The sequence below is a fragment of the Mobula birostris genome, chromosome 11 (genome assembly GCF_030028105.1).
Source record: "Mobula birostris isolate sMobBir1 chromosome 11, sMobBir1.hap1, whole genome shotgun sequence".
NCBI lineage: Eukaryota > Metazoa > Chordata > Chondrichthyes > Myliobatiformes > Myliobatidae > Mobula > Mobula birostris.
Window position 1 is genome coordinate 27,915,626 of NC_092380.1, and position 72,089 is coordinate 27,987,714.

Below are 72,089 nucleotides of genomic sequence, written 5' to 3' on the forward strand. Positions count from 1 at the left end.
CTATGAAACCACGCAGAACCTCCTGAGTGAAAAAGACCTTACATTAGAGAAGGCGCTGAACTTTGCAATATCATAGGAAACAGCAGCACGGGGTGCTTCAGAAATAGAACAAAAATCTCTGGAATATGCTACAAATAAAATGTCAATGAACAGAAATGAAGGAAAGAAATATTACCGTTGTGGAAACATGTCTCATGACCCGGATGAGCGTTGGTTTAAAGACAAAGAATGCAGAAACTGTGGCAAACAGTGCCATATTGGCTGAGTATGTAAAGCTAGTAAAGAGCATAAAAAGCATGAAACACAGAGAAACAACAAACCCCAGAAAGGAAAATACAGCAATGTACACAAAATGAAAGAAAGCAGTTCTGATGAAAACGACTCAGACCAAAGTGAATTGACTTGTCTGCAACTTCACAGCGTGGAAAAGACAGATGATCGAAGAGTGATATGGATCACTCCTCAAACGGCAGGCGTGAGACTGAAAATGTAGTTGGACACAGGCTCAGCTTTAACATTGATCTCTGTACACGACTATAAACGACTGTTTTCTCACATAACTCTGAAGCGAACTAATCTAAACTAAACTACTGCTAAAGAGAACACAGAACGGAGAGTGTGTCCCAAAGGTAAAATTAAAGTGACAGTGACCTACAGAGACAAAACACAGCAGCTGAACCTCTATGTACTTAAAAATGGAGGACCACCATTGCTGGGACGTGAATAGCTTAGGAAAATCCAATTGGATTGGTACATCATCAAGACACTAGTTGTGTCACAAAGGAGGGCAGCTCGGAGGGGAAGATGTCCGCAGCTCTCCTCTCACCCATTATCAATTATTACAATGATGAGGAGGAGCTAGACAGCATCGACAATGAGGAAGAACGCAGTATCCATGGCCACGACTCGGATGAAGATACAGATGGTGCTAGTGAGACAGATATTGCCAATAAGCAGGATGATGAAGACTACCTGGAAGTAAAAGAGCAGATGTACCAGGAGAAATTCACATCTCTCAAAAGACAGCAACAGCAGTTAAAGTAAGGCAATTTGCAGGAGTATCAGAAAAGGTTGAAGAAACTAGATTAACAATACAAGGAAAGAATATGAAATGCTGAAGTTTTTCTGCAACTGGAGAAAGAACAAGTGGAAAGAAGTTATATTAAAGAGAAGAAAGCAGCAGTGGAGGAATTTGAAGATAAAAGATTGAGTTAGAAGAAAAGAAAAAAGATGATTGAGAATGAGAGGCTAACAATGGAACTGATAGGATATTCTATGGAGGTAAAACCATTAATGACTCGGAAACTAGGGGGGAGACCCAATGACCCTGTTCCAGTTCCAGACAAAAGAGGAAAACCTGCACCTGCCCAGTTAAATTACTTGTTCACAGATGAACAGATAATGGAAGATCTGCGAACTCTCAATAAGCTTAAATCTCCAAAAAGACCAGCATCTCCGTCTTCACCTGAGCATCTTCCCAGCAGTCCTGCTGAATCACCAGCACAAAGATATGAAGCACGAATAAAAGATGCAAAGTTATATTACGATAAGAGATCGTAACATAAAAGTCAGGCTATCTATCCGGAATCTAAGGAGAATACGAAGATTGGCTGTGTAATTAGCTCAGTTGGAACAAATGAGATATGGGTAAGGAAGACAAGTTATAGAACAAAGATGCCTATATATCTAGGACAGCTGCACAGAGGAGTCTCATTATATGGAGGCGACCGGCTACATAGAACTCTTAGCAAGTTGGAGGCGCACATCTTCTTAACTCTCTATGCTCAGAGGTCAACTTTTCATGACTGTTATGTGGAAATCTGTATTAAAGCAAACAAATTTATTGACTTGAAGAACACACTATTTGAAGACACTTTCCAGTGCCATCTCAGTGTCATGGTCCCGACCATTAATTCCTTATTTTGCTCCTAATTTCCTTTCATTATGCCTTGATTCCGACCGTTAATTTCCCATTTACTGCTAATTCTCTTTGATGACGGCACACCTGGTTTCCATCAAGAACTACAGTATAAGAACCCCGGCGTCACAGCCACTAGTCGCCAGTTCTTTGGTCTTTTTCCTGTGAGATAACTACATTTCCCAATCGCTTAGAACCGTTTGTTCTAAGTTTAGCTCCAGTTTCAAGATTTATCTATGAGACTCCGTCTCTCGGAGCCAAGACTCTGTGTTAAGGCTCCGTATCAGGGCTCCTTGCAACCTTCACTTTTGATGATTGCACATATTTTAAGAATAATTTCACAGAATTCAATTTGCTTTCGTCATCTTTGCAAGATGGGGGTGATTACTCTTTACGGCTGGAACCTTCCAGTTTGTGGATTGTTTAATTTATTCCAGACAATAGCGTGAAGACCTATTTGCTTCTGTGCTGGACAATCTAGAGATGATCCCCCAAGAAACTTGAGTTTTAAATGGGTCTTAGCCTAAAAGTAAAAAAAAACGCTTGTTATAATTTGATATTATTACGTTACTTTGTTATAATTTGATATTATTACGCTACTTGTTATGATTCGATATTATTAAGTTACGAAGTAAACAAATGGTATGTTAAGGGTAAACATATTTGTTTAGCATCGCGTCCCAGTAAAAAAAAACAGTTGATACACTATTAAAATAAAAGGGGAGGAGTGTACTGTACAGCCTACAGTATAAGCTTTTATAGATATGTGAAAAGAAGAAGATTGGTTAAGGCAAATGTGGGTCCCCTACAGACAGAAACAGGTGAATTGATTATGGGGAGCAAGGACATGGCAGACAAATTGAATAATTACTTTGGTTCTGTCTTCACTAAGGAGGACATAAATAATCTTCTGGAAATAGTAGGTGACAGAGGGTCCAGTGAGATGGAGGAACTGAGGGAAATACATGTTAGTAGGGAAATGGTGTTAGGTAAATTGAAGGGATTGAAGGCAGATAAATCCCCAGGGCCAGATGGTCTGCATCCCAGAGTGCTTAAGGAAGTAGCCCAAGAAATAGTGGATGCATTAGTGACAATTTTTCAAAACCCTTTAGATTGTGTACTAGTTCCTGAGGATTGGAGGGTGGCTAATGTAACCCCACTTTTTAAAAAAGGAGGGAGAGAGAAACCAGGGAATTATAGACCGGTTAGCCTAACATCGGTGGTGGGGAAACTGCTGGAGTCAGTTATCAAAGATGTGATAACAGCACATTTGGAAAGCAGTGAAATAATCGGACAAAGTCAGCATGGATTTGTGAAAGGAAAATCATATCTGACGAATCTCATAGAATTTTTTGAGGATGTAACTAGTAGAGTGGATAGGGGAGAACCAGTGGATGTGGTATATTTGGATTTTCAAAAGGCTTTTGACAAGGTCCCACACAGGAGACTAGTGAGCAAACTTAAAGCACACGGTATTGGGGGTAAGGTATTGATGTGGATAGAGAATTGGTTGGCAGACAGGAAGCAAAGAGTGGGAATAAATGGGACCTTTTCAGAATGGCAGGCAGTGACTAGTGGGGTACCGAAAGGTGCAGTGCTGGGACCCCAATTGTTTACAATATATATTAATAACTTGGATGAGGGAATCAAATTCAGCTTCTCCAAGTTTGCGGATGACATGAAGCTGGGCGCCAATGTTAGCTGTGAGGAGGATGCTAAGCGGATACAGAGTGACTTGGATAGGTTAGGAAAGTGGGCAAATTCATGGCAGATGCAATTTAATGTGGATAAATGTGAAGTTATCCACTTTGGTGGCAAAAATAGGAAAACAGATTATTATCTGAATGGTGGCCGATTAGGAAAAGAGGAGGTGCAACGAGACCTGGGTGTCATTATACACCAGTCATTGAAAGTGGGCATGCAGGTACAGCAGGTGGTGAAAAAGGCGAATGGTATTCTGGCATTTATAGCAAGAGGATTCGAGTACAGGAGCAGGGAGGCGCTACTGCAGTTGTACAAGGCCTTGGTGAGACCACACCTGGAGTATTGTGTGCAGTTTTGGTCCCCTAATCTGAGGAAAGACATCCTTGCTATAGAGGGTGTACAAAGAAGGTTCACCAGATTGATTCCTGGGATGGCAGGACTTTCATATGATGAAAGACTGGATGAACTAGCCTTATACTCGTTGGAATTTAGAAAATTGAGGGGGATCTGATTGAAACGTATAAAATCCTAAAGGGATTGGACAGGCTAGATGCAGGAAGATTGTTCCCGATGTTGGGGAAGTCCAGAACGAGGGGTCACAGTTTGAGGATAAAAGAGAAGCCTTTTAGGACCGAGATGATCAAAAACTTCTTCACACAGAGAGTGGTGAATCTGTGGAATTCTCTGCCACAGGAAACAGTTGAGGCCAGTTCATTGGCTATATTTCAGAGGGAGTTAGATATGGCCCTTGTGGCTAAAGGGATCGGGGGTATGGAGGGAAGGCTGGTACAGGGTTCTGAGTTGGATGATCAGCCATGATCATACTGAATGGCGGTGCAGGCTCGAAGGGCCGAATGGCCTACTCCTGCACCTATTTTCTATGTTTCTATAATAAGAGACTACTTTATGTTTTAGTAAGACGTTGTTGATTGCGCTATTAGGCACATATTGAGCATGCGCTGCTAGGTGCCTATTGATCTGTACGCGTGTGCCGAGTTCGGACTTCTGCCAGTAAAAGACCATGAAACTTAGCTCTGGTCTCCATCGTTTTTATTAACAGCATTGTTGTGTAGGCAGGCCACATACACAATATCTTCATTCGTCTGCATTCGTCTTTATTACCCCAGTCTCCAGCCGCACAATTATGTCTATGTAAATTCCTTTGTAGTTTCCCAGCAAGTGCTTGCAAGGAAGTAAATCTCAAGGCAGTATATGGTAACATATGCGTACTTTCATCATAAGTTTACTTTGAGCTTGCAAGCTTGCGAGTTTCGCTTCCTTATTGACGCTTCCAGTGACCTTGCTCATTAGCCGCAAGAAAAATTCGCAGAACTTGTGGTTAGTTTTTGTCCATAAGCCTTCTGCTGTTAAAGATGCCTAAGGCTCCTTGCCTGCTCCATCAGGGCTCAGCCGAGTTCGGGATGTGAGGGGTAGTAGTGGAAGGTACCGATTAGGGTGCAGAGGTGCTAGAACCGCTTATTTTCGACTCCGGTTGACCCGAATCGCGGGTTTTCTGTCTCAGTCTGCTCGAAGAGGCGTGTAACTTGCAGCGAGACTCAGGCCCCGTCGGAGTATCTGAAGGGAACTACCCTCTTAATTTATGGCTGAGCCTCGGCCCCAAGTGCGATGAAGGGACATTGTGTGTCTTGGAGAGTGAGATATCCTGACCGGTCCTACTCTTCGCACCAGACGCGAGGACATTCACACTTTCGGGTGGTGCCGAGGAGGATTCACTCTGTGTATCACACCAAGAGTATGAGATGACAGAAAATGAGGGAGCTTCACTCTGTGTCTGACCCCTGTAGTGTGTGATGGGTCGGTGTGAAAGGGGCTTCATTCTGTATCTGACACCGGGCGGGTGTGATAGGAGCTCCACTCTATGTCTGACCCGGGAGTGCGTGATGGGGTGGTGTGGAGGGAGCTTAACTCTGTGTCTAACCCCAAGAGTGTGTGATGGGACGGGGTGGAGGGAGCTTCAACTCAATGTCTGACCCGGAGGTTTGCAGTAGGACGGCATAGAGGAAGTAAAGAACTACTTCAGTTTGAAGCCGATAATAAAAGTTTCTGATACCGTTTACAGTGAATCCTCCCTTTTCCATAACTCATGGTTCCCCATCAGCATAACACCCTACCCCACCCGAAACCTACGAACTATAAACAGGTGTGGCCGTCGGCCCGTCGAGCATGCTTTGCCATTTTATATGATTATGACTGATCTGGCCATGGACTCAGATCCACCTACCTCCTTTTCTCCATAACCCTTAATTTCCCGCACCTTCACCACGGCCCCTTTCTCAATACCTTTCCCTCCTTACTCCCCTTCTGAAGCGCTCTCTCCGCACTGCTTCTCCCATATTGCTTCCTCTCTCCTGACCGATCGTGCTGCGGTGGTCATCTCACCACCCATCCTACGGCGTGATGCTGACTACTCCTGTACTGCTCCTTCCTCACTCATCTCCCAGTTCCCTCCCTTCTACCTACTCCCCATCACCGTCCCTCTCGGAGGCTCTACGCTCTACATCGCTCTGCCCGAATTTAATGCCATCTCTGTCATGTTTCAATCGTCAGATTCGCAGATTGAAATCTATTCTGTAGAGAGAAAAAAAATTACACACACAAGCTCTGAACCGAGGACGCAGCAAAACCAAAATTCCCCTCCTTATCGGATGATCGATCACTTCCATTTTCAGTACATTTCCTCTCCTTATCCCTCCACCCCCCCCCCCAAATTCCAGCACCCGCACTGCTGAGGATTAAACTGGATCCGTCATCTCTCTGACCACTTTCGTGATGGCTCATTTCCCGTCCTGTCACCTCCGAAAGTTGACAAAAGTTACACAACGACCTGGATCATCTGGAACTATGGTCTGTGTAGGAGGCAAGGTTTAGACCATGCTGTCGTTTTCGTTGGTCGGCAGGAGATGATGAGCTGAAGGTCTCATACTTTATCTTGTATTTGGGATCTCTGTTGTGGAATAGAGATATCATGGCCTGCAAGTTTCCCGATGGTACTGACACAGGTCAATAGGCTGTGGAGAGACACTTCGTCGGAGACTCTGAGTATAGAAACTGGAAGGTTATGTTGTAGATGTTTCAGACGCTGAAGAGATCTCACCTGGAGAAATGTCTGCGGTTCTAGTTGTCCTGCTACAGAAAAGATGTGTTTCGACTGCAGGGAGCATAGTCAACAGTTCACCAGGATGATGCCCGATCTGGAGAGCTCAGTAGAGTCGCTCTGGCTCTTGAGCTCAATTTCCCGACTAATGTAAACCAGCAGACCGTTCAGCATCTAATTCACCCTACCAACTTGCACCCCCGCCCCACCCCCCGCCTCCGGGTTCTTTAAAACTTCCCTTAAGTTTGTGCTCTTTAGGATTGGAATCCCCAAGCATGCAGGATGTAGACTGTGATGGCCTAGCTGATCTACGCCCCTCCTGGTTTTATAAACGTCTGTTATGTCATCCCGGCAGCTTACTTCGCTCCAGAGAAAACCGTCCCAGCCTTTTCAGTCCCACTTTATAACTCAAGCCCCCCAGTCTCAGTCAGATCTCCGTTAGTATTTTCTAAACCTCTCCAATAATCACACCCCCATTGTGATGGGGATGGCAGGTCTTGCACGCTACATAACGTTCCAACTCCTGGTACTTAGTGCCCTCTACGACGAAGATCCTTCATCACGTTTTAGACCTGTGTGACCTCTGACAGGGAATCCTATCCTGGCAGCCTTGGGCATTTCTCTTCCTACATAGATCAGTACAACACAATACCGGCCCTTCGGATCACAATGACGTGCCAGTCATTTAACCTACACTAAGATCAATCTAACTCTTCCCCCCCACCCCCCACATTGCTATCAGTCTATCCAGGGGAATAAACACTCGGCGTTTCGGGCCAAAACCCATCGTTAGGCCTGGAAAGGAAGGAGGCAGAAGTAGTTCGGTTTCCCCATCCCATTTTTGATATGTCTGCCTGTGGCTGCTTCAACTGCTACCATGAGGCCAAACTCAAATTGGAGGAGTAACATCTCATATTCTGTCTGAGTAGCCTCCTAATAGCATGCCTAATGATTTCTCTAACTTCTGAAAATTTCAACATCCACCCTTTGTCTTTTCTCCCTTTCACTGATCTCGTTAGCCTCACCCATTCTCTTCACCTGCCCATCGACTCCCTCTGGTTAATCTCTCCACCCCATTCTTCCATGGTCAAATATAATCTCCTAGTCTCACTTTACACCTGTCAGTTTTTAATCCTCCGGTTGCCTTAACCTTCTTATTCTGGCTTCTGCTACTTCTTTTCCAGTCTTAATGAAAATTATAAACCAGTAACTTAGAAACATAGAAACATAGAAAATAGGTGCAGGATTAGGCCAATCGGCCCTTCGAGCCTGCACCACCATTCAGTATGGTCATGGCTGATCATCCAACTCAGAACCCTTCTCTCCATACCCTCCTGATCCCTTTAGCCACAAGGGCCATATCTAACTCTCTCTTAAATATAGCCAATGAACTGTCGTCAACTGTTCCTGTGGCAGAGAATTCCACAGATTCACCACTCTCTGTGTGAAGAAGTTTTTCCTCATCTCGGTCCTAAAAGGCTTCCCCTTTATTCTCAAACTGTGACCCCTCGTTCTGGACTTCCCCAAAATAGGGAACAATCTTCCTGCATCTAGCTTGTCCAATCCCTGTAGAATTTGATATGTTTCAATCAGATCCCCCCTCAATCTTCTAAATTTCAGAGAGTATAAGCCTAGTCGATCCAGTCTTTCATCATATGAAAGTCCTGCCGTCCCATGAATCAATCTGGTGAACCCTCTTTGTACTCCCTCTATGGCTAGAGTGTCTTTCTTCCCGCTTCTGTTTTGCTCTCTCCTTGATTTCACTCTGATCAATCCTTGCTTCTCGACTTCCCTAGAATTCTGAATAAGCATAGTCCAGTTCCTAGTACTTCAGTGTCTGTGTCTTGCATTTGGGTCCACTACCAACGCACCCTTATGACACTTTTGGTATTCTCTGTAATATTATTGGTTAGCTTACCTTTGCGTTCCATCTTTACATTCTTAAAGACGTTTTAGTTGCCTTCTGTTGGCTTTTAAGAACTTCACAATCCTCTAACTTCCTACTAGTCTTTGCTCTATTATATTCCCTCTCTTTGGCATTTATGTTGGCTTTGACATGTCTTGTTAGCCATGGTAGTGTAATGTTTCCTTTAGAATACTCCTTCCTCTTTAGGGTGTATATATCCTGTGAATTCCGAATTGCTTCGCCAAATTCCAGCCACTGCTGATCTGCCAGTGTTCTTTTCCAGTCAGTTCTGGCCAACTCCTCTCTCAAGCCTCTGTAATTCCATTTATACCCCTGTAATACTGATACATCTGACTTTAGCTTTTCCCTCTCCAATTTCAGGGTGAGTTCGATCATATTATAATCACTTTCCCTATGGGTTCTTGTACCTTAAAGTCTCTAATCAAATCTGGCTCACTGCACAACACCCAATCCAGACTAGAGGATCCTTTTGTGGGCTCAACCACGAACTGCTCTAAAAGCCATCTCTTACGCACTCAAGGAATTACCCCTCCTGGAATTTAGCACCACCTGATTTTCCCAATCTACCCTATATTGAAATCTCCCATGACTATTGATAGTAAGATTGCCCTTTCGGCATGCATTTTCTATCCCCGTTGTAATTTTTAGGCAACATCCTTACTACTGTTTTGATGTCTGTATACAACTCCCATCAGGGTTTTTACCCTTGCAATTCCTTAGTTCTATCCACAATTAATCGACAGCTTCCCACCTTATGCTACCTCTTTCTAATGATTTGATTTCATTTTTACCAACAAAGCAGCTCCACCCCCTCTGCCTTCCTGCCTATCCTTTGGATTCAATGTGTATCCTTGGACACTAAGCTTTCAGCTATAATCTTTTCCCCATGATTCCATGATGCCTACAACATCATACCTGCTGATCTGCAACTGTGGTGCACGTTCATCTCCCATATTCCATATACTGAATGCCTTCAGTACAACACGCATTCAATAGAACACCTTCATTACAACATGCATTCAGTACAACACCTTCAGTACAACACGCATTCAGTACAGTACCCTTAGTCCTCTATTGATACTTCTCGATTTTGTGGCACCATGCTCAACCTTTTGATTCCTAACTTTGTCTGAGGTCTTACCAACATCTGCCTTCCACAAACTCTCCATTAATTGCTCTGGCGCTCTGGTTCCCATCCCCCCGCACATCTAGTTTAAATCCTACCTTGCAGCATTAACAAATTTTCCCGCTAGGATATTAGTCCTCTTGCAGACCCTCTGTAGAGGTCCTGCCTTTCTTGGAATGATGCAAGAATCTTATGCCTACCCTTCTGCACCAAATCCGTTGCGCCGTATTAATCTGTATATTATTTCTAGATCTAGTCTTATTAGTGTGTGGCACGGGTAGTAATCCTAAGATTACAACCCTGGAATTTCTGCCCTTTAACTTAGTAAGTACCGCCCCGAAATCTCTATGCAGAACTTCGTCACTCATCCAAAAGTCATCCTACGATTTCGAGAGCGATTGTCATACCAGATCTGCTCAGCAATTTGCCACCCACATCTTATTTCATGGTTTGCGGTTTCTGTGGATATGACTCCTCCTTCTCCTCCGCCCCAATCTTCCTCAGTCTTGCTGCCGGAATCCTACCTGAATGTCTCGCTGCAGGGTCTCTGTTCCGTTCCTGCTGGTCCGTGAGTCTTTGACTACCCCACCTTTGGGGAATGGCGCTGGGAGAGAGGATGGGAAATCGGAGAGCCTTGGCAGGTTGATTGTGTTAACGGAGAGACAGTGTGGACGTTTAATGATGTCTCATATCAGGAAAGCCCTTACCTCTTCACCACCCGCTCTATCCTTTCCCGTGCCCGTTTCTCCCCTCCCATTTACCCCCGTTCTCCCATGCCCTCACGCTACCCTTACTCCACTATCTACTCACTGTCCCCTCTCGTCTTCCCCGTTATGACTTCTCCCTACCTCCTGTCCGTCGCTCTACCCTCCTTCTATTCTGCTTCCTCCCCTCTCCTTCCCCTCCGCTCTCCTACCATTCCCCTCCCTCCAATCTCTTCGTTCTCCCTCCACCTATTCCCCCACCCTCGCTCTCCTCTCTCCATTCCCTCCCTCCATCTCCTTCTCTCCCCTTCCCCTCGCTTCTCTCTCCCTCCTTTCCCTTCCTTTCTCCATCCCTTTGCCATCCACTTCTTTCGCCATCCACCTCTCCCACCGCTCACCCTCAGTCCATCCCCATCCATCCCCTCTCGTTCCTCTCTCTCTCTCTCTCTCTCTCTCTCTCTCTCTTCACGCCCTACTCCCTCACCCTCTTCTTTCATCCCCTTTCGCCCAAGGCCGTCTCTCCCCTCTCCCTCCTCCACCTCTCTCGGTCAATTCGCCACCCACTTCTCCGTCCTTTCGCCTTCCCCCTCACTTCCACCCCTTTCCTCACCTTCTCCCTCCATCCCTTCCTCCCAAGGTCCTCTTTTCCACTCCCTCCTCTCGCCCCTCTCTCCCTACTCCAGCATTACCTTCCCCTTCTCCCTCTCTCCCTCCCCTCCCTACGACCCTCCCTTTCTCTGTTCCTCTGTTGCAGTTTTCCGGCCGGTCTCAGCTCGGTTTTGCTAGGGAAGAAACAACGACTCCGTTTCTCCAGCTTGTCAGCCGTGGAACCCCTCTCAGCCGGAGAGAGTATGTTTACTTGCCGTCCCTTCTTTCCGTGCCCCGCCGCCTAACAGCGGTATAGATGCTATCCCTGAGCCTGTGGGACGCGCTTTCGGGACTTTTCAACAGTATCTTCGGCCCGATTGGAGACTGGTGAAGAGAGAATGTCCGGGGTGGGAGGTTTATGTTGTTGGCTGCTTTTACGAGGCAGCGGGCAGTGTGGACCGGACCTTGGAAGGGAGGCTGATTTACACGATGTTCTGAACTGTGTCCACAGATCTGTGTTTTCATGTGATCACTGGCAGAGCACTTGCCATATCAAGCCATAATAGGATGTTTTCTCTGGTGTATCAATTGTTTAAAAAATCCATGCGTGACAATTTGGGGAGAATGTTCCTTTAGCTTCCTGAGGCAGTGGAGGCACTGGTGAACTTACCTGGCCATGGCGGCGACCTGTTGGACGAAGACAAGCCATTCGCTCCTTGGAACCTGAACCTGAACTCCCTCGACCTCAGCATCATTGACGTAGACAGGAACATGTGCATCCAGCCCTCGTCTTGTGTCATGGTCCGATCCGTTCAATCCGCATTCCGGTTCACGGTCCGGTTCATCAAGCCTTAGTCCGGGTTTTCCTGATTTCCCTTGCTCCATTGGGTGCCTTAATTGAGGCATCCGATTCTGGTTTTGGGCTGGCACATAAATACGTCTGCAAACCAAAGATTCTCTGCTGGACTGTTCACATCCCCTCCCCATCGGAATCCCTGACAATTTCCTCGACGGTTTCCTCGCCAGTCACCTCGTCCCTGCATTCTAGAAATCATCCCGGCCCTGCTTCCTAGAAAGCGTCCCGGCCCTGCGTCTCAGAAAGCATCCCGGCCCTGCGTCTCAGAAAGCATCCCGGCCCTGCGCCCTAGGAAGGTCCCGGGCCTACGCTCCAAGGAGGGTCCCGGGTCTGTACCCAAGAGCCTAATCAAGCCGAGCCCAAGGATCGAGCCAAACCTAGTCCAAGAGCCACGTCCTGTGCTGGAGTTCCCTCGTCCTGTGCTGGAATTCTCTCGTCCTGTGCTGGAGTTTCCTCGTCCTGAGCTGGAGTTCCCTCGTCCCGTCCAGGAGTCTCTTGTCCTGTCAACGAGTCTCTCCTCCTGTTCAGGAGTCCCTCGTCGAGTCCAAGACACGTCCAAAAACCTCGTCTAGCCCAAGCCACGTCCAAGAACCTCGTCCAGTCCAAGCCACGTTCAAGTACCTCGCCTAGTCCAAGCCAAGCCCTAGAACCACGTCTTGTCTAAGCCTAGTCCAGGAATCTCGTCCTGTACAAGTCAACGCTTTGTGTTCTCGTCATGTCCATGTGCCTCGTTCTGTTCAGGAGTTCCACATTCAGTCCTGTAGCCTAGCCACGTCCAGTCCTGTAGCCACGTCTTGTCCTCGCCTAGTTCAAGATCCGAGCTCGAGTCAAGACCCAGGTTCCGGGTCCCTGTCCAGTCTTTGGCTCGGAGTCCTAGCCCAGGCTCCTAGTTCCAAGTTCCTTTTCCTGGTTCCGCTTTCCTAGACTTGGACCTAGCCCAGGCCCGATGTCCTTGTCTCGTCCATGGCCTGTGTCTATGTCCAGCGTCGTTTCTTCCTCACTCCCCTTGCGTTCTTGATAAACCTTGTCCTGTTCCTAGTACTTCAGATCTGCATTTAGGTCCGCTCCCAACATCCCCTTATGACATCTCAAGACCAATGGGCAGCTCTTTTGTGCTGTAAGGACACCGTTTCACTAAGCTTTCTGTCGCCTTCCTGTCCACCAACTCAGCGTTATTTAAGGTAAAGTTCATTAAGGCAGAATCATCCGCAAACTTATGTGAAGTTAGAGCAGAAGTAGTTATGCATGTACAGGAATTAAATTTAGTGGGAGTGGCGGAATCTTAGCTACGGTGGGCACTAGTGTCAAAAATAATCTGGCGGAGGTGCTGCTGCCTGTTCTTATTGATTGTGTTGTGTTGAGTGCATAGTGGACATCGAGAAACGGTCACCGTGGTTCGGATTGGCCCAAGTGCAGAGTGAGAGACACAAGCGGATCGATAGTTCTCAAAACTTTAATGCGAACAGTGCTCAAGGGAAAATAAAACAATAAACGCTAGGCCAAACGGGGCCGTTAACTAAAACTCTCAAGCGGGAAAACGAAGCCTACACTGCGGCTGAAAAGAACATCTAATTATCAAACGAATACCACGAGCCTTCAGAGCCAGTTGACCCCACAGTCCAATTTCTCAGCCAAGGCAAAAGCGAAGCGTTGACATGCTCTGTCCAAATCTCGACAAGCACAACGACGGCAAGTGTGGAGTTAAATACTATCACGATTAAATAATAATTAGCTGACACGTGCAAATCCCCAAGCGCAATTGCCGTATCTACTGCGCTGCCGAATCCATGGTTATGACAGAAAGACCATCAAAGCTTGCAAAGTGATCTGGAATAGATGGCGAAATGGGTTGCAAAATGGCAGATGCAATTTCATGCAGAGAAGATGAGATATTGCAATCTGGGAGGACAAGCCAGGTTAGGACCTATATACTGATAGGTTGGGGGGGCGTAGGTTGGGGGGGGGCGTATACTGGGTGTAGTAAAACAGAGAGATCTGGGAATGCAGATCCATAGGTCCTTGCAAGTGGCGTCATGGGTAGATAGAGTCATAAAGAAAGCGTTTAGCACATTGACGTTTGTGTATCAGAGTAGTGAGTACAGGAGTTGAAGTGTTATATTGAAATTGTGCTAGACAATGGAGTGACCAGAACTGTACTCGAACACCAACGTCTTGTGCAATCTATAAAGTTGAGACAGTGCAGGGAAGAATTACAAGGATTTTATCGGGGCGTGGATGTGACGTAAACGGAAACGTTTGAGGAGATTTAATACGTCACCAATGACACTCGAAGATTTCATGCGAAGTTTAGTGGAGAGCATTCTAACTGGTTGCCTCGCCGCCTAGTATGGAGGTGGGCCAGTGCATAGGATCAGAAAAAGCTGCAGAAAGTTGTAAACTCGGCCACCTCCATCAAGGCCACTAGCCTCACTTCACCAGGACACCTTCTAAAGGCGATGCCTCAAAAAGGTGCCATGCATCATAAAGGACTTTCATCGCCCAGGGACATACCCTCTTCTCATTGCTACCATCAAGGAGGTGATACAGGAGCCTGCAGACACACATTCAAGGTTTTAGGAACAGCTTCTTCCCCATCGCCATCAGATTTCAGAATGAGCAATGAACATATTAACATTTCTTCAGTATTTCATCTTTCTCTGCACTAATTTAATTTAATTGCTAATATATATTTTTCTTATTTTAAGTCATAGTACGTCGATGGTATTAAACATGATTCTGATTCCAAGGATTGAGTAAGTTAGGACTTTATTCCCTAGTTCGGAGGAGAATGAAGGGAGATCTAATAGACCTGTAGAAAGTGATTCGTGGAGTAGATAGGGCGAGTACTACCAGGCTTCCACGGATGCTGGGAGAGACTAGAATTAGAAACTACAGGTGTAGGATGAAAGGTGGAATGTTTGAGGGAAATCTGAGAGGGAACTTCACTTATAGGTGGTACAGGTGTGAGAGTTCTGGTAAAGGTTCAACTGAAACATTTAAGAAAAGTTTGGTTCGGTACATGAAGAGGTATGGACGGACATACTGCAGATAAATAGATCCAGAATTCCAGGCCGACATGGGATAGCTGGACCTACGGGCCCGTTTCCGTGTAGTAGTGCTCTATGGCTCTTACGTCAATTATTCAGTTGCAGATAGAGGTGCTGAGACCAAGGTTGACGAGTTTGGTGACGAGATTGCTTGGAATTGTGAGGATGAGTGAGAGTGGAGCAGACGGAGGGGGTATTTTGCGGGGAAAGTGGAGGAGGATAGGGGTCGAGGAAAGCGCAATCATTAACGCATCCAGTAACTGTTGGTGTGTCCATCTCTCACAGTCTTCCTGTTCTGCAGAGGTTTCAATATCGACTCCCGAAACCCAACGATCCATCGGCAGGAGGGAAGGCGAGGAAGGAGTGGTGAAGACAGACGAGGGAAAAGAGGGAGGTAGGGGTAGTGAGGTGGGATGGGTGGAGGGGCGTTGAGGGATTAGTGAAGATGAAGGAAGGGGGAGGGAAGGAGTGAGGTGAAGGTGTAGGGGCATTCAAGGTGGAGGAACATTGAGAGGTTGGTGAACAGAGAGAAGATGTTGTGGATGGGGCGGTGGGGAGGGCGGGGTGGAGGGTCAGTACTAGGGGCGGTGCGTAGCGAGAGTGAGGGAGTGGCGGTGAGGAAGATGGGCGCTAAGGAGGAAGGGTGGATTGCATCCTGCGAAAGCATCGCCAACACCGATTTATCTGTTCCTCTTTCCCCTCGGTCAGCGATAAGATAATCGTTACAGCCCCCCTTGCGGCCGACTCATCCGGAATAGGGAGCGGCGCCATGTACAGCTGTGATGTCCGGAGCAGGGTGTGTGACCTCCTCCGCACCCCAGGTCAGTGATGTGGAATCCCCACCTCCTCCGTCACCCATACACACTCCGTCCAAACCACCAGCACCCTCATCCACAAGCCCCACCCCTCTGACCAAGCCCCCACTCCGTCTGTCCAAACTCGCACACCCCGGCGTCTTAAACGCCCTACGTATAGACACTCACGCCTCCGACAGTTCAAACCTTCATCCGTCCAATTCTTCACTCTACCCCATACTGAAAAAGCCACCTCCACACATCCAAAGCAACCCTTGTCCAAACCACGCCACCCTACGTCGAACCCCAATCACACTCCGGCCGTCTCCAACACCCTTTTTCAAAACCTCTAACCTCTCCATCCTCAATCCTCCTCCCATCTTGTGAAACCACCACCTCTTTGTCTAAACCAGAACACCATTCCACTACGTCCAAGAGACAACCATCATTCGTCAAAGCCCCCACCTCACCCCATCGGTCCTCAAAGCCCCATCGCACAGTACGCCAACCGTCCTTAAAACCTCGCCTTCCATCCTTAAATTCCCAACCCTCTCCATCCCAACCATCAAAACCGTCCGTCCTAGAACACAGACCCTCCGTCTAAATCACCACTTCCCGTACAGGAGTCGCACCTCCTCTATCCTCAACCCCCCCACCGCCCAACACCCAGCCCATCCGTCCAACAACTACCCCCTCGGTCCAACACCCACCTCCTCCATCCTCAACACCCACGCCCCCCGTCCAACACCCCACACCTTCTGACTAAACGACGGCTCCCTTCCATCCGAAATCTCACGCCCCTCCTTTCAAACTCCAAAATCCATCTTTTCAATTTCCCACCCCTCCATCCTCAAACAGTTACACTTCTGCCATCTTGTTGACCTCTTCGTCGGCCCTAAAGATTCTAATCCGAAGTTTGCTCGTGATGTGGGAGTGCGGCGCGGTGTTGCCTCTGCATTCGAGTAGCCGCCTGTTCCCTCCGGCTGCTGCTGACACTCCACGTGTTTGTGACTCATTTCTCATGTTCGCCGGGCGTCCATGTCCGTGCGCTGGGTCTATTAGTGTCCACCGCTCTCAACGCCAGCGAACCACAGCTACTGGTAGGTGCGGTCAGGCAACCACCCCCTCCTCACGAACCCTCCCTTTACGCCCTATATCCCCTTTGCAGAACCACCCTCCTCATTGCCCATCCCTTTCCATCGTTCCTCGTCGCCCATCCCTCCTCCCCTTCCCGGCTCACCGCTCTTCCCATCACCTTTTCATCGCCGCTCCTCCCTCCTCGCGAACAACCCTTTCTCTCAATCCCACCCACAACGTCGCCACTCTCTCTCAGTTCATCCTTGCCGCCCACCCTTGCACTACCTATGTTGTCACATCCTGACCATTCTCCCTCTCTCCCGGAAAGGTATGTTCACCCGCTCTGTCCTGCAGATGCGGCGAGAATGCCTACGTGAACGGAATGTGCTACCAGTTCGACGGGACCCTCGACGACACCCAATACCGGACACCTGCATTCGAATGTAGCCACAGCAACGTCAGGGAAGGAGCAGGTCACAGAGAAAGGAAATGGTGTAGGGGAGGAAGGGGTGACGGGAACGGGGAGGGAAGGGATTATGAAATCGGGGAGAGCGAATGGAGTCAGGAGCGGCTTATGAGAGGGAACGGTCACATTGACGGAGTTGGGAGTAAGGGGGAAGGGGACACAGAGAAAGAAGAAGTGTAGGGAAGGGTAGGGCTCACAACGAAATGGGGAGTGTAGGGGAGGGAGGGTGTCTCGGAGACGGGGGGTGGGGGGTAGCGATGTAAGAGAAGTAGGGATTTGTAGAACCACGGCCTCCTTACCACCATATTTGACATATAGGCTTTCGCGACGTCAAGGTAGACGTGGCCTTTCTGATCAATGGCTCTGGAAGCATCAACAACAATGACTTCGGGGTCATGAAAAAATTTATCCTGAATGTCTTTAAACAGTTGAAAGGGAAGAACGCACAGGTGGGTCTGTCTTTCACCTTCAGAGCGCAGAGTCACTAACCGTGTCCTCGTTGAATTTATTGCAAATTCTTCCCACCGTTGCCCAGTGATCCCGCTCCCTCAGAGCCCTTTATCCCCACTGACGTTAAACCATCTCCCTCACGCCGACCCTCAGTGACTCTTCTTCCCCAACACCGCGTCACTAACTGTATCCCCACCAACATAAATGCAGCTCCCTCACACCGTCTCCCAGTTACACATCTATCCAGCGCCCCGTGGCACTCATCCAATCCTGCCCACGGTTTGCCCTCCTGAAATTCTCGGAGGAGGTGCGGGCTGAGTTCAGCTTCAAGGACTTTCGCTAGAGCACAAATCAGGAATGGCTTCTCCGACGCATCCAGCAGATGAATAGCCTCACCTATACACTCAGCGGGATCAAATACTGGCGTAAGTTTAACTCCGGGGTTATGTGGGAAAGAAGGGGTGGTAAGTAGTGTAAAGGGGGTGTCTTCGAGGACCAAGTGGGGTATAATGTAGGGTGCTGTTACGAAGAGGTGGATGGATGGAGGAGAGGAACGGTCTCTGAAACGGGAGGCGTGTAGAGGAGCGAGGGGGTCTCTGGGACGGGGAGTGGTGTAGGGGAGGGAGGAGTTTACTGTGTCGGGGGTAGTGGGGGCGGCACGGGGTTTCTCAGACGGAATCGGGAATGTTTCTGATTCCTGTGTCCCACTCTGTCAGGGAAAAGATCTTTCAAAAACTAGTTGGCGCCAGGCCGAGGCAAAAAGAATGACGATTGTAATCGCAGACGGTGAATCTAATGACCCGGACATTAATTTTGACGCGGCCATACAAGCGGCAGAATCCAAGAATATTGTTCGGTACGCAATTGGGGTGAGACACCGGGCGTTGAACAGACCACCTTCTCCCAACCAACACCACCCCGCCCACGCATCGGACGTCGGACGCACTGTGCTCTCCCCACACTAGGCACACAACCAGGCACTCAGCATTCGACATACCAGCTTCTCCCCCAACGCAACCTCTCCCCGGGTCTGAGACCCCAGACACACGGTCGTCTCTCCCCACCCCGGCACTTCTCTGTCGCTGGAACCAGGCGTCGGGCACACAGCCTCCTTGCTATATTCCTCAGGTTGGTGACGTTTTCGACCATCATCGCGCAAAGAAGAAGCTGAAAATCATAGCGTCACGTCCATCCAAAGATTTTGTCTTCCAAGTGAATAGCTACACGGCTCTGAAAGAGATCGAGGAATCTCTGAAAGAGAATTTTTTTTGCGATTGAAGTTATGAGATGTTGCGCTGATAGTTTCTCCTCCTACCTCTCTCCCGTGCCTCCATTCTCATCACCGTCTTCCCCCCTCTCTGTCCTTCTCTGAATACTCAACCCCATCTGACCCCGCTCTCCCCGTCTCCATCTCTTCCCTCTCCCTCTGACTTTATCTCCCCTCACTTCCCACTCTCCATCTCCTCATCTCATCATTCCACCCTCTTTTCCCACGACTTCCTCTTCCACTTCTCCCTCTGTCTCCCCCACTTCACCGCTATCTCCCCACACTCTCTCTTTCTCCTCCCTCTCACCCACCCCGTCACGATCTCCCTTCCCCTCTTTCCTCCTTCCTCCATTTCCACTCTCGCTCTCTGCATCCATCTGCCCTCTCTTTCCCTCTCTCTCCATCTATGACCCTTCTCCTAGTTAAACATAGTTTGGCCGAGGGATGGGAACCAACTGAGAGGTCAGAGAATAGTGCAGTTGATATACAGAACAGATGGAGCCTGGGGAAAAACTGAGGAAGGGCAGGCAGTGGAAACGGCATAAATGCAGTCAGTTGGATGGGTTGAAATGTGTCTACTTTAATACAAGAAGTATCCGAAACAGTGGCGATGAACCTAGAGCGTTGGTCCGTACGTGGAACTACCATGTTGCGTCCGTGAAAGGAACTTGGCTGTCCCAAGGATAGGGATGTTTGCTGGAGATTCCAGGATTTAGGTGTTTCAGGAAGGACATGGAGCGATGTAAAAGTAGTGGGTAGTGTCATTGCTAATCAGGGATACAGTCACAGCTGCAGCGACTGTGGACCTCGTGGAAGAATCATCCACTGCGTCAGCGTGGGTGGAAGTCAGAAACAGGAATGGAGCAATCACTCGATTGGGGGTACTCGATAGATACACCCCCAGTAGCAATAGGGTCATTGCAGTGCATACCGGGGTGGGGGGAAGATTTTGGAAAAATGCAAAAATAATAGGGTTGCTGTCATGGACGACTTCAACATTACTGATATTCATTAACACAAAAGGTTTACATGGGACAGAATTTGTTATGTGTGCCCAGGAAGGTTTCTTGATAAAGTATGTACACAGACGATTAAAGGAAATTTCATTCTAGCTATGGTACTCGGCAGTAAACCTGGTCAGGTGACAGATATATCGGTTGGTGATCATTTCCGAGACAATAACCACAACGCCTAAGCATTTACTATAACCTTAGGTAGGAACAGGAGCAGACGGTATGGGAAAATATTTAATTGGGGATCGGCGAATTAAGATGCAATTAGGCTGGAATTCAGGAGATTAAATTGGGAACAGATGTACTCAGGGAAAATGCAGAACAGAAATGTGAATGTTGTTTAGGGGGCACTTGCCGTAGTCTCTAGCTAGGCTTGTCCCACTAAGGAAGGGAAAGTACGGTAGGGTGAAAGGACCATGGTTAACAAAAGACATCGAAACATAGAAACATAGAAAACCTACAGCACAATACAGGCCTTTTGGCCCGCAATGCAATGCTGTGCCGAACATGCACTTACTTTAGAAATGACCTGGGGTTAGCTATAGCCCTCTATTTTTCTGAGCTCCATCTACCTATCCAGGAGGCTCTTAAAAGACCCTATCGTATCCGCCTCCGCCACCATCGCCGGCAGCTCATTCCACGAACTCACCACTTTCTGCGTAAAATACTTACCACTGACATCTCCTCTAGACCTCCTTCCAAGCACCTTAAAACTGTGCCCTCTCGTGGTCGCAATTTCAGTCCTGGGAAAATGCCTTTGACTATCCACATGATCAATGCCTCTCATCAGCTTATACACGTGGAACATTAGTCAAGAGGAAGGAGAAAACATAGAACAGAACAACATAGGATGCGTTTCTGGAAGCAAGGATCAGACAGGTCTCTGGTGAGTTACAAGGTAGCCAGGAAGGAGCTGTGTAATGGAGAGGAGAGCCAGTAGGGAACCTGAGAAGGTCTTGGTAAGTAGGATTAAGAAACCCCGCAAGACGTTCTACACACGTGATGAACAGGAAGATGACTAGAGTGAGGGCAGGTCTGATCTGCGAAAGAAGAGGGATAACGTGCCTAGAGTCGAGGGAGGTAAGGGAGATCCTTAATGAATACCTTGCTTCAGTATTCACAAGCGAGAAGGATTTTGTGGAATGTCAAGGCATCTTGAATGGAGGCTAATGTGCTAGAACGTGTCGACGTTAAGAAAGATTAACTGGAACTTCTGCAAAACATTTGGATAGATAGAGCCCTGGGGCCAGTCTAGATATACCCGAGGTTTATCCAGGAAGCGAGGTAAGAGACTGTCTTTGCCAATAATCTTTGCCATAATAGTAATAGCGGAAGATTGGAGGATAGCGAATGTTATTCATCTGTTGAAGAAGGATAATCGGGCTATTTCTGGGAAGTATAGACCATTGAGTCTTATATCAACGGATGGTTCTTGGGGATAGTCAGCTTTGTGAGGGGCAGATCATGCCTCAGGAGATTGATTGAATTCTTTGAGGGTGTGTCAAAAGTCAGGAGTGCGGAGTATATGGCTTTTAGTAAGGCTTTTGATAAGGTTTCTCATGGTACGTTCATTCAGAAAGTCGGGAGTCATGGTATTCATGGAGATGGAGAGTATTCTGCCTGTTGGTCGGTGACTAGTGGTGTTCTAGGACCTCTACTCTTTTTTGATTTTTATAAATGACTTGGATGAGGAAGTGGAAGGGCGGGGTTGCAGATGACACAAAGGGTGTTTGTGTTGGGGATAGTGTGTAAGGTTGACAAGAAGGCGTTGATAAAATGCAGAACTGCTCTGCGAAGTGGCAGATTGAGTGCGGCTTGCAAGATTGTAAGTAATTCACTTTGAAAGGTCGAATTAGAAGGCAGAGTATAGGATTAATGGTAGGATTCTTAGTAGTATGAAGGAATAGAGAATTCGTGTGGTCCACGTCCAGATGCTAGTTAAGAAGGCGTTGTCATTCATTAGTCAGGGGTTGAACATTGAACATAAAACATAGAAATCTACAGTACATTACAGGCCCTTCGACCCACAATCTTGTGCCGACCATGAAACCTCCAGAAACTCACTAGAATTTCCCTACTGCATGGCCTTCTATTTTTCTGAGCTCCACGTACCTAAGATTGTATCTGCCCTAATGTATCTTGAGTTCTAAAACCGTGAGGTAATATCGCTGTTCTATAAAATCTAGCTGTACCACACGGAGAATTTTGTTCAGTTCTGGTTGGCTCATTACAGGAAAGATGTGTAAACTTTAAGGGTACGCAGAGAAGACTTACCAGGGTATTGTCCGGATTTGAGAGAATAGGTTGAGGGAACTTGGGCTTTTCACTCGGGAGCGAAAAAGAATAAGAGTCGACTTTATAGAGGTGCATAAGATGGCAAGAAACACAAAAAGAGTCGGCAGCCAGAGACTCTTCCCCAGCGTAGAAACGGTTAGTACGAAAGGGCACACAATTTTAAGGAGATTGGAGGAAACTATGGGTGGGGAAAGACAGGGGTAGAGCTGTGGGTGAATGGCATACGCTTCCAGAGGTGGTGGTAGAAGCAAGGATATTTAACAGACTCTTACAGAGGCACACGGATGAAAATAAAATGGAGAGCTAAGTGGAAGAGAAATGATTAATTGATTTTAGAGTAGCTTAAATGTTGGCAGCAAAACATGATGAGCTGAAGGTGTTACATCTGTGTTGTAATGTTCTATTTTCTTCTCGTCTCTACGTCACCCCGTCATGAATGGGGGTGATCTCACTGAAATCTATCGAATATTGAAAGGCCTCCATAGAGTGGATGTGGAGAGGAGGTCGCCTCTGGTGGCGGGGGATCCAGAATCACAGGACACAGCCTCAGAACAGGGATGTCCGCTTAAAACAGAGATGAGGGGGAATTTCTCTAGCCAGAGAGTGGTGAATCTGTGGAATTCATTGCCTTGAAAGCCAAGTCATTGATATAACAAGGCAGAGGTTAATAGATCGTGTTTAGTCAGGGCATGAGGCAGGAGATTGCGGCTGAGAGGGAAATGGATCAGCAATGATGAAACGGCAAAGTTGACTCGATGGGCCAAAATGACCTAATTCTGCTCCTATATCATACGGTCTTATGGCCTCTATCTTTCCATTTCCCACCCACTTCCATCTTCCATTCGCAACCATCTCCACGCGATCTCCATCTCATTTCTGTCTCCGGACCCCTCTTCCCCCCTCCGCACCTCTTCCACACCCCCTACGTTTCTACCTCCTTGCTTTCCTCCTGAGCACTGATATTCCTTACTGGCACTAGAAATGCAAGTTGTAGTCTCCCTTCCCCATCTCTCCGAACACCCTCCTTCTCTCCCCTATACCCCTCCGCATCTCTCTGACCCCCTTCTCTCCTCTATACTCTTCCCAATGTATGTGAACCCTCTTCTCTCTCTTACATCACCACCATCTCTGTGAACCCCATCATCCTGACAACGACAACGACACCTGCAAGAAGTGCATCCAGCTGCAGCTCCTGACAAACCGCGTTAGGGAACTGGAGCAGGAGCTGGATGACCTGCGGATCATTCGGGAGAATGAGGAGATTATAGATCGTAGCTACAGGGAGGTAGTTACGCCAAAGGAGCAGAGGACAGGAAATTGGGTCACTGTCAGGCGAGGGAAGAGGAAAGGGCAGGCAGAGCAGGGTTCCCCTGTGGCCATTCCCCTCAACAACAAGTATACCGCATTGGATACTGTTGGGGGGGATGACTTACCTGGAACAAGCTGCAGTAGCCGGATCTCTGGCACTGAGTCTGGCTCTGCAGTGCAGAAGGGAGGGTGGAAAAAGATGACAGCGGTAGTGATAGGGGACTCAATAGTTAGAGGTGCAGATAGAAGGTTCTGTGGTCGTGACAGAGAATCCAGGATGGTTTGTTGCCTCCCAGGTGCCAGGGTCAAGGATGTCTCTGATCGATTGCATGACATTCTGAAGTGGGAGGGTGATCAGCCAGATGTCGTGGTGCATATCGGTACCAATGACATAGCAAGGAAGAGTGAGGAGGTCCTGGACAGTGAGTATAGAGAGCTTGGTAGGAAGTTGAAAAGCAGGACCTCAAGGGTGGTAATCTCAGGATTAGGTGCCAGTGAGGGTAGGAATAGGATGCTCTGGAGGAGGAACAAGTGGCTGAGGACCTGGTGTAGGGGGAAGGGTTTCAGATTTCAGGATCATTGGGACCTCTTCTGGGGCAGGTGGGACCTGTACAAGAGAGACGGGTTACACTTGAACTACAGGGGGACCAATATCCTTTCAGGGAGGTTTGTTAGTGCTATTGGGGAGGCTTTAAACTAGATTTGCAGGGGGATGGGAACCAGAGTGCCAGAGCTGAGTGTGGCTGGGGTGAAAATAAATGATGTTGAAAGTTTAAGCAAATCTGCTGATAGAAAGGTTGTGAGTGGTGGTAAAAATCTTCTGAGGTGTATATATTTCAATGCTAGGAGTATTGCGGGGAAGGCAGATGAGTTGAGGGCGTGGATTGACAAGTGGAATTATGATATTGTAGCAATTAGTGAAACTTGGCTACAGGAGGGACAGGACTGGCAGCTTAATATTCCAGGGTTCCGATGTTTCAGATGTGATCGAGGCAGAGGAATGAAAGGTGGGGGAGTAGCATTGCTTGTTAGGGAAAATATTACAGCAGTGCTCAGGCAGGACAAATTAGAGGGCTTGTCTACTGAGTCCTTATGGGTGGAGCTGAGAAACAGGAAAGGTATGACCACATTAATGGGGTTGTATTACAGACCACCCAATTTGTCAACGAGACTTGGAAGAGCAAAACTGCAGAGAGATAGCAGGCAACTGCAGGAAACATAAAGTTGTGGTAGTAGGGGATTTTAATTTTCCATACATTGATTGGGACTCCCATACTGTTAGGGGTCTAGATGGTTTAGAGTTTGTAAAATGTGTTCAGGAAAGTTTTCTAAATCAGTATATAGAGGGACCAACTAGAGGGGATGCAATATTGGATCAACTGTTAGGAAACGAATTAGGGCAAGTGACGGAAGTCTGTGTAGGGGAGCACTTTGGTTCCAGTGATCATAACACCATTAGTTTCAATTTGATCATGGAAAAGGATAGATCTGGTCCTAGGGTTGAGGTTCTGAACTGGAAGAAGGCCAAATTTGAAGAAATGAGAAAGGATCTAAAAAGTGTGGATTGGGACAGGTTGTTCTCTGGCAAAGATGTGATTGGTAGGTGGGAAGCCTTCAAAGGGGAAATTTTGAGAGTGCAGAGTTTGTATGTTCCTGTCAGGATTAAAGGCAAATTGAACAGGAATAAGGAACCTTGGTTCTCAAGGGATATTGCAACTCTGATAAAGAAGAAGAGGGAGTTGTATGAAACGTATAGGAAACAGGGGGTAAATCAGGTGCTTGAGGAGTATAAGAAGTGCAAGAAAATACTTAAGAAAGAAATCAGGACGGCTAAAAGAAGACATGAGGTTGCCTTGGCAGTCAAAGTGAAGGATAATCCAAAGAGCTTTTACAAGTATATTAAGAGCGAAAGGATTGTAAGGGATAAAATTGGTCCTCTTGAAGATCAGAGTGGTCGGCTTTGTGCAGAACCAAAGGAAATGGGGGAGATTTTAAATAGGTTTTTTACGTCTGTATTTACTAAGGAAGCTGGCATGAAATCTGTGGAATTGAGGGAATCAAGTAGTGAGACCATGGAAACTGTACAGATTGAAAAGGAGGAGGTGCTTGCTGTCTTGAGGAAAATTAAAGTGGATAAATCCCCGGGACCTGACAGAGTGTTCCCTCGGACCTTAAAGGAGACTAGTGTTGAAATTGCAGGGGCCCTGGCAGAAATATTTAAAATGTCACTGTCTACGGGTGAAGTGCCGGAGGATTGGAGAGTGGCTCACGTTGTTCCGTTGTTTAAAAAAGGATCGAAAAGTAATCCGGGAAATTATAGGCCGGTGAGTTTAACATCAGTAGTAGGTAAGTTATTGGAGGGAATACTAAGAGACAGAATCTACAAGCATTTTGATAGACAGGGACTTATTAGGGAGAGTCAACATGGTTTCGTGCGTGGCTGGTCATGTTTGACCAATCTGTTGGAGTTTTTCGAGGAGGTTACCAGGAAAGTGGATGAAAGGAAGGCAGTGGATATTGTCTACATGGACTTCAGTAAGGCCTTTGACAAGGTCCCGCATGGGAGGTTAGTTAGGAAAATTCAGTCGCTAGGTATACATGGAGAGGTGGTAAATTTAATAGTAATATGTAAATTATGCCTGGAAATAAGTCCAAGACCAGCCTATTGGCTCAGGGTGTCTGACCCTCCAAGGGAGGAGTTGCAAAGTTTGATGGCTACAGGCAGGAATGATTTCCTATGACGCTCAGTGTTGCATCTCGATGGAATGAGTCTCTGGCTGAATGTACTCCTGTGCCCAACCAATACATTATGTAGTGAATCGGAGACATTGTCCAAGATGGCATGCAACTTGGACAGCATCCTCTTTTCAGACACCACCGTCAGAGAGTCCAGTTCCATCCCCACAACATTACTGACCTTACTGATGAGTTTGTTGATTCTGTTGGTGTCTGCTACCCTCAGCCTGCTGCCCCAGCATACAACAGCAAACATGATAGCACAGGCCACCACAGACTCGTAGAACATCCTCAGCATCGTCCGACAGATGTTAAAGGACCACAGTCTCCTCAGGAAATAGAGACGGCTCTGACCCTTCTTGTAGACAGCCTCAGTGTTCTTTGACCAGTCCAGTTTATTGTCAATTCGTATCCCCAGGTACTTGTAATCCTCCACCTTGTCCACACTGACCCCCTGGATGGAAACAGAGGTCACCGGTGCCTTAGCCCTCCTCAAGTCTACCACCAGCTCCTTAGTCTTTTTCACATTAAGCTTCAGATAATTATGCTCAAACCATGTGACAAAGTTTCCTACCGTAGCCCTGTACTCAGCCTCATCTTCCTTGCTGATGCATCCAACTATGGCAGAGTCATCAGAAAACTTCTGAAGATGGCAAGACTCTGTGCAGTAGTTGAAGTCCGAGGTGTAAATGGTGAAGGTGGGGCATTTGCGGAAGAATGAGAAGTCAATGTTCATGCCGTCAGGTTGGAGGCTACCCAAACGGAATATAAGGTGCTGTTCCCCCAACCTGAGAGTGGCTTCACCTTTACAGTAGAGGAGGCCATAGATAGAACTAGGCACACCTTTCCCTCCCCTCCCCCCTGCTTTCAGCAGAGATCGCTCCCTACGCGACTCCCTTGTCCATTCGTACTCCACCCCCCCCCCCGCCGCCATCCCTCCCCATTGATCTCCCTCCTGTCACTTATCCTTGTAAGCGGAAGAAGTGCGACACATGCCCTTACACTTCCTACCTCACTACCATTCAGGGCCCCAGACAGTCCTTCCAGGTGAGGCGACACTTCACCTGTGAGTCGGCTGGGGAGATGTACTGCTTCCGGTGCTCCCGATGCGGTCTTCTATATATTGGCGAGACCCGACGCAGACTGGGAGATCGTTTCTTTGAACACCTACGCCTTGTCCGCCAGAGAAAGCAGGATATCCCAGTGGCCACAAATTTTAACTCCACGTCCTTTTCCCATTCTGATATGTCTATCCACGGCCTCCTCTACTGTAAAGATGAAGCCACACCAAGGTTGGAGGAACAACACCTTATATTCCGTCTGGGTAGCCTCCAACCTGATGGCATGAACGTTAACTTCTCAAACTTCCGGAAATGCCCCACCTCCCCCTCGTACCCCTTCCGTTATTTATTTATTTACACACTTTATTTTTCTCTCTCTCCTTTTTCTCCGACTGTCCCTCTCACTATACTCCTTGCCCATCGTCTGGGCTTCCTCCCTCCCCCTTTTCTTTCTCACTAGGCCTCCCATATCCCTTTTTCCAATCACCTGTCCAGCTCCTGGCTCCATCCCTCCCCCTTCTGTCTTCTCTTATCAATTCGGATCTCCCCTCCCCCTCCCCCTTTCAAATCTCTTACTAGCTCTTCTTTCAGTTAGTTCTGAGGAAGGGTCTCTGCCCGAAACGTTGACTGTACCTCTTCTTAGAGATGCTGCCTGGGCTGCTGTGTTCAGCAGCAACTTTTATGTGTGTTGCAGAGAATGAGGCAGAGTGGTATTGAAAAGAACTGCGACAAAATCTCTCTTTCAATTCTTCTTTCCTCCACCTCTCTTCCATCCCTTCCCCTTTATCTCTCCATCTCTCCCTCTTCTCCTCTTTCTCCCCTCGCTCCAGTCTTACCGCCTGTGAACCTCTTCTCCTGCCCTCCCTCAATCTTGCCTTCCCTCACCTCGCGCACTCCCCACCCATCTCCTCCTCTCACTCCTCTTCCTCCCCCCGTATCCTACCCTTCTACACCCTCCCAGGATACCGTCTACTGCAACGGCCTGCTGCAAGGTGAATGGGGGCGTCCTGGGGGGTGGGGGAGGAATGGACTGGCACTTTCGGAGCCTCCATCGCGGTCCTGCGCGACCTGAACGGGGACGGATTGTCCGACGTTGCCGTGGGAGCTCCAGTGAAGGGTGACCATCCCAGCAGCGTCTACATCTACCAGGGCGTCTCCAGTGGGCTAGAGGAGGGCTGCAGTCAGATGAGGGCTCGGGAGGCGTGCAGGATGACCAGTCTTCTTCCCTCTATCCCTTTATGCCTCCATCCATCAATCCATCTCACCCTTCAATCCCTCAACCGCGCTTTCCATCTGTCTCTCCCTCCCTCCCTCCATCTATCCACCCTTTCTTCCTCTCCGCCTGTCTCTGCCCCCTGTGATCTCTCATTTTCACTACCTCTTCCTCTCTGTCCACACCTCCCCCGACTCCAGAACTCCATCCCTCATTCCATCTGTCCATCTTCTCTCTACCTTTCCCTCCCTCCATTGTTCCTTCCTTTCTTCTCTCCACCTCTGCACCATGCCTCCCTCTACTGATCCTATAGTCTGTTCCCGCCCCCACCTCCATTTCGCCCTGTCTGTCTCTTTCCCTCCAACCAGCATTTCATCCATCAATTCACCTTCCCGCTCTCACTTCCTGTGTCTACGGTACACTCTCTATTTCCCTTCTCTGCCCTCTCCATATCTCTCGTGCAATCTCTCCATCCCTCAATCTCTGCCCCTCCCTTCCTCTTTCCTTTTCTCCATCTCTCCGTCTGCCCCTCTATCCCTTCACCGAGTTCTATATTCCTTAATCTCTCCATCATATCCTCTCTCTGACCCTCCATGGTTCCTTCCATCTCTCCGTTCCTCCCTCCGTCTTTCTCTCCCTCTGCCAATAACTCCATCCTTCTGTCTCTGCCGATCCTTGGTTTCGCTTTCCCTGCAGCGCTCCCTCCTTGGGGATTGTTGTCGAAGAGAGGGACCGAGGGGCACAGGTACAGTGGTCCCTGAAAGCGGCAGCACATGAGACATGGTGGTGAAGAAGACGTTAGGTACATTGGCCCACATCATTCAGGACACTGAGTACAGCTGTTGGGATATTATTGTGCTGCTGTGCAAGACGTTGGCTGGGATATACTTGGAATTTAATATGACCAGGGGCGTAGGGGAAGATGCGGTGGCGGCGTAGGGGAGAGATGGGGGTCTGGACCCGTGTAGGGGTGTAAGGGCCAGAGGGGGTTTCGGAGATTAACGATGTGTAGGACTGGATGAATTTAAGAGACCCAGTATTCAGCTTAGGTCACCCTGCTGCAGGAAAGATGCCGTGAATACTGTAAATTTTAGAGTGCAGAAGAGATTTACCAGAATGTTGCCGGGACTCAAGGGACCCAGGTATGGAGAGAGGGTGGGCAGGTTGGGACTTTATTCCCTGGAGCGTAGGAGACTAAAGAGGGGTGTCCTTGCAGAAGTGCATAAAGCCATGAGGGGCAAGACAGGGTGACTGTGTACAGTCTTTATCCCGGGGTTTGGAATCAAGAACCAGAGGCCAAGGTTTAATGTGAGAGATGAGAGATTTAACCAGGACATGAGGAGCAACATGCTCGCCCAGAGGGTAGTCCGTATATTAAACGAGCTGCCAGAGGATGTGGATGAGCCGGCTGCAGTAACAACATTTAAAAGACACTGGACAGCTACATACTGTGGAAAACGACTTTAGAGGGAAGTGGGCCAAACTTGGGCAAAAGCGACAATCTGTAATTGTAATGTTGGCTGGCAGGGAACGGATGCACCAATAGGCCTGATCACTTGCTGTCTCACTCCGTCCCTCACTCACCTCTCTACCCCTTCCCTTCTTCCCTCTGATTTCCCTTCTCCTCTTCCCTGTCCCTTTGTCTCTTCCTCTCTGCCTCTCTCCCTCGCTCTCTACCTCTCTCCCTCTCTTCATCTCTCCCTTCCACTCTCCGAACCCTGTCGCTCAATTATAACACGCCCTCCCCCACACACAATAACCTGTGCCTTCCTCGCCCCCCATCTGACATAGCGGATCGAGGGGAGGAAGGTAGCCCCAGGACTGGAGAATTTTGGCGGTTCTATCGTCGGGGATACGGACCTGGACGGAGATGGGATGACGGATCTAGTTGTGGGTGCTCGTGGAGGGATTGTCGTCCTAAGATACCTCCTACAAAATGGAGGGATGGGGGTTGAGGGGTGTGGATGCGATAGAGGTAGACGGAGGGCGGAAGCAGGGGCAGGGCCCATGGGAGGGCTTGGGGCAGGGTAAAGATTGGGACGGATGGAAGAGGAGGGAGGAGGAAGGACGGTGGGAGAGACGTCCTATGGCATATTTTGGGCTTGTGGAGAGACATGAAAAATGTAGATGGAGGGGTTGAGGGTAAGACGGAGAGAATGACAACGCGGACTGGGAAAGCAGGATGGGACGACTTGGCCGGTCTGTTTTCCCACTTGTTCATATCACTCCCTCCTCCATATCTCGGCCCCGTCCCCCTCTCATCCTCCCCCTCCCATCCTCTGCCCTCCCCATTCAACTTACGTACCCTCTATCCTCTCTTTACCTCCACTCATTCCCTTTCCGCCTCACCCTCTCCACTTCCCACCTTCCAAATCACCCCTCCCTCCCTCCATTTCCCTAGGAGTCTTCCGGTTATGGAACTGCATCTAGAGTTAAGTATCCTGCCGGCGCAGATCCCATGGCCAGAACTGGACTGTGGGATGGGGAGAAATGAGAGAATGCCTACAGCCTCATCGGCCTCCTCTGCTTCCTGCTCAGCCCCAGCTCCCGCCCATCCCTAGGTGAGTGCGGTGTCGCGACCGATCAGAGACCAGGCGTTCGGTCAGGATTCAGGATGAAGATAATTTCAGCGAGGTGCATGTCAGGGGCAGCTCGGGTCATGTAATCAGTGATCGGGTCAGGGGTTAGATCAGGAGTCATGTTAAGAGTAATGTTTGTTCAAGCTTCAAGGGTTGGAACAAGTGTCGGGTCAGCAGTAAGCTCAGGCAGGTCAGTAATCGGTCCAAGAGTCAGATTAGGGGTCAGGGTTTTGGTCAGCAGTTGGGACGTTTGTCAGCTCGGGAGAGGTAGGTCAGTGATCGTGTCAGGATTCGAATCAATGGTCAGGGGTTCGGAAAGGTCATCTTATGGTCATGTCCGAGGATGTCAGCGATCCGGGGTCAGCGCAGGAGACAGGTCTGTCTCTGTCCTGCCCCTCTGACCCGTTTCTGCTCTCCCCACCTACGCAGGTCCACTGAACGTCACCTTGGAGTTCACCGCAGAGCTCGATCTCGGGAGGCAGCAGAACGGGCTGTGGTTCTCGACGTCAGGGAAGAAAGTCTTGCAGCAGCTCGCCCTCACCCAATGGAGCAAATGCATCCCGCTAAACATCTCCGTGCAGTTAACACGGACCGTCCCCAGCACCTGTCCCGTTGCGCTGCACTGAGAGCCCAGTCCAGGGCTCCTTTACTGTTACCCTGCACCGGGAGCCCCATTCACAATTCTCCCATAAGGTCACACAAGGAGTCCCGTTCGGTCTGTTCATCTCCCTTAGAACACAGAGAACACTGTTCGGGGTTCTCCTCGGGTTCGATTGAACAGGGGGCCCCGTGCAGGAGCCTCTCCGAATGTACCAAACTGGAATCCCCTATCAGAGTTTCAGCTCCCGTTACACCACCTCAGGAGGACTATAAGGGATTCCACCCCACCCCAGGTAGACCGCTCAATTTGCCCCTCCCGTTGGACCGTTATATCAATGCCCTTCGGATTCCACCTCCCTTTCCCCCACCCCACCCTCAAATTACGCTGCACTGGGGGGGGGGGGGGGCATTCGGGCTTTTCCTCCAGTTAGACTGCATCAGGAGTCCTGTTCACGGTTCTCTTCCCTAGACCGCACCGGGTGCCCTGTGCATGATTCTTTTCCTGTACCTTCGCACTGAGAGCACCGTTCGGGATTACTCTTTCATTAGACCGCACCAGAATCGTCGTTATCCTCTTGATACAGCACACCGGATCACCGTTTGCGGCTCCCTCCCGTTAGAATACTTCGCGAGCCATGTCAGAGTTCTCCTCCTGTAATACCGCACTGGAATTGCCCTATCATTAGAGCACACTGGGAGCACTTTTCAGGGCTCTCCTCTCATTAGAATGCATTTTTGTTCCTGTTCACTGTTGCTCTACCGTTACAACAGCCTGGGAGATTTGTGAATGAGACTCTCTTCCTCCCTCTTTTTGTCCCTCACTCCTTTTCTTTCTCTGCAGGACTGCATCGAAGATTTCCTCAACCCTATGAAGTTTCTGCTGGCATACTGCATACAGGAAGATACCGGGTCTGGGCCGCCTGGCATCCAGCCGGCCTTCAGACTCAAGTGCGTCCAGGGCCGGGTGGGATGGTGAAGAAGGCGTTTAGAATGCTGACTTTCTTCGGTCAGGAGACTGAGTACAAGAGTTTGGACGTTGCATTGTACAAGACACAGGTGAGGCCGCACTTGGAGTACTGTGCTCAGTATTGGTCGCCCTTCTATAGGAAAGATGCAATTAAGTTGGACAGAATGCAGAGGAAATTTACGAGGATGTTGGCGGCACTCGAGGAACTGAGTTTCAGAGAGAGAGATTGGGCTGATTGGGACTTTACTTATCGGAGTGTAGGAGACCGATAGGCGACCGTACAGAAATGTCTACGCCCATGAGCGGAAGAGATAGGGTGAATGTGCATATACTTTTTCCCCAGGGGTGGGAAATCAAGAACTAAAGGACATGTTTAATATCAGAGGAGGGAGATTTAACAGGAAGCTCGTAGGCAAGTTTTTAACCCAAAGAGTAATCAGTTTATAGAACGAGCTGCCGGAGAAAGTGGTTAAATCAGATTTAATAAGAACATTTTCAAAACACTTGGACAGGGACGTGGATAGGAAAAGTTTAGAGAGATATTGGCTAAACGCGGGCAACTAGAAATAGCTTAGATGGGAATCTGGGTCGATAACGTCTATATGGACTGAAGGGCCTGTTGCCTTGCTGTGCAAATCTGTGAATGATGAAAAGGAATAAATTCCGTGACAGAGAGATCTGTTTTCTAGATAGATGTGACTGGTCCGGAGTCAGAAGGTATGGGGCAATTAACACACACAGAATGATGGAGGAACTCAGCAGACCAGGCAGAATCTATGGAAAAGAGTTTAGTCGACGCTTCGGCCCGAGACTGAGTCCTGATGACCTGCTGAGTTCCTGCAGAATTTTGTGTGTGTTGCTTTGATTTCCGGCATCTGCAGATTTTCTCTTGTTTGAAGTATGAGACAGGAACGTTTGGACAACTAGACATCGGGAGTTAGGTGAGAGATGGGAACGTGGAAGTTGGGGACAGATTCATCTCTCCCTCCGGAATTCTGTCCCAGAAAATAAGACGTTCTCCGTCTAAACTCACAGATCCCATTCAACAACACCTGCAGAGGTGCGCACGGATGCCTTGCTGCTGACTTACCAATGTAGGTGCATACAGCACTCCCAGGGGTGAGCAGACGGTGTGTCGATGCCCGGTGTCGGGAGTGGGGGTGGTGAGGAGAGGACTGTGTGTCTTAAACTCGATCCCAAAGAGAATGGTGTCAGAAGAACATGCGCCCGATGCCTGATCCTAGAGGGTACGGTTGGGGGTGGGGGACGAGAGGCCGCCCAATTCCAGAAGGGGGCGGGCGACAGAGCAGTGAATCTCATGCTGGCTTCCACGGGGTTTAATGGTGGAAGACGACGTTGTGCTCTACGCCCGGTCCCAGAAGGGAAAGAGGGATACAGGACGGTGCCCGACACCTGGTAAATTAATACACATGAAAATGCTGGAGAACCTGAACAGCAAGGCAGCATCTATAAAAAAGAGTAAACTGTCGACAGACATCCTGAGAGTCTCGGCCCCTATCGTCCTCTGTTTACTATTTTCCATAGAGGCCCCCTGGCTTCTGAGTCTATCCAGCATTTTGTGTGTATTGCTTTGATTTCCAGCGTCTGCAGATTTTCTGTTGTTTGTGACCTGGCAAACCAATTCGCTATCTCCTATAGTTCGGGCGTTTTATTGATAAAACCGGGATATGTGCTCGAGATGACAATCCAGTTGCAGAATAAAGCTGAACTCGCCCGCCTCTCTGTTCTGGATTTCCAATATCCAGCGAGAATTTCGCTCCGCAAAGTTACAGTCGTAAAGGTAACATCTACACATCAATCCCGCTGCGCTGTCCCTTTGCCAACTTCCCTCCTCGCCGTCCTTTCGCCAACCTCCATCCTCGCCGTCCCTCCGTCCTCTGATTCACTCATATCTAACGAAAATTCATTGCTTCCCCCAGTTAAACGGAAAAGTTCAAGTCACCTACAGAGACGGGGGAATGTCGCAGGCAACGTCTACACCAGATGTAACATCAGTCAGCCTGTCCTCAGAGAGAAAATAGAGGTGAGCTGAACATTCCAGACCATCGACAGAGAGGGATGGAGAGGCAACGGTCAGTGTACAGATCTCCTCCTGAGAGACAGGGACTGAGAGACACAGGTCGGTGTACAGATCTCCCTGAAGGAGAGGGGCTGAGAGGGGTCAGTATACAATACACTCTCACTCTCTCTTCCTCTCTAGGTTTCACTGTTGGTGACTTTTGATGTAGCAGACACTGGGAATTTGAGTGATTCTTTTCTGATGAATTTGAATCTCTCCAGGTAAGGATGCTGCTTGGCTCTTGTCTATCTCACCCTACATGAATTCACCGCTCCTCCTCCGTTGCTTTCCCACCCATTTCCATTTTCCCCTTCTGTCTTCCTCCCCTCAGTACCCCCACTCCCTCTCCTCTCTGTAACACCCTACTCATTAAAGCTTCCCTCTCTCTCTCTTATGTTCTCCTTATTTTCACCCTCTCCCCTCTCTCTGCAATCACCTTATCCTCTCTGAGTCTTTTTCTCCTTCCCTCCTTCACCATCTCTCTGCTAGCCCTTTCTTCTTTCCCTATCTCTCCAGACCCTTCCCACTACGTCATTCCCTCTTACTCTTTCACCATCTTGCTTTGCCCGTTTGCCCTCTCTTAATCCTCCCAAACTTTCTCTCCCTCTACCACCCAGATTTGACTCACTCCTATTCTTCATCCATTCCCCAGTCGCCTTCTCCTCCCTGTCCCTCTCTCACTGTCTCTCTCCCTTTTCTCCTCCCTCACTCCGTCTCCCCTCTCTCCATCCTTCCTCTTTCTCTTCCCCACTCTCGTTCCTCTGCTCTCTCCCTCCAACACCTGTGCTTCATCTGCTCTTTCCCTTCCTTCCCCCTCTCCTGCATCTGCCGCCTCTTTCCCCCACCCTCTCTTGCACATCTCTCTCGCCCTTTTCTTCTCCAAACAAGTTTTCTCGCTCCCTGCCCTCTCTCACCACCTTTCTGTCTTTCTATGCCTCCCCTCCCCCACCGCAGTGACAATGAGGCACCGGAGACGCTCGAGGACAACAGACTGAGTCTGAACATTAGTGTCCATCACCGAGTGAAGCTCGCCGTCTGCAGGTAACCGTCCTGGGAACCTATCCAGAATCACCCATCTCCCCCCGCCACCACCACCGTCACCCACATTCTGCCACTTCTCCGCCGTTTCCCACTCCCTCACAATATCCGACTCTACTACCGTCCTCACCTCATGCTCCGTCGTCCCCCACCCCCGTACTTTACTCCTCCTTCGTCTCCTCCCCCCACCTCCCGCAGCGTTCTCCATTGCACAACATGACCTGCAGTAGAATACATCTTCCCCTTTCCTTTCTACCCACCTTCTCTGTGACCCATCATCCTCTCTCACCCGCCGCCTTCCCGCAAACTGGAGTTGTGTTACTCTGACTATCTGTTGTGCCCCCAGCGTGCATTCCCCCAGATATCTCAACTTCACTCTGGGACGGACCTCTACGTATTAACTCATTCACAAATACCAGGTAACCCACGCCCCCACGGTTCCCCACCCGCCACGTCCACGTCTCCACCCTCTCCATGTATTTCCCCGCCTCCTTCTGATTCTGCCTTTCTACCTTCCCCACTTCCCTCTGTAACATCTCTTGCCCTCTCACTGCTCATCTCTGCCTCTCTTTCCCTTCCTCCCTTTCTATCCCCTACTTCCCCAGTCTCCTCCTTCCACTCCCTCCACTCTTTCTCTCCACATATCTCTCCGTCTTCACTTTCCCTTCTTCCCTTCCCTTCCTTTCTTCCTCTTCTCTCTCTCTTCCCCTTCACACCCGCTTCTCTCTCCCACTTCCGTCTCTCATTTCTCCCTCTCTTCTTTCTTTCTTCCCTCTCTCCCTTCCCCTCTTTCTTCCCTCCCTCTTCCCTCAACCTCTCACGTCTCTCCCTCTTCTCTTTCTCCCTCCCAAACTCTCTTTGAGGGTGGGGCGAGGAGGGGTGGATTGGGAGGGGAGAGAAAGGGGCGAGAAGAGAAGAAGGTGAGGTCAGTGCGGAAGTGGCATGGAAGGCGGAGGGAGAGATGGAGAAGCGAGTGGTGGCGAGGTAGGAAAGGGACCATAGAAGAAGAGACTTTGCGAGGAGGGGGACAAAAGGGGCGTGAAGCGAAGAGAAAGGGGCACAAAAATGGAGGAGAGGGCGCAAGGGGGGGGGAGAGGGCACAGGAAGGGAGGGAGAGGGCCGTGTAGGAAGGGAGCATCGTGATGCCACTGCATCCTTGAGGTACTGGGTCAGATATCGAATGACACCTTCTCCCCACTACTCATGCTACTAGGTCAGATGTTATAACTTTCTCCCGCTCTCACCTCCCCAGGAACGTTTGGCGAATGTCGTCAACTGCCCACCTCCAGCTGTGGTCAAAGGTCAAGTGTCGGAAACCAACTCCTCGGTTACCGAGGGCAAACAAGTATGGTCAGGGCTGACCCGCTACTGGGTTGGTTGTTGAGCGCCAGAGGTCACTGAGCCGGTGATGGTATGGGACGGAGGGTGGGAGGTGTGGAAAATACCGTTATCAAGTGTCCATCTGCCAGGGAACAGGACACCCGGGGTCTGACATAACGGAGGCAGGTCCTTCCTTCTCACCCCTACCTGCTGGCCCACATCCCGTATCCCAGCTCGGCTCATTTGCTCGCATTCGGCCATTACTAATCACACTGTCATTGGCCACAGGAGTAATACTTGAGTAGTAGAGGAATATCTTAGAGGGTGGGAAATTGTATTCCATTGTTCAAGAAAGGGAGAAGGGATAGCCCTGAGAATTATAGACTCACTGAACCTTGCGACAGTGGGCGGCAAATTATTGGAGCAGATTCTTAGAAACAGGATTTACGAGCATTTAGAGAGATCTGATCATTGAGATAGTCAGTGAGGCAGAACAAAGGGATCTGAGAATACAGGACCATAATTCACTGAAAGTGGCGTCACAGGTAGATAGGTGTAAAGAAAGCTTTTGGCACATTGGCCTTCATAAACCGAAGTATTGGTACAGGAGTTGGGATGTTGTGTTGAAGTTGTTAAAGACGTTGGTGAGGCCTAATCTGGAGTGTTGCGCGCAAATTTGATCACCTACCGACGGAAACGAAGTAAGCAAGTTTGATGGTGTGCAGAGAACATTTACAAGTGTGTTGCTGGTCTGGAGGACCTGAACTATTTGGAAAGATTGATTGTTAGGACATTATTCCTAGGAACGTAGAAGATCCAGCTCTGAGGTGAAATTTGATGGAGGTATATAAAATTATGAAGGGTATAGATAGGGTAAGTGCAAGTAGGATTCTTTTTCCACTGGGGCTGGGTGGAACTACAACTCGAGGCAACTAGTTAAGCAGGAAAAGTGAAAAGTTTAAGGGGGACATGAGGAGATACCTCTTCACTCAGAGAGTTGTGAGAATGTGTAGCGAACGCCAGCGCAAGTGTAGCATGCGAGCTCGGTTTAAACGTGTAAGAGAAGTTTGAATAGTACGTGGATGGTAGGGTTATGGAGGGCCATAATCCAGGTGCAGGTTAATGGGAGTAGGCAGCTTAAATAGCTTGGGACGGACTAGATGGGCCGAGAAACATTTTTTTCTGTACTGTCTCTATGACTCTATGAGGGTAGTGCTGTAGTTGTGGTATATATGTATTTCAGTACGGCGTTTGGTAAGATTCCCCATGCTGGGCTCATTCACAAAGCGATGAGATATGCAATCCGGGGAAAGACAGCTGGGTGCGTGGATTCAGAAATTCCTTGCCCTTTGAAGGCAGAGCTGGTCGTAGTTGGAGCGAATTCTGCCTGGAAGTCGGTGACCAGTGCTGTTCCACAGGGATCTGCTCTGGGAGTTGTACACTACGTGATGTTTATACATGAGTTGATTGAGGAAGACGAAATGCTGAAGGAGTATCAGGTGTAAGTCATTACACAGAGTGGCGGGTGCGTTAAGCTCGTTGTCGGGGATGGTACTGGACACATACTTCAGAGACAGTTAAGAAACTCTTAGATAGACACACATTATTGACCGAATGGCCTATACTGTGTTGTGATTTCGTCTCTTTTATGTTCTGTTCCAAAGGTTCAAAGGAACATCTGAACAAACCTAATGCATTTTGGAAACAAGTCCTGTGGACTGAAGAAGTTAAAATAGAACTATTTGGCCGCAATGAGCAAAGGTACGTTTGGAGAAAAAAAGGTGCAGAATTTCATGAAAAGAACCTCCTCTCCAACTGTTGAGCACGGGGGTGGATTGATCATACTTTGGGCTTGTGTTGCAACCAATGGCACGGGGAGCATTTACTGGTAGGGGGAAGAATGAACTCAATTAAATACCAGCAAATTCTGGAAGCAAACATCACATCGTCTGTAAAAAGGCCGAAGATGAAAAGAGGATAGCCTCTATAACAGGATAATGTACCTAAACACATCTCAAAATCCACAATGGACTACCTCAAGAGGTGCAAGCTGAAGGTTTTGCCATGGCCCTCACAGTCCCCTGATCTAAACAACATCGAGAATCTGTGGATAGACCTCAAAAGAGCAGTGCATTCAAGATGGCCCAAGAATCTCACAGAACTAGAAGCCTTTTGCAAGGAAGAATGGGCGAAACTCCCCTAAACAAGAATTGAAAGACTTTTAGCTGGCTACAAAAAGCGTTTACAAGCTGTGATATTTTCCGAAGTGGGTGTTACTAATTACTGCCATGTAGGGTTCCCAAACTTCTGCTTCGGGCCCTTTTCATTTTTTTGTTATTTTGAAACTGTAAAAGATGGTAATAAAAAGTTTTCTTGCTGAAAATATGGAAGAGATTTGTTATCTTTAACTTTATGCCTCTTGGAAATCAGTTCATCTTTACCTCGCTTAGCTATTCACAGTAACAGAAATTTTGACCGGGGTGCCCATACTTTTGCATGCCACTGTACATACCTTATCTACTTCCTCTAGCAGCTCGTTCCAAATGGACCTCCAGCTGGGTGAAAGTTTTGCCTCTCAGGCCCCTATTAAGTCTCTCTCTTTTCACTTTAAACCTGTGCCCCTTTGGTTCATAATACCTCGGCCCTGGGGGAAAAGACGGTGCACATTCACTGCAGAGACAAAAGTCCCAACAATGTCCAACCTTTCTTTATAACCCAGTCCTTCAAGTCTCGGCAACATTCTGGTAAATATTCTTTGCACTCTTTCCAGTTTAACGGCATCTTTCCAAGAGCAGGGCGATCATAACTGCACACAATGCGCCAAGTGCGATCCAGAGTAGCATTCCAATTCTTGTAATCAGTGCCCTTGTCTGGCGAAGGTCAATGTGCCAAATGTCTTCTTCACCGCCCTGTTAATGCTCTGTATGTGGTTTACCGAAAGATGCCAGTTTCAGGTAACCATGTATCTGTACCCCCTGGGTCCCTCTGTTCTGTAACATTCCCCAGGGTCCTATCGTTCTCTGTGAAAGCCCTCCCCTGGTTTGTCACCCCGGAATGCAATACCTCGCGTGCATCTAAATGAATTTCCGCTTTCCATTATTCAGCCCAATAACCCACAGAGAGGTGGTGATGACAAGGGTTTCCTTGGGCTGTGGGTGGAGATTTGGTGCGCCGGGGAGACGGTGATAGCGGACAATGTCTGTGGGCTGTGGGTGGGAGAGACGTGATGGCGGAGGGTGTCCCTGGGTCTGTGGGATGGTATTCGGTGGGTGGGCGAGACGGTGATGGTGGAACGTGCCCTTGAGCTGTGGGTGGAGATTGGATGGGTACGGGGAGAGACCATAATGAAGGTGTGCTTCTGTTGACTGCGGGAGAAAATTTGGTGGGTGGCGAGAGTCGGTAATGGGGGAAAGTGTCTGTGCAGATAGTTGACGATGTGGACAATGTCCGTGGGATGTTGGCGCGGGATTCGATAGGTGGGGGAGAGTGCTCATGGGGTATGGGAGGGAATTCGGTGGGTGGGGGGGGGGGACAGTCGGTGATGTGGAGAGTGGCCATGGGTTGTGAGAGGGGAGTCGGTGGGTGGGCGGCGGGAGAGACAATGCTGGTCGAGGGAGTCCGCGGTCTATTGAAAAGGGTTTGGTGGGATGGGTAGGATGAATCAAAGTCGGGGAAGAGTGTCTGTGGAGAGTGGTTGGGGATGCGGTAGACTGAGGCAGAGTCAGCGAGAATGTCTGTGAGCTGTTGGAGAGTATTCATTGGATGGCTGATTGATCGGTGACGGGGAAAGAGGATGGGGTCTGTGGATGGGGTACTTTCTATATCGAGCCAACCTGCACCCCTTCTCCCCAAAGGGCAGTGATCAAGTGGAGTATCAGGTGATTAACTGTACTGTCGATCCGCTCAGCCATCAGGCGGCTCCGACCCTTGTTCTCAGAGGGGAACTCTACATTGATGGTCGGAACAAGGTAAAGCGGGAGAGGGGTGGGGCGGTTGGTGACTACTGAAGGGATCAACGGGGGTTTAGTTCCTGAGCGAGTGGTAATTCCCATTATCTTCAACCCACCCCATCTCCCCTCACAAACTTATATATCTCCCATCACAACTCTGACCTTAGACGGTGAACTGGATACTCTACACGGCGTCTGCAGTGTGTAAGAACTACACCAACCAACCCACCCTCCCCACCACCAAGGAAGCGGAGAGCGGGAGTGTGCTATGGGTAACGTGGTAGGTGCTGTGTGCATGGAAGTGGGGAGACATCCAACACACCCGTGGCCTGTAGCGGTTGGGCGGAGTGAGTCCTGTTTCCAGAGGGGGAGGCAAGGACACACCCTGGCAGGGAATCACCCTCCAACTCCTGTTTCACTTCCAAGACAGGATGGGGAAGTATGAGCTGTGTACTTCGGGAATCCTGGACTTCGACAGGCGGAAGTACTACAAAGGCGAGGAGGGAGCCGAGGGAGAGACCCTGCTCCGAGCGCACGTGAGTACATAACTGGGCGGGATCAGTTGTCGGCACCCACCCCCTCCCAATCTCGGTGCCCCCACTACCTTCCCCTATATCCCTCCCAATTTCCTTGCCTCCCTCCTTTCCCTACACATCTCCCCGTTCTAGTGACCCGTTCCTTATCTAATACTCCTCATCGGCTCCGTTAACATCTTTGTCTGTTACATGAATCCTGGTCTCCCAACCCTCTCCATCCTCTGCATTAATCTCTCCACTATACCCCTCTCCGACTCTGTGATCCCCTTCCTCCCAATCACCCCTTCCGATCTCCGTGAGCCACCAACTCCACCGCCCCTGTACCCTCTCCGACACCGCGACCCGCTCCCTTCCTACCTCCCTCTGACCTGTGAAGACTCCAGGCTCACTGATATCATATTCATATTGACTGTGAGTTCTCCTGTCCTTTCATATAGGGACCGTCATTGAACCTCTGGTCGAAGTGGATTTTCTGCCTTACACCATCGGAGGGGCGGTTGTAGGATTTGTAATTCTGCTCCTGGTTGGGATTGTTTTCTGCAAGGTCTCCTTTTAGCCGCAATTTTGCTGTGAATTTCACCTGCTCTCGGAGTGTCGCCGCTCAGTCCAGCGGGCTGTGTCACCGACTGTATTCCTACGGACGTTAATCCAACTCCCTTACACCATTCCTCAGTGATCCCTCTACCCAGCGCCCTGTGTCACTGACTATATCCCCACTGACATTAATCCAGCATCCCCACAGCATCCTACAGTGATCCCTCTTCCCAGCGTCATTTTGCTGTTTCCCCACTGTCGTTAATCCAACACCCACACACCGTCCCTCAGACCCCTCTCCACCAGCACTACGTGGCTGCCTGTATTCCCATTGACGTTAATCCAGCTCCCACACAGCATCCCTCAGGCCGCCCTCGCTCAGCGCCGTTTCGCTGATTTTAGCTAGCCGCATTGATATTAAAGCAGCTCCCTCGCACCGTCCCTCTCCACAGCGCCGTAAAGCTGTCTGTATCCCCCTGATATTAATCCATCTCTCTCACTAACCCCCGCCCCCACCGCACAACACTGAAGTTAATGCAGCTGTTTATTTTTCTTCGTTAGGTTGGATTTTTTAAACGCGAGTACAGGGACATTATGAAAGGGAGATGTAAAGATGTTTCAAGAACCGGGTGGTTGAAGGGAAGTACCTGTTCGAAAACCTGGTGGTATGAGATTTCAGGCTTCGATGCCTCCTGCCCGATGGAAGGTGCGAGAAAATAGTGTGGCGCTAATGGTGTGGGATCTTTGATGCTCTTGAACTCAATACGCCTTCTTACCCCCCCCCCCCCCAAAGCACATCCAACTTGTTCGATACATTAACACTCGGGGATTTGAAAACTAGCGTGGGGGTGGCTGTGCTGCCTCGTGAGCCGATTCGAAGCCAGCCCCCAAGCTTCCCTTCACGGTCCCCTCTCTCCAAAGGGAATAGCTGTTTCGAATCACTTCTGATTTGCGGGGTTGGAGCTCCTTTGACAAGTCAGAGCTGTTTCCCTGGCCCAGTCAGCACCTCCTCACGCTGTCTTCCGGCTGGAGAGCCCAGCTCTACCAATGGTGAAATAGACTCTGCACCGTCAATGTTAGGGTCTTCTGTGGAGTATATTCTGTTGACCGATGCTACATTTAGCAGACTACGGACAGCTGCGTACATAGCAAGTAGCCACGGCGGCCTCCTTCGCAGCCAGAGGGCTAAATAGACTCTAATAGACCAGGGATCAATTAGACACTATTTCTACAATGAAGACTAAGTAGGCACTATTGTACAATGGAGATTACTAAAGTCTGTAATATAATCCCGTTAAGTGGACAGTCTCGGGGTTAAGTGGACTTCTTAGTTCAAAAGGCATAAGTAGATTCTGCAGGCAGTAGGGGTTAAATTGGACTCTGTATTGCAATGGGTTTAAGACGACATTGTATTACAGTGGGGTTAAGTCGACTCTGGAGAAGCAAGGAAAAAGCAAACTCTGCAGTACAATGGGCTTAAGTAGACTCTGTGGACAACGGGGGTTAAGTAGATTCTGTAGTACAATGGGGTTAAGTAGATTCTGTAGACAGCAGGGGTTAAGTAGACTCTGTAGACAAATAGAATTAAGAAAATTATCTAGACAGAAGGCTTTAAATAGATTTTAGGTCAATGGAATTAAGTAGACTCTGCAGACAGTAGGGGTTAATTGTATGGTACTTTAAGGGTTAAGTAGACTCAGTGATTAAATATGCTCCGATGCTGAGATATCCAGGCGAAACTGCCCGGAGATGTGCAGGGAGAGATTGGGTGACAGGCTGGGGTAGGGAGAGGGACAGCCGGAGGGCGGAGCAGTGGTTATAGGGCGTAGTAGAGTAGGGGCGGGTGGGTTTATCACAAAAGTCACTCCCAATGACCACGCCTGTTCCCAGGGTTTGTGAAAATTCTTCATTGCCCATGCTCACACTCGCCCCAACACATCCTTCCCTCAATTCCACCCTCCTCACTTTCACGCATTTCTTCTCTACCAATTGAACAGAAACATTTCCTGGTTGTGAAATAAACTTCATTAAAAGGATATTATGGGTTGGGGTGGGGTGAGGAGGGTCAAGGAGAGAAAGCATGTCCCTGGACGGTAGGGGTCAGGGGTAATGAGAAACTCCTCCCTCACTTCATCAGACGATTCTGAGTTCGGTAGGAGAGGTAGAGAGGAGGAATGATCAGGTGAAGTCATACGGTACAATTTCCCGTACTCTTCTTCCTCCCACCTCTTTCCTCACCCTACATACCTCTTCCTCTTTCTCTCACCTCCTCTTCCCTCCTTATTCCCCATCTGTCCCTTTTCTCTTTCCTCCCTCACCGCCTCTGCTCGCACCCATCTTGACCCTCACCTCCCATTGATCCCCACCCATCTACTCTCCCACTGACACCCTCCCCCACACCTTTCCCGTCTCTAACCCTCGCTTCCTTTCTTCTGACTTTTTTGCATCTCTCCTTCCACCGCCCCCCATCCACCACCTCCCCACTGATGCAGGCCACTTTCCAGAGCTGCTGGACGGTGTTGTTGGTGGGGGTGTTAGTGAGGGAGAATCCCGTAGCGAGGCCACTTCCTCTTCTCCCATCACCCCGCTCCCCTCCACCACACCCTACCCACCCCTCTCTTCCATCTGCTTCCTCCCATTCCCTTTCCCACCTACTCCACTTTCCTTCTCCTCTGCTACCCGTATCTTCCTTCTCTCTCTACACGCAACTGCCTCCAACCACAGCCCTCCCCCCTTGCCTCCCTACCTCACTGCCCTTCCTCTCCACGCATATCCTATCTTCTCGATGCCAGAAATTGTTGGCTGGGGGTGGAGGGCAATAAATGAGCTTCTGGCAAGTAGACATCCTTCTCTTGCATCTCCCTTTCCTCGTTTTCCCCCTCCACTCTCCTTCCTGGTCCTCCTCACTCCTTCCTGCATTCTCCATCCCCGTTCCCTCTTCCATCACTCCTCCCCCCTCTTCCATCACTTCTCCTCATCTCCCATGCTTTTTTATCCTTCTCTCCTTTCCCTCTGCTCCCACATCTCTTCTATTGCTCCTCCACCCTACCTCCCCACCACACTGACTTCTGCAGCAGCCGGAGTTTGTCAGTGGAGAGTGAGAATGGGTGAGCATCCCGCAGGGAGCCTTCTTCTCACCAATCCCAGCAACCAACTCCCCTCCCTCCTCCCACTCACCTGCACTCCTTCTCCCCTGCTTTAATTTTCCCTCTCCTCCATCTCTCCCTCCCTTTCCTCTCTCTCTCCTTCTCCTCTGCTCTTTCATTTCCTCTCTCCTCATACCCCTTTTCTCTCACTCGCCTTCCCTCATCACTCTCATCTCCCTCTGTCGTCCGTCCTTCCTTCCTCTGTCTTTCCCCCCTCTCTTTTCTGCCTCCTCCACACCCTGCCCTTCCTTCGCCGTGCCCTCACTTTCTGGAGTTGCCAGAGAGTGTCGGTGGAGGTTAGTGAGGGAGCCTCCCCCAACGATCCGGACAACATCTGGTACAGGTTCAGCGTCGCCATCTTCACTGTGCCCAGTACTAGCGTCTGGCTCGCTGCTGTGTTCTGCATGTGTGTCCACGACACATCTTAGGGATCAGGGTTCAGCGAAATATCACTACAGGCACGGGTCAGAAATTAGTGGGAGGTCAGGGGGGTTCAAAATCCAAACCAAGATTACAAACAGAAGTACTAGAAATATAACTCCTATGATTCAGCACTGAGTACTCGGCAAAAGGCCTTCAGGTACAGACTTTCCATGAAGGAATGCGGCAGGCAATATTTGGTAGTCTGAGTCTCTAAGGGACAGTGGCAGACAACAATACTCTGAGATATTGGAGTGCTGGATCTTGGATGCCTGCTGCTGTTCTGTCAGGACCATGACAATGTCAGGACGGATCCCTCAGAGTGAGTAACAGAAGATTTCTTTGGGGTGTTATGTTATACAACAGTAGAATCCTGTGATTTAGAGGCTGGGTTACAATCCATGGTGTGAGGGGTTGCTATATACTCTCAGATAACAGATCCCACCGAGTAAAATTAAAGTTTAGGACCTACTCCCGGGACTCAGGATTGAAACATAGAACATAGAACATAGAATAGTACAGCACAGTACAGGCGCTTCAGCCCATAATGTTGTGTCTCCCTTTAAACCCTGCCTCCCATATAACTCCTCACCCTAAATTCCTCCATATACCTGTCTAGTAGTCTCTTAACTTTCACTAGTGTATTTGCGTCCAACACTGACTCAGGCAGTGCATTCCACGCACCAACCACTCTCTGAGTAAAAAACCTTCCTCTAATATCCCCCTTGAACTTCCCACCCCTTACCTTAAAGCCATGTCCTCTTGTATTGAGCAGTGGTGCCCTGGGGAAGAGGCACTGGCTATCCACTCTATCTATTCCTCTTATTATCTTGTACACCTCTATCACGTCTCCTCTTATCCTCCTTCACTCCAAAGAGTAAAGCCCTAGCTCCCTTAATCTCTGATCATAATGCCTACTCTCTAAACCAGGCCGCATCCTGGTAAATCTCCTCTGTACCCTTTCCAATGCTTCCACATCCTTCCTATAGTGAGGCGACCAGAACTGGACATAGAACTCCAAGTGTGGCCTAACCAGAGTTTTATAGAGCTGCATCATTACATCGCGACTCTTAAACTCTATCCCTCGACTTATGAAAGCTAACACCCCATAAGCTTTCTTAACTACCCTATGTACCTGTAAGGCAACTTTCAGGGATCTGTGGACACGTACCCCAAGATCCTTCTGCTCCTCCACACTACCAAGTATCCTGCCATTTATTTTGTACTCTGCCTTTGAGTTTGTCCTTCCAAAGTGTACCACCTCGGACTTCTCCGGGTTGAACTCCATCTGCCACTTCTCAGCCCACTTCTGCATCCTATCAATGTCTCTCTGCAATCTTCTACAGTCGTCTCCACTATCTACAACACCACCAACCTTTGAGTCGTCTGCAACCTTGCCAACCCACCCCTCTAACCCCACATGCAGGTCGTTAATAAAAATCACGAACAGTAGAGGTCCCAGAACAGATCCTTGTGGGACACCACTAGTCACAATCCTCCAATCAAAATGTACACTCTCCACCACGACCCTCTGCCTTCTGCAGGCAAGCCAATTCTGAATCCACTTGGCCAGAAGTCCCTGGATCCCATGCCTTCTGACTTTCTGAATAAACCTACCATGTGGAACCTTGTCAAATGCCTTACTAAAATCCATGTAGATCACATCCACTGCATTACCCTCATCTATATGCCTGGTCACTTTCTCAAAGAACTCTATTAGGCTTGTTAGACACGATCTACCCTTTACAAAGCCATGCTGACTGTCCCTGATCAGTCCATGATTCTCTAAATGCCCAAAGCTCCTATCTCTAAGAATCTTTTCCAACAGCTTTCCCACCACAGAGGTAAGGTTCACTGGTCTATAATTACTCGGACTATCCCTACTACCTTTTTTGAAGAAGGGGACAACATTCGCCTCCCTCCAATCCTCCGGTACCATATCCATGGACAACGAGGACATAAAGATCCTAGCTAGAGGCTCAGCAATCTCTTCCCTCGCCTCATGGAGCAGCCTGCGGAATATTCCGTCAGGCCCCGGGGACTTATCCGTCCTAATCTATTTTAACAACTCCAACACCTCCTCTCCCTTAATATCAACATACTTCAGAACATCAACTTCATTCATATTGTCCTCACCATGATCAAGTTCCCTCTCATTGAGAAATATTCATTGAGGACCTCGCTCAATTCCACAGCCTCCAGGCACATCTTCTCACCTTTATATCTAATCAGTCCTACTTTTTCTCCTGTCATCCTTTTGTTCTTCACATAATTGAAGAATGCCTTGGGGTTTCCCTTTACCCTACTCGCCAAGGCCTTCTCATGCCCCTTTCTTGCTCTTCTCAGCCCCTTCTAAAGCTCCTTCCTTGCCTCCCTATATTCCTCAATAGACCCATCTGATCCTTGCTTCCTAAACCTCATGTATGCTGCCTTCTTCCACCTGACTAGATTTTCCACCTCACATGTCACCCATGGTTCCTTCACCCTACCATTCCATACCTTTCTCACCGAGACAAGTTTATCCCTAACATCCTGCAAGAGATCTCTAAACATCGACCACATGTCCATAGTACATTTCCCTGCTAAAACATCTTCCCAATTCGCACCCGCAAGTTCTAGCCTTATAACCTCATAATTTGCCCTTCCCCAATTAAAAATTTTCCTGTCCTCTCTGATTCTATCGTTTTCCATGATAATGCTAAAGGCCAGGGAGCGGTGGTCACTGTCCCCCAGATGCTCACCCACTGAGAGTTCTGTGAACTGACTTGGTTCATTACCTAGTATTAGATCTAGAATGGCATTCCCCCTGGTCGGCTTGTCCACATGCTGTGACGGGAATCAATCCTGTTCACACTTAACAAACTCTGCCCCATCTAAACCCTTGGAACTAATCAGGTGCCAATCAATATTAGGGAAGTTAAAGTCGCCCTTGATAACAACCCTGTTATTTCTACACCTTTCCAAAATCTGCCTCCCAGTCTGCTCCTCTGTATCTCTGCTGCTACCAGGGGGCCTATAGAATACCCCCAATAGAGTAGCTGCTCTCTTCCTGTTCATGACTTCTACCCATACTGACTCAAAAGAGGATCCTGCTACATTACCCACCCTTTCTGTAGCTGTAATAGTATCCCTCACCAGTAATGCTACCCTTCCTCCCCTTTCCACCCCCTCTCTATCCCTTTTAAAGCACTGAAATCCAGGATAATTGAGAATCCATTCCTGCTCTGGTGCCAGCCAAGTCTCTGTAATGGTCACTACATCATAATTCCATGTATGTATCCAAGCTCTCAGTTCATCACCTTTGTTCCTGATGCTTGTTGCATTTGGGGTACACACACTTCAGCCCTTCTACCTTACTGTCTTTACACTGTTTACTCTGCTTCTCTTTCCTCAAAGCCTCTCTATATGTTAGATCTGGCTTTACTCCTCTCACAATGGGAGCATTGGTGGACCCAAATGCAAGACACATCTTGTGAGGTTAATTAAATTCAGTTTATTGTTCGATACCAGGAGAGCAAGGCAGGAGCAGGATTAGCGATCTGGACGAGGACTCAGGACTACGACTAGGCTGGGAATAAGGGTCTGGGCTAGGACTCGGAATCGGATACCAAAACAAGAGGCGACATGAAGAGGCTACGGTATGGACTCTGAGCCAGAGACTGGGCAAGGACCCAATACCTGGGTCTTGCCCTGGGCTCGGACCCCAGAATCAGGCAAGGGCATGACATGGGCTAGGGAGAGGAGGAACATGGGAACACAGAGCCTCGGTCTCGGGAGACCACGTACATGGAACCATGGAGACAAACACAGAACAGAGTTGGGACCCCTCCTTGGGTATTGGACATAGGGCAGGGACTCACACACAGAACGGAGCCGGGACCCCTGCTTGGGTACAGGACATAGGGCCGGGACTCACACACAGAACAGAAAGCCGGGACCCCTCCTTGGGTACAGGATATAGGGCCGGGACTCACACACAGAGCAGAGAGCCGGGATCCCTCTTCGAGTACAGGACATAGGGCCGGGAATCACGCTCTTCAGGACAGGACAAGACAAGACGTGACCCCTGCGGGGCAATGGCAAGACAGCTTGACTTACCCCACGGCGGCGAGGACAAGACAGGACGAGACATGACCCCCCCACGGGGCAACAGCAAGATGGCCTGACCTACCCCACGGAGTTGAGGACAAGACAAGACCAACATAAAGGAACACCAGACAGTATCTATCTAGCTCAGGCGATAGAACTAGACCGAAGTGCAGGCGAGGGCTGCACACGAGGGCTAGAGGGGAGAGGAGCAGAGAAGGGATTCAGACAGTGGGGTAGGACAGGAATCACAGACGGCCAGGGACGGGACTTGACTCGGTACTTGGATGCGGCCAGAGAAGGGACTTGACTCAGTACTTGGATGCCTGCGGAGGCAGGACTTGACTTGGAGCCTCCGGGTAGTGGCGAGCTCTCGTCTCGGCCCGGGAACAGTAGACACCGGTTTTTGATTCCCTCCAGCGGGTTAACTGACGGACCCACCTCGGTGAGGAACTTCGCAGGCTCGCTTTGGCGAGGTAACTTGACAGGGTTGCTCCAGTGAGGAAAGGCGAATTACCGCCACTCGCTTCGGGCGGAGACTAGGCTTGCTCCGGCCAGATAACGTTGGCATACTGTACCTTGGTGACTTTGCAAACGCTCTCGCCCGAACGGCTGAAAGCCGGAGACTGTAAACTACCGGTTCAGCCGAGAGTTAATTGCCTCCAATCACCACGGCCGAGGGAGACGGGGAAACAGGGAACCAAAAGGAAGCAGGGAGTCAACGGTCTGGATTGTAACATAAACAAAGTAAATTTAAAGGGACCTTGATCCGGACCATGACAACTCCATGCACTTCTTTGACTGCTCTATCACTCCGGGTCCCATCCCCCTTGCAAATTAGTTTAAGCCCTCCCGAACCGTGCTAGCAAACCTACCTGCAAGGATATTGCTCTCCCTCGGGTTCAGGTGCAACCCATCCAATCTGTAATGGTCCCACCTTCCCCAGAAGAGATTCCAATGATCCAAAACTCAAAATCCCTGCTCCCTGCACCAACTCCTCAGCCACGCATTCAAGAGCCATCTGCTCCAATTCTTACCATCACTGTCACGTAGCACTGGCAGCAATCCTGAGAACGCCACCCTTGAGGTCCAGTTCTTCAGCCTTCTGCCTAGTTCCCGAAACTCACACTTCAGGACCTCATCCCTCTTCCTGCCAATGTCATTGGTACCAACATGTATCACGACTTCTGGCTGCTTTCCCTCTCGTTCGAGGATGTCGTGCACCCGGTCAGAGACATCCCGGACCCTGGCACCCGGGAGGCAACAAACCATGCGGGTGTCTTTCTCACGTCCACAAAATCTCCTGTCTGCTCCCCTGACTATAGAGTCTCCAATGACGACAGCTCTCCTCTTCTCCATCCTACCCTTGTGCACCACAGGGTCAGACTCAGTGCTGGAAGCCCTGCCACCGTGTCTCACACCTGGTCGGTCGTCCCCGCCAACAGTGTCCAGGACGGTAAACTTATTATTCAGTGGAATGGCTACAGGGGTGCTCTGCACTACCTGTCTGCTCACCTTCGCTTTCACCCCTCTGACTGTCACCCAATGACCTGCTTCCGACAGACTAGGTGTGACTACCTCCCTGTAGCTCTCATCTATGACTGCCTCATTCTCCCTTATGAGTCGAAGGTCATCCAGCTGCCGCTCCAGATTCCTTACACGGTCTTCCATATCGCGCAGCCGTATGCACTTCTGGCAGATGTGACTCTGCGGGAGAGAGGCATTACCCCAAGACTGCCACATCTCACATGAGAGGCACATCACCACCTCAGGAGGCATTGTAAAGACTAATTGCGAGCAAGCTTGTCCTCCGCCTCATCGCGTCGAAGCCTCTCGAATCAAAGCCTCAAAGCTCCACTTCTTCACTGGCCCACTCACTCACTGGCCACTCATATCTCATCTCTGTCCTCCTTCTCAGTCTCCTTCACTTGTGAACAGAAAATTCAACCATTATGGACAGTGTTCTCCTTGTTACCCTATTCATTGCCCCAGCAGCAACACTGGGAGGCCCCCCAACCACTGGAGCACTCTTACTTTGCCCACGAGTGGAGTCAGTGTCCCACCGAATTTTTCTATTCTCATCACCCCCAGCCATGATCGGCATAAATGTTGTAGTCCCACTCCTGCAGCCACTGTCCCAAACTGTCTTCGGCAGTTTGAACCGGTCACGACTGCACAAGCGCATGGATGTCGGCCCGTGAGACAGCAGGAGAGTTTAAAAAGTGAGCAGATTAACGGAGTGGGCAACGTAGTAGTGGGCAACAGAGTAGTGGGAGACAGAGTAGGAAGGCTTTGGCTCGAGAGGCTTTGGCGAGCAGAGGCTGAGGACAAGCTTGCTCCCAGTGAGGTAAGGCTGGGTAAGCTCCTTTAATAACTCTAATTAAATTAGGAGTAGGTAATGGAGGCAGCAGTTAGGGCAGTGGAGTGCTCTGTTTGCAGTATGCGGGAAGTCAGGGTGAGCACATTTGTCCCTGATGACTACACTTGTAAAAGGTGATTCCAACTGCAGCTCCTGACAAACCGAGTTAGGGAACTGGAGCGGGAGCTGGATGAACTTCGGATCATTCGTGATGCAGAGGCAGAAATAAACAGGAGTTACAGGGAGATAGTCACCCCTAAAAGTCAGGAGGCAGGTAGCTGGGTGACTGTCAGGTGAGGGAAGGGGAACAGACAGAATGAGCAGAGCACCGCTGTGGCCGTTCCCATCAATAATAAGTGTATCATTTTGGATACTGTTGGTGGGGACGACCTGCCAGGGACAAGTTGCAGTGGTTGCGTCTCTGGCACCAGGACTGGACCCTCAACTCAGAAGGGAAGGAGAGAAAAGAGGAGAGCAGTAGTGATGGGGGAATTCAATAGTTAGGGGGACAGATAAGAGGTTCTGTGGATGAGATCGAGAATCCCGGATGGTCTGTTGCCTCCCTAGTGCTAGGGTCCGTGATATCTCGGATCAAGTTCTCAGTATCCTCCAGAGGGAGGGTGAGCAGCCAGATGTCATGGTCCATGTAGGGACCAATGATGTGGATAGGAAGAAGGAGGAGCTCCTGCAAAGAGAATTTAGGGAGTTATGTGCAAGGTTGATGGAGATGGACAGGACCTCCAGGGTTGCAATCTCAGGATTGCTACCCGTGCCACGTGCTGGTGAGGCTAGAAATAGGAAGATAATGCAGCTACATACGTGGCTAAGGAGTTGGTGCAGGAGCGAGAGCATCATGTTCCTGGACAATTGGGCCTTGTTCCAGGGAAGATGGGACCTGTTCTGACGCGACGGGTTGCACCTGAACTGAAGGGGGTCTAACATCCCTGCAGGAAGGTTTGCTAGTGCTGCGCCGGGCTTTTAAACTAGTTTTGCTGGGGGAGGGGAACCAGAGTGTTAGAGCAGATAGTGAGGATAGAGCTCATGTGAGAACTGCAAGAATAGTGCATGGAGTAAAGCCAGATCTAACATGTAAAGAGGCTTTGAGGAAAGAGAAGCAGAATAAAGGGTGTAAAGGTAGTGAGGTAGAAGGGCTAAAGTGCATGTACTTCAATGTAAGAAGTATCAGGAACAAGGCTGATGAACTGAGAGCTTGGATACGTACATGGAATTATGGTCATTATGGACAGCTGGCACTAGGGCAGAAATGGACCTCACTATTCCTGGATTTCACTGTCTTAAACGGCATAGAGATGGAGGGAAAGGGGAGGAGGTGTGGCACTACTGGTCAGGGATACTATTACAATAGACAATAGGTGCAGGAGTAGGCCATTCGGCCCGTCGAGCCAGCACCGACATTCACTGTGCTGATGGCTGATCATCCACAATCATTATCTAGTTCCTGCCTTATCCCCATGACCTTTGATTCCGCTATCCTTGAGCTCTATCCATCTCTTTTTTGAAAGCATCCAGAGACTTGGCCTCCACTGCCTTCTGGGGCAGAGCGTTCCACATATCCACCACTCTCTGGGTGAAAAAGCTTTTCCTCAACTCCGTTCTAAATGGCCTACCCCTTATTTTTAAACTGTGGCCTCTGGTTCTGGACTCACCCATCAGTGGGAACATGCTTCCTGCCTCCAGCGTGTCCAATTGCTTAATAATCTTATATGTTTCAATCAAATCCCCTCTCATCCTTCTAAATTCCAGTGTATACAAGCCCAGTCACTCCAATCTTTCAACATATGACAGTCCCGCCATCCCAGGAATTAACCTTGTGAACCTACGCTGCACTCCCTCAATAGCAAGAATGTCCTTCCTCAAATATGAAGACCAAAACTACACACAATACTGCAGGTGTTCTCTCACCAGGGCCCTGTACAACTGCAGAAGGACCTCTTTGCTCCTATACTCAATTCCCGTTGTTATGAAGGCCAGCATGCCATTAGCCTTCTTCACTGCCTGCTGTACCTGCATGCTTGCTTTCAGTGACTTATGTACAAGAACACCTAGACCTCGTTGTACTTCCCTTTTCCTAACTTGACTCCATTTAGATAATAATCTGCCTTCCTGTTCTTACCACAAAGGTGGATAACCTCATATTTATCCACATTAAACTGCATCTGCCATGCATCCATCCACTCACCCAAGCTGTCCAAGTCACCCTGCATTCTCATAACATCCTCCTCACATTTCACACTGCCACCCAGCTTTGTGTCATCTGCAAATTTGCTAATGTTACTTATACTCCCTTCATTTAAATCATTAATGTATATTGTAAACAGCTGCAGTCCCAGCACTGAACTCTGTGGGACCCCACTGGTCACCGCCTGCCATTCCAAAAGGCACCCGTTAACTGCTACTCTTTGTTTCCTGTCAGCCAGCCAATTTTCAATCCATGTCAGTACTCCACCCCCAATACCACGTGCCCTAATTTTTCCCACTAATATCCTCTGTGGGACTTTATTAAAGGCTTTCTGAAAGTCCAGGTACGCTACATCCACTGGCTCCCCTTTGTCATTTTCATAGTTACAGCTACAGAAAGGGTGGGTAATGTAGCAGGATCCTCTTTCGAGTCAGTATGGGTGGGTCAGGAACAGGAAGGTAGCAGTTACTCTATTGGGAGTATTTTATAGCCCTCCTGGTAGCAGCAGAGATACCGAGGAGCAGATTGCGAGGCAGATTTTGGAAAGGTGCATAAATAACAGCGTTGCTAACATGGGTGACTTTAACTTCCCTAATATTGATTGGCACACGATTATTTCCAATGGTTTATAACCATATAACCATATAACAATTACAGCACGGAAAGAGGCCATCTTGGCCCTTCTGGTCTGTGACGAACTCTTACTCTCAACTAGTCCCACCGACCAGGACTCAGCCCATAACCCTCCATTCCTTTCCTGTCCATATAGCAGTCCAATTTAACTTCAAATGACAACATCGAACCTGCCTCAACCACTTGTACTGGAAGCTCGTTCCACACAGCTACCACTGTCTGAGTAAAGAAGATCCCCCTCAAGTTACGCGTAAACTTTTGCCCTTTAACTCTCAACACATGTCCTCCTGTTTGTATCTCCCCTACACTCAAAGGAAAAAGCCTATCCACGTCAACTCTAACTATCCCCCTCATAATTTTAAATACCTCTATCAAGTCCCCCCTCAACCTTCTACTTTCCAAAGAATAAAGACCCAACTTGTTCAACCTTTCTCTGTAACTTAGGTGATGAAACCCAGGTAACGTTCTAGTAAATCTTCTCTGTACTCTCTCTATTTTGTTGACATCTTTCCTAGAATTTGGTGACCAAAACTGTACACAATACTCCAAATTTGGCCTTACCAATGCCTTGTACAATTTCAACATTACATCCCAACTCCTGTACTCAATGTTCTGATTTATAAAGGCCAGCATACCAAAAGCTTTCTTCACCACCTTATCCACTTGAGATTCCACCTTCCGGGAACTATGCACCATTATTCCTAGATCCCCCTGTTCTACTGCATTCTTCAATGCCCTACCATTTACCATGTATGTCCTATTTTGATTAGTCCTACCAAAATGTAGCACCTCACATTTAGCAGCATTAAAATCTACCTGCCATCTTTCAGCCCACTCTTCTAACTAGCCTAAATTTCTCTGCAAGCTTTGAAAACCTACTTCATTATCCACAACTCCACCTATCTTAGTATCATCTGCATACTTACTCATAGAGGGGGCAGAGTTTGTTAAATGTGCACAGGATGGATTCCTGTCACAATGTGTTGACAGGCCAACTTGGGGGGAATGCCATACTATATCTAGTATTAGGTAACGAACTGAGTCTGGTCACAGATCCCTCAGTGGGTCAACATCTGGGAGAAAGTGACCACCGCTCCCTGACCTTTAACATGATCATGGAAAAGGATAGAATCAGAGAGGACAGGAAATTTTTAATTGGGGAAAGGCAAATTATGAGGCTATAAGTCTAGAACTTGTGGGTGTGAATTGGGATGATGATTTTGCAGGGAAATGTACTATGGACATGTGGTCGATGTTTAGGGATCTCTTGCAGGATGTTAGGGATAAATATTTCCCAGTGAGGAAGATAAAGAATGGTAGGGTGAAGGAACCACTGCTGACAAGTGAGGTGGAGGATCTAGTCAGATGGAAGCAGGTAGCATACTTAACATTTAGGAAGCAAGGATCAGATGAGTCTATTGAGGTGTAAGGGGTTTCTTCTTTTATGTTACTGCGTAGTCTAATTAAAATGGCTTCTTTGTTATGTTATAATTGAAATGGCTTCTTTGTTCTGTTAACTGCTGAGTAAGTGATCCCGCTAGCGGTTTGTTTGGATTATGTAACTGATAAGAGGATGTTACAAACCAATTGGGACAGTTGTTATGCTTTCTGGTTGTCTGTAAGATATTGTGATGCGCGGGTTTTTGGGTGGAAGGCGGGAGAGAGAGACGGAATCGACCAGCTGCTGTGAGTCCGCTAACGGGGTCAGACAGCGAGCAGGAATCTGAGGTCCAGGGTGTATGGCAAGGAGAGGAAACGGAGACGGCCTCGTGTGGAGCGTCTGGTCGACCACCACAGTTGGTCTCAGGCGGCAGGTCGGGGTGGTCCGAGGGCTCGCAGGGTGAAGAAGGAGGATCCTGAGCTCCAACTGTTTGTGCACGAAGAGATTCCCGTTGTCCACGGGAATGGTACCAGCGGATTGGAGGGAGGCGAAAGTTGTTCCCTTGTTCAAAAAAGGTAGTAGGGATAGTCCGGGTAATTATAGACCAGGGAGTCTTACATCTGTGGTAGGAAAGCTGTTGGAAAAGATTCTTCGAGATAGGATCTGTAGGCATTTAGAGAATTATGGTCTGATCAGGGACAGTTAGCATGGCTTTATGAAGGGCAGATCATGTCTAACAAGCCTGATAGAGTTCTTTGAGGAGGTGACCAGGCATATAGATGAGGGTAGTGCAGTGGATGTGATCTATATAGATTTTAGTAAGGCATTTGACAAGGTTCCACACGGTAGGCTTACTCAGAAAGTTAGAAGGCATGGGATCCTGGGAAGTTTGGCCAGGTGGATTCAGAATTCGCTTGCCTGCAGAAGGCAGAGGGTGGTGGTGGAGGGAGTATATTCAGATTGGAGGATTGTGACTAGTGGTGTCCTACAAGGATCTGTTCTGGGACCTCTACTTTTCGTGATTTTTATTAACGACCTGGATGTGGGGGAAGAAGGGTGTGTTGGCAAGTTTGCAGATGACACAAAGGTTGGTGGTGTTGCAGATAGTGTAGAGGATTGTCAAAGATTGCAGAGAGACATTGATAGGATGCAGAAGTGGGCTGAGAAGTGGCAGATGGAGTTCAACCTGGAGAAGTGTGAGGTGGTACACTTTGGGAGGACAAACTCCAAGGCAGAGTACAAAGTAAATGGCAGGATACTTGGTAGTGTGGAGGAGCAGAGGGATCTCGGGGTACATGTCCACAGATCCCTGAAAGTTGCCTCACAGGTGGATAGGGTAGTTAAGAAAGCTTATGGGGTGTTAGCTTTCATAAGTCGAGGGATAGAGTTTAAGAGTCGCGATGTAATGATGCAGCTCTATAAAACTCTGGTTAGGCTACGCTTGGAGTATTGTGTCCAGTTCTGGTCACCTTACTATAGGAAGGATGTGGAAGCATTGGGAAGGGTACAGAGGAGATTTACCAGGATGCTGCCTGGTTTAGAAAGTATGCATTATGATCAGAGATTAAGGGAGCTAGGGCTTTACTCTTTGGAGAGAAGGAGGATGAGAAGTGACATGACAGGGATGTACAAGATAATGAGTGGATAGCCAGTGCCTCTTCCCCAGGGCACCACTGCTCAATACAAGAGGACATGGCTTTAAGGTAAGGGTTGGAAAGTTCAAGGGGGAGATTAGAGGAAGGTTTTTTACTCAAAGAGTGGTTGGTGTGTGGAATGCACTGCCTGAGTCAGTGGTGGAGGCAGATACACTAGTGAAGCTTAAGAGACTACTAGACAGGTATATGGAGGAATCTAAGGTGGGGGCTTATATGGGAGGCAGGGTTTGAGGGTCGGCACAACATTGTGGGCCGAAGGGCCTGTACTGTGCTGTACTATTCTATGTTCTATGTTCTGAACTTTGATAGTGTGGAGCCTTTTATTTTAATTTTATATTTTATTCTCTATTAATTATATAGTACCAGTAATATCCATAAACTGTAAATCATTTAATCGTATCTGGTGTATTGTCTGTTATTTGGGCGGGGTGGGGTACCTCACACAGCTTCCACACGAACTAATTACCCAGTTTGGCGCAGCCGTGGGCTGTTTCTCTAGACGACAGCGAGCTGAGCGACCCTGAGGCTGGTCAGGGGGCTACATTTGGAGACTTTTGTCCAGGATTGGATCCAGTGGTATGCTGTGTGGTTGCCCTGTTTAAATCAGTAATGTGTGTCTCTGTGGGTTATTTGCTGGTTATTGCTGCATGCGTGGTGGGTGAGATCTCTGTTCGAGTTCAGACTAGCGTTGACGATTTGGTAGTGATCATGCTGTTGGGAGAGAGGGGAAGGAGTGGGCTGATTCGGAGGTAGTGTCTTCGAATAAATGTTCTAGCTCTGGCAGGCTCCGCCTGGCGTTTGGAACAGTGTCCACCCCAAGAGGGGCGGAGGCGTGCAAGACGTGGGCGGAGCGGTTCTCTCAGTTGTTAGATGAGTGGCAGTGCTCGGTTGAGAGAGATTGGTTGAAAGTTTGAGTAGGCGGGCTAGTAACGGTGTTAGAGCTGTCAGGTTCAATTACACCATAGTGACAGCTGCCAGTTATTTGAAAGAAGGGGAAAAGTTTTCAGTGTGTCTTCTCTGGCTAGGAGGGCAGCTAAACTGCTTGCAGTGTCAGGGGGATAATTTCAGGGGGTTAGCCCCTCTCTCAGTTGTTCAGCTGATCGGAGAGGTGTCGGGAAATTTAGTGGAGGCCCAGTGGGGCAACGGCTTGGGATCTCTGAGCAAGCACGTTCCCAGCAATGTACCAAGGAACTTCCGAAAGGAAAAGACCCTATTCCTGAAGGCTTAGAGGGACCACGCCCCCAGTGTGTCGTTACGGATAGAGGGGAGCGATGCTAAAGCCATCCTCGACCCCGGGGCACAGATCAAGTTGTTGTATAATTCGTTTTACAACCGGTGTCTGCAGCATTTACCCTTGACAACCGCAAGGGCACCGGAGATTTGGGGCACCAGTGCCAGTAATTATCCAGAAGACGATGATTGGTTAATGATCCTGGAGTTCATGGGGGCATTGTCTGGGCAGCCAACGTGTCGAGTTGCTTCTGAGGACGTGTGTAGCAGCCTTGGGCCGGTACCGAATTTAAACGAGACCCAACTGTGGTACGGCCTGGGGGAATTATCTGAGGGTGAGACCATCTTAGTAGACGCTCCGAAATATTACGAGGGAGTGGAGTTGACCGCTGAAGACACCTCAGTGAGAGAGAGGTCGCGGCGACTGGACCCTGGCGCCGTGGAAGACGTAGGCAGCTTGTGTGCCGATTATGCGACGTGATTTAATGTGCTGGATCTGAGGAGTGAATGTTGCCAGATCCCGAGGAGTGCGGCTGATGAGCAGAAGACGGCCGTTATTAGTTCCCTAGGATTCTTCCGATCCGAAAAGATGCCCAAGGGCATATCCGGAGCCCCTGCAACCTTCCCACGGGGCATGAGGAAGACCATGGGGGAAGTGAAGTTGTAGAGTTTTGGCGTATGTGGATGACCGCCTAGAGCTTGGATTCGCCTGGGAGGACTATGAGACGAGACGAGTGGCTGAGTCCGGGCGACAGAAGCGAAGTGTCAAATGTGGAGGAGTTTGGTGCAATGTGAGAAAAATGACCCGACATACCAGTTGAACTTCCTGGTGTTGGATCAGACGGTAGTGGACCTGGGGATGGAAACCCAAGTCGTCAATCGGAATGAGACACAGGGGAGAGAGGGGATTTGCCCCGCTGAACTGAATGCTCAGAAATTCAGGACGGACACGGAGTGCCGCTCTTGCGGGACGACCATTGCAGACTTGGAATTCACGCTCGTCAACTTGGAGAAGGAGCAAACAGAATTCCGAGCCGACACTGCGGTCATGTACTGATGAATTAATCCAGCGAGACGAGACAACGACCTACCTTCGAAGGGATCGGCAGAAACTCAAGACGTCGATTCAGAAAAGATTGGAAGACTTACAAGTTGGAGAAGATCAAGGAAGTGTTCTGACTAAGGCCAACAGAAAACCGAGTGCCCAGGGAGGGGAGATTGACTACACTCCCGAGGAGGTGAAGCAATGGAAGACAGGTCTCGGAAAAGGGAGGCGGACGTTTGAATGGAACCTAAAATGACTATCGACAGTTTAAATGAAGTGGAAAAACTGAAAGTTGACCTGGAAGAAGTCATCAGGAAGAAAAAAAACTGGAGGCTGAACATCCTTTAACTGCTGCTTTTCAGATCAGGGTGGAAGAAGCTGGTGGGGTAATTGCGTCCCAGATGGAGATGGCCAAGAAGCGGGAGTCAGAACTGCTGAGGCTGTGGCGAGAGTTGAATGAGTCCCCGAAGAAGCTGACGTCTCGACTGCAGGAGGCTGAAGGGGTAGCCCTGGCTAAATGCTTCAGTTTGGAGAAACTCAAACAGCAGCTACCGATCGAGGGAATGAGGAAAAATACGGATTCGAAGGATGATGTGCTGGACATGTGGTACATGCTGCCTTTCGCCAACTTCCCCGTGATTGAGGAAGAGACCTTTGGCCCTTCTCCCACTGAGTCAGGTGTAGTGGGGACGGCTAGCTGCGCGCAGCCTGGGTTACAGCAGGACCCGGAAGGAAAAGAAGCGAGGCCCCGGACACGGGACAGGGCGCTCCGATGTCTAGTGGCGGCATGAGCGAGAGAGGAGTTGGCAAGCAGACCCGAGGTATCCCTAGTAGTGTCGGAGCCTTTAGGGTTTAGGTGAGGGGGTACGGAGGTCTCGGAGGATCAGGAAGCTCCCAGATAGGTTGGCCTATGTAGCGCCCGTGGATGGGCGGAAGGTCCACCGTTTGGGGAGCAACGTCACTGTGTGAAGCTGGATGGGTTTTTGCGTCGGTAGGACTGGTTGGCGAGTTATTTAGAAGTCATGAGGACATGACTTTATTTGGTGGGGGGAGAGTGTAAAGGGTTTCTTTTTTTATGTTACTGTGTAGTCTAATTAAAATGGCTTCTTTGTTATGTTAACTGCTGCGAAAGTCCTCCCGCTAACAGTTTGCTTGGATCATGTAACTAATAAGAGGTCTTTACGAACCATGTGGGATAGTTGTTATGCTTTCTCTATGTCTGTAATATATTGTGATGCGCGTGTTTTTGGGGAGAAGACGGGAGAGAGAGACAGAGGATGGACCAGGTGCTGTGAATCCGCTAACAGGGTCGGACCCTGAGCAGGAATCTGAGGTCCAGGGTGTTCGGCGAGGAGAGGAGATGGAGACGGACTCGTGTGGAGCGTCTGGTCGACCACCACAGTTGGTCTCAGGCGGCAGGTTGAGGTGGTCCGAGGGGTTGCAGGGTGATGAAGGAGGATCCTGACCTCTAACAGTTTGTGCACGAAGAGATCGAACTTTGATAAGTGTGGCGCCTTTTATTTTCATTTTATATTTTATTCTCTATTAATTATATAGTTCCAGTAATATCTATAAACTGTAAATCATTTAATCATATCCGGTGTGATGCCTGTTATTTGGGCAGGGTGGGGTACCTCACACAGCATCCCCACAAACTAATTACCCAGTTTGGCGGGGCCGTGGGCAGTTTCCCTAGACGACAGCGAGCTGAGCGACCCTGAGGCTGGCATTGGGGGCTACAGAGGAATATAGAGTAGCAAGAGCGGAGCTTAAGTAGGGGCTGAGGAGAGCAAGAAGGGGACTTGAGAAAGCCTTGGCGACTAGGGTAAAGTAAAATCCCAAGGCATTCTTCAATGATGTGAAGAACAAAAAGTTGGCAGGAGTGAAGAGAGGATCGATTAGAGATAAAGATGGGAAGATGTGCCTGGAGGCTGCGGAAGTGAGGGAGGGCTTCAATAAATACTTCTCTTCGGTATTCACCAATGAGAAGAAACTTGAGGATGGTGAGGACAATATGAGTAAGGTTGTTGTTCTGCAGCATGTTGATATTAAGGGAGAGGAGGTGTTGGAGTTGTTAAAATACATTAGGACGGATAAGTCCCCGGGGCCTGATGGAATATTCCCCAGGCTGCTCGACGAGGTGAGGGAAGAGATTGCTGAGCCTCTGGCGAGGATCTTTATGTCCTCGTTGTCCACGGGAATAGTACCAGAGGACTGGAGGGAGGCGAATGTTGTCCCCTTGATCAAAAAAGTAAGTAGAGATAGTCCGGGTAATTACAGACCAGTGAGCCTTACGTCTGAGGTGGGAAAGCTGTTGGAAAAGATAGAGAGATAGTATCTATGGGCATCTAGAGAATCATGGTCTGATCAGGGACAGTCAGCATGGCTTTGTGAAGGGAAGATCGTGTCTAACAATCCACAAAGAGTTTTTTGAGAAGGTGACCAGGCATATAGATAAGGGTAGAGCAGTGGATGTGATCTACATGGATCTTAGTAAGGCATTTGACAAGATTCCACACGGTAGGCATATTCAAAAAGTTAGAAGGCATGGGACCCAGGAAAGTTTGGCCAGGGGGATTCAGAACTGGCTTGCCTGCAGAAAGCAGAGGGTCGCAGTGGAGGGAGTACATTCGGATTGGAGGGTTGTGACTATCTGTGTCCCACAAGGATCGGTTCTGGGACCTCTACTTTTCGTGGTTTTTATTAACGACTTGGATATGTGGGTAGAAGGGTGGGTTGGCAAGTTTGCAGACGACACACAGGTTGGTGCTGTTGTGGATAGTGTAGAGGATTGCCGAAGGTGGCAGAGAGGCATTGATAGGATGCAGAAGTGGGCTGAGAAGTGCAAGATGGAGTTCAACCCGGAGAAGTGTGAGGTCATACACTTTAAGGACAGACTCCAAGGCAGAGTACAAAGTAAATGGCAGGATACTTGGAAGTATGGAGGTGCAGAGGGATTTAGGGGTACATGCCCACAGATCCCTGAAAGTTGCCTCACATGTAGATAGGGTAGTTAAGAAAGCTTATGGAGTGTTAGCTTTCATAAGTCGAGGGATGAAGTTTTAGACTCATGAGATAATAATGCAGCTCCATAAAGCTCTGGTTAGGCCTCACTTAGATTACTGTGTCCAGTTCTGGTCGCCTCACTATAGGAAAGATGTGGAAGTATTGGAAAGGGTACAGAGGAGATTTACCAGGATGCTGCCTGGTTTAGAGAGTATGCATTATGATCAGAGATTAAGGGAGCTAGGGCTTTACTCTCTGGAGAGAAGGAGGATGAGAGGAGACATGAAAGAGGTATACAAGATATTAAGAGGAATAGTTAGAGTGGACAGCCAACGCCCTTCCCCAGGGCACTACTGCTCAATACAAGGGGACATGGCTTTAAGGTAAGCGGTGGGAAGTACAAGGGTGATATTAGAGGAAGGATTTTTACTCAGAGAGTAGTTGGTGCGTGGAATGCACTGTCTGAGTCAATGGTGGTGGCAGAATGCACTGGTGAAATTTAAGAGACTACTAGACAGGCATATGGAGGAATTTAAGGTGGGGGTTATATGGGAGGCAGGTTTTAAGTGTCGGCACAACATTGTGGGCTGCACGGCCTGTACTGTGCTGTTTTGTTCTATGTTGTATGTTCTATGTAGCCTGTGTTTCTAATCTACACTATCCAACTCCTCTCTCATCCAGTTATATTCTCCGTTGTTTTGGCATAGTACACTGGGTTTTGAATGGAACTGTTGCACCCTCCATTTGTATGAGAAATTCAGTGATGCTCTGATCACCCTTTCCAAGATTATCTCTGACTACAAGATTGCTACCCTCTCTCATTCCCCAAATGAGAAAAAGATTAGGGAATTAGGGAATTCCTCTTGCCAATCTACAGAAAATTGGTAAAACCACAACTGGAGCCGATGTACAATTTATATTGTGACTTTGAATAAAGGCAGATTTTTTTTAAATGACACGAGGATAAGTTGTAAAAATGACACACAGTTGATGGTTCTGTGAATGAACAAGGATCAGGCAAATTGAGCACAATGTGGGATAATGCAAAATATCCATTATGGCAGAAAGGTAAATAGAAGCATATGATCCAAATGGGAGAGTTTATGAAGTTCTCAGGTGGAACTGCCATCTTACTCATTCACTCCTCAGAGACTGGAACTGCCACATATTCACTGTTCCTCAACTTCAGACTGCGGTCCAGGAACTCAAGATGGATATTTGGAAGACAAATGGGAGCATGGGGTGGTTGTAGCTCAGAAAATTAAGGAGAATTCTTAGAGACTTTATAAATATATTAATGAAAGTAGAGTAATATGGGAAAATAGGGCACCTAAAAGAGCAAGATAGAAATGTATTTGTAGAACTGCGAGAGATGGGCAAGTTCTCAATGATTATTTCACTGTCACAACGGACAGTGAAGAGAAGTACCAGCAAGTGCAGTGCGATCTTGGTCAGCTGGCCTCAGGAACATCAAATGGAATTCAGATAAGTAAGTAGAGTTACATTTTCGAAGGACTAATTATTGTAGGACTTTTACATTGAATGCAAGGGCTCCAGGTCCCTTCGCACAAAAGGAGAAACTTAGAGAAGAAGTGCATGTTTCCTTTATAGGGGAGTCACAAGTAGAGAGAACGGGGCTGTGAAGAATGTTTTTATTATTCTAGCCCTCATCATTTAGTGCACTAAGTTTGAAGTGGGTGGTTGCACTACGGTTGTACAAAGCGTTGGTGTGATCACACTTGGACTACTGTATACAGGTCTGGTCACACAGTTATAGCAAGGACGTCATTAAACCTGAAAGACAGCACAGAAACATTGAGAGGGATGTTGTCAGGAGTCCTGGAACTGAGAGGTTAGACACCTTGGTCTTTATTATTTGGAGCATAGAAGATTGAGGGGTGATATCACAGCTATAATAACAAAACCATGAAAGGCATTGATAGGTCAGTGGTCTTTGTTTGCAAGGTTGGGGAAATGAAAACTACAGGATAATTAATAAGAACCTGAGATGTCAATTAATATTGACAAAAGGTGGTGATTATATTGAACCAGCCAGCAGAGGAAGTGGATGAGGCACGTATATTAGACACATTTATGAAGTTTGTGGAAAGGGATGAAGATGACGGAGTTTAGAGGGATATCGCAAAGTGCTGGAAAACGGGATCAGCTTGAGAATACATTTTACTCGGCAAATCCCAATTACCCTATCATTGAGGGACACTGATCAGCATACAGATACAGGCCAAAAGAAAGGGACAGAGAAGCATCAGTCCGTGCACAGATATCCCACTGAGAGAGACAGGGGCAGAGATAAACTGGTCAGTCTACAATATCTCCCCCAGAAAATGGGACTGAGAGACATCGGTCACTGTGCAGATATTCCCGGGAGAGAGGTATTGAGAGACACTGGTTACTATAGAGATATTGCACTGAAAGAGAGGGGCTGAGAGACATGAATGAAGGATACTGTGGGTCTTGCAGGGTTTTTTGGTCTATGTTACTTCGACCATTGTAAATGAGGATGCTGCTCAGAAGGATAGCCAGTGAATAGATGGAATGATCATTGTGGCTGTCCCCCTGCAGGTAGGATAGACAACAAGTTAGTGAGAGCTCTTGCTCATAGATCGGCCACAACAACTATATGATCCTTGAGGGACTAGAGGACCTTCAGAGCCTCTGGGTTAAGCTTTACTTTCCCGTCTATGTTATAAACCAGTGTACCCTTCAGGTTGTCTAGGGGAAGGCAGCCTCTGGCCCAGCCAAACTGAGCAATCTCATTTTTGTGGATGCTGCATGATGTGTTGCCCAGTTACAAGTCTGTACTGCAAAATACCAGAGAGTATACCATATGCAATTAAGTGATTGAACTTTATAAATCTTAATCTCACTATAGGGTTAGTAAAGAAAATAGAAAGAAAAAAGACCCATTTTAATGAAACAGTCTATTGTGCACATTGGAGCTCATGGTTACGTTCATTCGTTCCCCATTAACCTCCCCCGAGCGTTGCTGACCCTCGGACCTTTGTTCCAAGTGCACTCTGTCCAGCAGTCTACCGACGCTCTCCACTCACATCTTCTCTCTTCATCTCTCGCGGACAAAAGACCACGAAACCCTTCCCTCAGACACACAAGAAAGAAACAACATGCCTCTGATTTGATGGCACACATTCCAAAGCCCCGTTGTCTCTAGTCTCTCTGCTACAGTAGCAGTGAAACCTTACAGCGCGTTACACCAGTTGCAAGGGTTTCTCCATCTTCAATTTGTTGGCAGCAGGGTCCCCGGTGACGGACATCTGAAGGGCCCTTCCAGCAATATCTACAAAGTTCAAGGAAGAGAATCACACACTGATTGAATCAAAGTAAATGGAACAGACAAAAAACAAAGCATATCAGCAAAATATCTGCATCTCAATCCTGAGCCCCTGGAGTAGATCCCAAGCTTTAATTTACTCACAGGGATCTGTTAATATACAGTACATACTGACCCCTGATACTACAGATTGTATCCCAGCCTCTAAATTACCCCCGGAATTCTGTTATTTTATATATACTTCCTCTGGACACCTGGAATAGATTATGGCCTAGACCTCATTCCTGGGAATCTATTATTCAACATATAATCTCCACAGATCCCTGCATTAGATCCAAGCCTCTAAAGCATTCCCCCTTTTCTCCTTTTTTTCTTATTTATAAACCTCCAAAACACCTGGATTAGGTATCAGCCTGTAGCTCACTCCTGGAAATCTATTGCTGTATAACATAACACCCCAAAAAACCCTTCTGTTACTCAGTCCAAAAGATCTGCTGTGATATTGTCATGGTCCTGACTGAACAGCAGCAGGCATCTAAGATCCCGTGCTCCAATTCCCCAGAGTATGATTAACTGCCACTGTCCCTCCGCGACTCAGACTGCCAATTATTGCCTGCCGCATTCTTCATGGAAAGTCTGTACTGTTACGTACCCCGTGGTTTCCTTGTGACTGTCTTATGACCATGATGTAATTGAATATCTTATGACCTTGAGGTAATGGTCATGTGATGGTAGGGTGATGTAATTTTCCCGCCAGTGTGAGGTCACGTGATGACATGTTCACAACAGGTATAAAAGGAGAACCCCTGCTGTGACACAGTTAATTTATGTTTTAGTTCGTTGTTTAGTTCGTCAGTAAATCTGTTATGCTGTGTATTCGTCTCATTACGCAGTTTAGTTTTAAAGTATAGTTTTACTTTCTATTGTAAGGTAAAATCGATGCACTGGCAGTTTCAACAATTGCTGCCAGTTTTGTTTGGGGTTTCTTTAATTTACCATTTTCAGTCTAGTATTGGAGAGTGAAGAGCTCACTAAAGTATGGGAACCTGAAGGATCGAATAAAGTTGGAGTCGTTCGGCCGTTTTATAAAGGATCGACTTTATTGAGTCCTGGTTCAGAAGTAGTGATCTGCATCTGAGGTAACACCTGCAACATCAAGGAAATTTGTGCAGTGTCACTCGCCAGAAAAAGGTCAGTTCCTTTAAGCCATTTTATTTCCTTCGTTGTGAATCCTTTGGAGAATCAGCAGTAACATCACGTTTTTGAAGAAATCCGTTTCCAGAGAAGTCACTACTTATTGATTGTGTAAATCACTTGGACTTCGAACTTACCACTTTAAGAACTGTACCAGAGTTGCCGTATAGCAGTTAACTTCCAGTTCAGTTAGTCGTTTGAATACTTTTCGCTATAAATGTGTTTGTTTTTTGATAATATCCTGACTCAATTATATATTCATGGTTGCCGACTACATAACAGAAATTGGGGGTTCGTCCGGATTGTTCCGATTTTAAGCTTAAGTGCTGGTTTAATTATCAATCTCATTTGGAAAAGGGAAATACCCGATTCTTTTTTTTTGATTGCTCTGCGGGTGGTTTTCAGCAGTAATGAAGATTGATGACTTCATGGCATCGCCAGATCCGGAGGTATTAGCGAAGGCAAAAAAGGGTGATGTATCTGAGATTGCTGGAAGGTTGGAACTTAAAGGAATTACGAAGGTTACAACAAAGCCAGTAATTCAGAGAAAAATCGCAGATCACTATATAAGTTTGGGAAATTTTGATGAAGAAGTGTTAGATATGTTTCCAATGAGTAAACTGGAGATGCAGTTACATATCGAACAAATAAAGTTAAAGAAATTTAAGACGGAGGTGGCGGCTAGAGAGGTAGATAAAAAGAGGGAATTTGAGCTAGCGATGGAGAAATTAAAGATGGAGAATCATTTGAAGGTTCTAAGAAACAGTTTGCTGCTAGTCGCGATGTTATCTTGGCTCCTCCATTTAATGAAACAGAAGTGGACAAATATTTCCAACATTTTGAAACTTTTGCTCTGATTTCAGAGTGAACGAAAGATAAATGGCCAGTGATGTTACAAATGTATTAAAAGGGAAAGCACAACAATTTTATACGGATTTAACTGCAGAGAAAACACTTGATTATGATATTGTGAAGCAGCGTATATTGAGAGCATATGAACTGGTTCCAGAAGAATGGAGAAATATTCAGAAATTTGAAGAAATCCGTGGAAAAAACTTACGTGGAATTTGCCTACGAGAAATCTGTGTGTTTTGAGAGATGGGTTTCCTCTAAAAATGTGAATGGGGAGTATAATAGATTAAAAGAGCTGATTTTATTAGAGGAATTTAAAAGGAGCATCCTTGTCGAAGTAAGGACATACTTAAATGAGAGGGACACTGCTACATTGCAGGAGTCCGTTAAATTAGCGGATGAGTATGCTCTAATCCATAAGAGTAAATTTCTTCTGGGTAGAACTTTTAAAAGGAAAATAGCACAGAGAGTCAAGGTAAGCCTGAAAGTAAGTCAGAAGTTAGTGAGAAAGGTAAGGAAGAAAGGAGACAAGTGAAGGAAAGATGTTTTGGCCCTATTTGTAATTATTGTAAGTGTCACGTGGCCGGCAACAGTGCAGCAATGAATATATAATTGAGTCAGGTTTTATAAACAAACAAGCATTTATTAAACTCTGCTCAACAATAGTAAAAATATGAACAAATGGAAAACTTACCGAGAAGTGAACTGCTATGCGGCAATTTAACAAACCTCTTAACTCAGTACTAGTTCTTAGGGTGGTAAATTCAAACTCAGCTCTTAGAATGGTAAATTTAAAAGTCCAAGAGATTTATACAGTCAATTAGGAGAGACTTTCCTGAAGTAAAGAATTCCCCGAAGACTTGACGTTACTGCTGATCCCAGCCGCAACCTGCCTTGTCAGCAGGATTCACGATGACAGAAATAAAACGGTTTAAAGGAACGGACATTTTCCTCTGGAGAATAGACACTGCACAAACCCTTCCTGCTTTAGCAGAGGTTATCTCAGATGCAGGTCACTATTTCTGGAAAGAATACTCAATAAGGTCGATCCTTTATAAAACCGCTGAACGATATCAATTTTACTCGATGCTTCAGGTCCTCATACTTTAGAACAGTCTTCACTCTCCACGACTAGACTTGCATTAGAAAGTGAAACTACACTGTTAAAACGAAACTGCGTCATAAGACGAATACGCAGCACAATGGAGTATTTGACGAATTACATAACAAAGTCAACTTAAAACTAACTGCATCATCACAGGGTATCCCTTTTATACCTGTGGTGAACATGTCCTCACGTGACCTCACATCGGTGGGAAAATTACATCATGTGTCCTCCACAAGACCATTAAATCATGCTCATCAGCTACTCAATTACATCATGGTCAGCAGACAGTCACAAGCTACCCATGAGGAATGTAGCAGTAAGAAACCTGGACACGTAATAGCTAATTGTTTCCGATTGAAGAAGAAGGAGATGGAGGCAGTCCCAGATGCTTGTGTGCAACATCTTGAAACACCTGGAAATCCACAGCATTCGATAAATACAAATGACGCTTTGTCAGAGTCTGACCAAGTTAAGAGGGGATATGAACATTTTATAACCGAGGGATTTGTATCCTTGAAAGAGGAATCTACTCCGGTGCCAATAAAATTACTTAGGGATACTGGAGCTTCTCAATCACTAATGTTAGACAGTGTTCTAAAGTTTAGTGATGAGTCTGACATTGGTGAGGTAAACGGTAAGGGCATGCCCTTATGCCTGTATATTTGCATAAAGTAAACTTAATGTCAGGGTTAGTTACAAGACTTGTTGAAGTACGACTACAACCCAGTTTACCCGTGAATGATGTTTCTTTATATTGTTAGGGAATGACTTAGCAAATGGACAAGTTTTTCCTGAAGTGCATTTGACAAGCCCACTGCTGATGAACCGAAGACGGATTCCTCCCATGTTATAACTCGAGCTATGGCCAAAACGATTGCTGCGTCGGATGGGTCTGTGCAGAATGTGTCTTTACTCCATGACCGTTCAACTCGGGATTCAAATTTTGAGGATATGTCAGAAACTTTCTTACTTTCATTGTTTGATCAAGATTTTTGTAGTGAGTCTGATCATGAAGATTTGTCTTTATTGCGGAAGGAGATAATAGCAGAGAAGAGTAGGGACCCTGAGATTATCAAATTAAAGGAACAAACTCTCACAGATAGTGAAATTATGAAGGTGACAGTAGGGTATTATTTTGAAAATGGAGTGTTAATGAGGAAGTGGAGATCACCTACAATTTCTGCAAGTGAGGAAATGGAAGTTAATCACCAGGTAGTAGTTCCTGAAGTTTATTGGAATGAGATTTTAACTTTGGCCGATAGTATGCCATCGGGTGACCATCAAGGTGCAAAGAAAACTATAAACAAGGTTTCTAAGCATTCTTACTGGCCTAGTTTAAGAAAAGACGCAGCAACTTTTTTTTTGAACGTGTCATACTTGTCAAATTGCGGGTAAACCAAATCAAGTTACTCCAGTGGCTTCACTGCAACCTGTTCCCGCATTTGGTGAACCGTTTTCCAAAATTATTATAGATTGTGTAGGCCCATTGCCAAAAACCAAAACTGGACATCAATATTTGCTCACCATCATGTGCACGGCTTCTAGGTTTCCAGAGGCCATACTACTTAGGAATATAATGGCTAAAACTGTAATAAAGGCTGTTATAAAATTCTTTACTTATTTTGGATTACCGAAGGAAATACAATATGATCCAGGTAGTAATTTTATGTCTGGATTGTTTCAGCAGATAGTTTATAAACTGGGAGCAAAACAGATTACCTTGTCTGCATACCATGCAGAATCGCAAGGAGCCTTGGAGAGGTTCCATTCTACCCTCAGAACCATGATTAGGACGTATAATGTGGAAAATGAAAAGGATTGGGATGAGGGCGTTCATTTACTTTTAATTGCAGTAAGAGAGTCAGTTCAGGAATCACTAGGTTTTAGTCCATTTGAACATGTTTTGGCATAGAGTTAGAGGACCTTAGAGCTTTTTAAAAGAACAGTGGATTAATAAAGAGGTACACACTAATTTGATGAATTATGTTTTAAAATTTAAAGAAAGATTGCATAAAGCTTGAAGCTATGCCAAGGAAAAATTAAAATTGGCTCAGGAGAAAATGAAGATTTGGTATGATAAGGAAGCTAGAATGGGGTAATTTAAACCTGGAGATAAGTTTTTTTTTCTTTTCCCGGTGCAAATGAACCCATTACAAGCTAAATTTTATGGTCCTTATGAGATTAAATCTAAAGTT

At 47.9% G+C, this 72,089-nt stretch overlaps 1 pseudogene; it reads left to right on the forward strand.

Moving 5' to 3' along the window:
• Window positions 1–804: 804 nt before the first annotated feature.
• LOC140204648 (integrin alpha-M-like) lies at window positions 805–38,754 on the forward strand (annotated as a pseudogene).
• The last annotated feature ends 33,335 nt before the right edge of the window (window positions 38,755–72,089 follow it).